The sequence below is a fragment of the Esox lucius genome, chromosome 7 (assembly GCF_011004845.1).
Source record: "Esox lucius isolate fEsoLuc1 chromosome 7, fEsoLuc1.pri, whole genome shotgun sequence".
Classification (NCBI taxonomy): Eukaryota; Metazoa; Chordata; class Actinopteri; order Esociformes; family Esocidae; genus Esox; species Esox lucius.
The window spans coordinates 18,176,838-18,238,144 of record NC_047575.1 but is presented as its reverse complement, the minus strand read 5'-3'; the positions used below and the strand labels follow the sequence as shown (position 1 = coordinate 18,238,144).

Here is a 61,307-nt window from a genome sequence, read left to right as displayed (position 1 = left end):
TATAATTAATATCGCATTTTACTGCTTACTTTTATTTTGAAGGCAAAATCTGAAAACCGGAAGCCTTATTGTTGCTACCGGATCTCTAATGTTGCCAGCATGCCGCTAATTATTATCTATGCGTGCACCATTAAAATGCTTCCAGGTCACAACATTTTTCGTGTTCTCCATTTTCGGTGGCTTTTATATTGTGTTTGGCAACCAACCACCAACCGGATTGGAGTGTGAACCAGATACAGGGATGGTCTAAATCCGTCCCATTATTGTTTTTATCCCTTCGGAAACCCATGATTAAACATCACATCATGATTTATTCAGTAGCTAGTTTACATTAAGTCATATAACATCAGTTTTATCTTGTAACTCCACTAAAGCATTTAGATTAGATTAAACTTTATTGTCACTGAATAGCACAAGTACAGCACAATGAAATGCAGTTAGCATCTGAATAGAAGTGCAAATAGAGTGCAGGAAATGTATTTACAAGTATTAAGTATATGTATATTACAAGTGTAATGTGCACATGTGCAATGAAGGCAAATGCAGTGCAAATGGCAATACTAGGTATAGTGTATGTTACAAGTGGGATAATAGTTGTTCAGGTACAAATGGCACTTTCTAAATGGGATTCTAGATGTGCAACGAGGCAAATAAAGGAGTAATGTATTAGGGTACCATGACCAACTGGGATGCAGAGATAGTTCTAAAGTTCTCAAGGTACACGCGTGTGTAACAACTGTAAAAAATAAATAATTCAAGCACAATTTCAATTCTAAATGTGCAAAGAGGCAAATTGAACATACAAGGTGCCGTGAGGTTCCTGAGGTAGACACATACCTGCCACAACTGAGAAACTTCCATTATCAGGCTTTGCAAGGCAGTGTCAGAGTAGTATAAGGGAGTAGTGCAAGGGAATAGTAGTTTGCTACTAAACTTCTAGCATTCCATTGGAGGATTACTGACTTTATCTAGATTAACCAATCATTGATTCAGGACTTGACTGATTTCTGATTGAGTTCTTCCTAATATTTCACATGTCAGTATCCAAAGGTACCTCACTGCCTGCTTCACTATGATCTGTATCTTCATAGTCTTAGATTTCACATTTTCCGTACAATTGATTGCTACTATTATACTATTGTGCTCATAAGTTTGCATACCCTGGCAGAAATTGTGAAATTTTGGCATTGATTTTGAAAATATGACCAATCATGCAAAAAAAATAACAAGGAGACTGGACCTATGCACTGGCATTGACATCAACTTGTTTGCCCCACTAGAATCCTCGGGAGAGATCCGCAAACACATGCCGTTTTTGTAGTCTATTTACATGAAAATTTCCTCTTGGTTTTTCCATAGCTTATTCATGGACAAACAATGCATGTGATCAAACTACAAGCCTGGACCTTTACACTAGAGTTAGAATTAACGCCTTTACGTAGCCTATTCACTGGGCGAAAATGTTTTGTATTTTTCCAAAAACTCCTCTTCGTGTTAGGCCTTGTGGATCTTTTGTTTAGCAGTTCATCTGGTTGCCTTTTCACTATCCATTAAGTGTTAATGTTCTTTTTGTACGCTTACATTTTTTTATTTGTAGAGTTATGGTTACAGACTTTCTCCACCTCTCTCCACCTCCATACACTCCTATTTTGAGTGTAATTAATTAATTGCCAAAAAAGTGAGAAAAAAAAATACATAAAACAAAGTTGAAGATGAATTTGACTGATACCGCGATAATATTGATACTGTGAATACTTTTGGCCACGATAATCGTGTAGTGAAAATCTGATATTATGATAGCCCTATTACAGACACACAAGTAGACACACACAGGTGAAAATGGCAATTAGTGATGTGCGGTTTGCGAATGATTCGTTCGTTTTGAATGAATCTTTTTAGTGACTCGGGACTCACAAGTCCTTTTTTTGTAGTGACTCGTTCAATTGTATCGTTCATTCGAACGCGGATTACTACAACAAGATCACTTGCTTCATACACAGTTCTCCAATCAACTTCTATGTGCATTTGCAGAGAAAAATGTATCAAGACGTGAAGAACATCATAAAGACATGTTAATAACTGATAATTAAACGCAGACTTTATTTCTGATGTCATGAAAAAAAAGATGAAAACAAGCATGGAGCCGCTGCCTTTTCCTAAGTAAAAAAGGCTTGTGAACGACTGACTCGGTCAGTTTCATCGTTCAATTGAACGGTTGTTTCATTCATTTGAACGGTCTGTAAGCATTACTGACTCAAATGAACAAAATTACTCGAAATAATTGAACATTTTACTGACCGACTCCACAAGATCTAAGTCAGTGGAAAGAGTCAAACTTCCCATTACTAATGGCAATTAAAGGTGAATTTCCGACACCTGTGGCCTTTTAAATTGCAATTAGTGTCTGTGTATAAATAGTCAATGAGTTTGGTAGCTCTCACATGGATGCACTGAGCTGGCTAGATACATAGCCATGGGGAGCAGAAAAGAACTGTCAAAAGACCAAGCTAATAAGATAATGGAACTTTATAAAGACGGGAAAAAATTGAAAAATATATCCAAAGCCTTGCAAATGCCAGTCAGTACTCTTCGATCACTTATTAAGAAGTTGAAAATTCAGGGATCTCTTGATACCAAGACATGGTCAGGTAGATCAAGAAAGATTTCAGCCAAAACTGCCAGAAGAATTGTTTGGGATACAAAGAAAAACCCACAGGTAACCTCAGGAGAAATACATGCTGCTCTAGAAAAAGATGGTGTGGGTGTTTCAAGAAGCGCAAAACGACGATAATTGAACAAAAATGAGCTGCACGGTCGAGTTGCCAGAACGAAGACTTTACTGTGCCAATGTCACAAAAAAGCCTGGTTACAATATGCCTGACAACACCTTGACAACATCTCACAGCTTCTGGCAAACTGTAATTTGGAGTGACAAGACCAAAATAGAGCATTATGGTAACAAGCTTAGGCACAATGTTTGGAGAGGGTTCAACAAGCCCTATGGTGAACAGAATACCATCCCCACTCTGAAGCATGGTTTTGGGGGTGTGTGAGCTCTAAAGGCATGGGGAATCTTGTGAAAATTGATGAATGCAGCATGTTATCAGAATACTGGCAGACAATTTGCATTCTTCTGCATGAAAGCTGTGCATGGACTTTCCAGCACGACAATGACATTAAGCACAAGGCCAAGTTGACCCTCCAGTGGTTACAGCAGAAAAAGGTGAAGGTTCTGGAGTGACCATCACAGTCTTCTGACCTTAATATCATCAAGCCACTCTGGGGAGATCTCAAACGTGCGGTTCATGCAAGACGACCAAAGACTTTGTATGACCTGGAGGCATTTTGGCAAGACGAATGGGCAGCTATACCACCTGCAAGAATTTGGGGCCTCATAGAAAACTATTACAAAAGACTGCTCGCTTTCATTGGTGATAAAGGGGACAATACACAGTATTAAGGACTAAGGGTATGCAGACATTTGAACAGGGTTCAGTTCATTTTTTTCTTCGTTGCCATGTTTTGTTTTATGATTGTGCCATTCTGTTATGACCTACAGTCGAATGTGAATCCCATAAAAAAAAAAATGCATGTGTTTTGCCTGCTCACTCAAATAGTCAATATATTACCAATTCTCCAAGGGTATGCAACCATTTGAGCACAACTGTAGGCCGTGAAACCTGTAGAGGCAGATTAGTAAGGAAATGTTCTTATACGACAATGCAAAAATCATATAAATGGGCCCTTTGAGTGGAATCTGAAGGAGAATTTAACTGTATTCTATTTATTTAATTCTATTTTTGGTTGAACAAGTATAAAGCCTAATCGTGACTGATTCAAGTTCCTTTTTGTGCCACTTGGCTTCCAAAAGAAGTAGCCTATCAAAGTTACATTTAAGGCTGCGCATGTTGTGTACCTGATCTTGCATGTTTGATGTTATGTTGCTCAGCTTACCCTTTGACTATTCTAAAAAACAAGGTGTAGCCAATATATTAAATTATTTCTATGGTCTGTTTGATGCACATTGCCTTGTAACAATCCATGTGCTTGATTGGTTAATCCGGATTACTGTAGAGAATACTCATTAAAAAGTGTATTCATTTATGACGGATGTGAAATTGCCCATTTAAAGGTTGCCCCTGCTGTGGCGAGATCCAAGGTCTGCACCTGTATACATACACTATAAACCTCAATAACTTCCCAGAACTCAAAAAAACTAACTTTGGGGTTAGATAACATGTATCTTTTCATTGCATACTAATTCAATTATTGAGAAAGCATACACAAATATTTTCAGTTGATACAACCTAAACAGGGTTTCAGATTTGAGTTGTATTTGCATGAAGGAATTGTGTAATATGCTAAGCCACACTTACAATATGAATTCCCAGTATGCATTTCCCTTTCAGGTGAACTTTAGAGTTACCACCCATGACTGTATTCATTAATGACAGAGACATGGTTATTGAACACATTCATTTTCTATCATATCAATCCCTTGACAATCCCTATTCAACTGTGAATACTTAACATATCCCATAAATCCATATTTTCAAGTCTTGCAGCTCCTCTCAGACAGTTCATTTCAGATACACTGTACTGTCGGATTTGAAGTCCTACTGCTCTGTATTACCCTCTCCACAAGATAGTCTACTCTCCATGTGTGAACTATCATCACAGGTTTTGCAATTGAGATGTTAGACTCACTCCTCACCTGTTGCATGGCCACCTGCTTCTTAATTTCTGCACAACCCCCGAAGAACAAATTATTACAACAAATCAACTGTACCCCGTCTCCACACTCTCTATATTCATGTCCTTGCCCCACACTTTGCATATCTCTTTCTGCCCTTACACACCACGTCAACATGCCAAAACCTTTGGCAGTTATTGCAATGCAAGGGATTCGGAATGTATGCTTGTGCATATTAACTCATAACCAATTCAGTTTTTTTCTTGCAGGACCGGACCATCAAAGCTTGGAACTGACAGGCTTTCCACCTTCTTAATATGTTCAATGCAGGTGTTTTGCCACAACATGAGAGCCTCTTCTGAAGTGATCCTGGATTTCTTTCATGCAGCAACACTTTCGCAAACACAAACTCACCTACTTTGCAGATGGGCTAACACAAGACCGCACTTTCAATGATTGTCAAAATAATTTACTCAGTCTTTCACTTATTTAAATTAAAATATATATTTTATTAATAAAACAATAACTTCTACATATTTTTTTAAATAATTTTTGAGATGTGCGTATACAACTGCTATTTTCCTGTTGGTTCACATGGAACATGGATCATGCAACACTGCACTCATTGTGTTGTATGTCATAAGGACCCACCCTAGGGTCTTTAGCAATGTTTTAAGGAGCCCCAATTTTGCTGTCCTTGTACCTAACCTATTGTTAAGAATCTCACAGTTTTTATTATTCAAATACATCTAGAAGGGCATCAACCTAACAACAAGACCGGTACCTTCTCCTTTGCGTGAGGAAGAACAGGAGGAGCACTGCCAGAATCCTACAATGACCTCCAGCGGGCTACTGGTGTGCATGTTTCTGACCAAACTATGATAGATGTGAAAGAGTCTGGAGACACAGTGGTGAACGTTATGCTGCCTGCAACATCATCCAGCATGACTGGTTTGGCGGTAAATCCTGAGACCCATCGTCAGACCTTATGCTGTTGCAGTGGTTGTGGTTTCAATTGTATACTATGATTGAGTTTTAATCCAGCCTTGAATCGGTTGGTGATTTTGGTTTCCATTGACCGTTGTTAAGTAATTTTGTTCTCAACGAATTACACAATGTACAGTAAATAATTTGATTTAATAAATGTTCTTCATCGAGACCCGATGTGTGATTTAAGTGTTCCCTGAATTTTTTGGAGCAGTGAATCAAATCAGCCCTGTCTGACATCAACTCAGGTGGCCGTAAACCAATTGGCGCAACCTATCCTGGACATATCAATCTGGGCCACTGCGTCTGGTGTACATGTGTTACAGTACCATGGGTTTGGGTACAGCCCACTGCTCTATCAGCAAAAAAGATTTCCCGTCACTATCTAATAAAAAACATTTCTGGATTAGAAAACCTTTGCATTTAAGTTCAATGGCACAAACTGTAGGATCTCAGGTATCTGGGAAGATTCTGTTTAGAGGGATATTCTATTTCATGCAAAATAAGGAAAAGGCTCAGTGCTGTCATCTTTGGAAGGAGAGGGTATACAGTACAGTTCCAAGGTTTGGGGTCACATAAAGACAGTCACTGGCCCGCAAATGTTTTTGTTTTCAAAAGAAAGGCACACATCTGTCCATCAAAATAACAAAGTTGATCAGAAATACAGTGTAGACATTGTTAATCTTGTAAATGACTATTGTACTTGGAAACAGATTTTTATGGAATACCTACATAGATGTATGGCGTGTTGCGTTTGTTACATTTTGCTACGTTCATAATTTTATCAACAGAAAACCCTTTTGCCATTATGTTGTCCCAGATCCAAGATTTTTTGCGCTGGGGGAGTAGAGTCAGTTATCCATCCCCACTGTACTAGCCAGTGTGCTTCAACGCTGTTGTTGCTTGCTCCTCGTGGGTTCAGGCTGGGTGTTTTGTAAAAGCACTTTGCGACAACTGCTGGTGTAAAAAGGGCTTCATAAATAAATGTTATTCATGGATGTTAGTGAGGTATTTGAATAATGCAGGCCTTTACCATGTGAAGTGAGTGTGCAGGAAACATGTACTGGGTTGTGCATTTGTAAATGGTTAAGTATTTTAGATGGTTGCATCTGATCTAAAATACCTAAGAATAATTAGGTACTAAGGAACTTTGCAGTGCAGTAAAATAAAAAAAACATCAAGAAGAAAAAGCAATGTCTACATTAGTCTTATTTTTCTGTCTCAATGATTCCTTGTTGGGACACAACATAATTTGTGAAGAGGATGGGATCAATGATGTTGGTTATCAGACAGAAAAACTAGTTTTTGCTAGCTAGCTAAATTGGTTTAGACCATGTGGAATGTTTACTGAAGATGGTAGCATTTGGAAAGTCTGATGACTTTCACTATGAAGAGAGTGAAAACATGTTGATGCCTACTGGGAAGCTGGAACAATATTTTGAAGCAAACGGGCTGGAAAAAACAAGTGAGAAAGAGACGTTTTTCTGATAATTATAGGCAAGAAGACATATAACCTTTTAATGGCTTTGCATTTGAAGCCAAGTGAAAATACAGTAAAAGAAATGATGGTGCTTTTGAAAAACCATTATGTGCTGTGAACTAAATGTTTTGCCGAAAGATGCAGGTTTCATGCAAGGAATCACCAAGGTGGAGAAATGATTAGTGAGTACATGGAATATTTAAGAAGATTATCATCAACCTGCAAGATTTTTAGACGAGGTTTTACGTGACAAGTGAATTGGACAGAGCACCTAGATAAGACAGAAAACATTCCGGATCCAGTTCCAGGAGCGCCGAACGATGCGAAGGGCAGCTGAAAGACAGTGTAGACTGCAACATTCCCCAGCCACAGAATATGGATTCTACTGACTTGTTCGGGCCAAATTACAAAAGTGATGATGTAAAAGACACTGAAATGTTAGCATTTGAGTCCGAGAAAACAAGCCATATTATGTGTATGTAAGGGTTAATGGTGTAAAGATAAAAATGGAGGTAGACACAGGAGCAGATGCCTCTAATATCAGGGCGGTTGTACAAGCATACAGTACCAGCGGGCAGAGGTGGACTGGCAGTCAGGAGCACCAGGACATTTCCCGGAGGACTGAGGGTCGTTTAGGCCTGTGGTGAATATTCAACTTGACCAGCAGCAGCGATAATATAGCCAGCAGGAATGAGTAGACGGTGAATCCACGCATCAGGCAGGACTCCTACGGTGCACGTCCACTGTTCCACAGGTTAGTCAAAAACACTAGCTAAAACACATACTGACACAAAATGAGCAGTCAGGTGATTTGCATGAACAGGGTACCCTGGTATGGAGTCAAATTCCCGGCCTGAATTATTGTTTCAGTCCCCCCCTAAAGGGTGAAGTTAGATGAGGAATCTAAGCCTTTTCTCACCATCAAAACGCATAAGGGGCTCTGCTCAGTGAATAGGCTTCCTTATGGTGTTGCTAGTGCTCCCGCCATGGGAGGCAATTTATTTTACTGATTGACCATAAGCCTCTTCTTAAGATTCTTTGTTCTAGAAAGGGGTACCAAACCTTGCCGCTGCTAGATTACAGAGGTGGGCCCTGATATTAGCACCTTATACTTACAGTACAAGCCATCAGAGCAGCATGGTAACACGGACGCACTGTCGAGATTGCCCATGAATGTTTGCCAGGGCCTTTTCCCAAACCCAGTGTACAGACTTTCATTTCTAGATGATCTGCCAATAACTCCCAAAGACATATTTAGAGAAACACGCGCAATCCAGTGTTAAACAAGGCTACACAGTATGTTATGACAGGTTGGCCCAAGTTTGTGCCTGAACTAGCATTACAACCATATGTTAGGAGAAAATTTGAAATGACTGGAGCAGGATTGTATCCAATGGGGTTTCCGTGTAGTAATTCCTGAAAGACTACGGGCTAGGTTACTGAGGGAGCTTCATGAAAGTCACTGGGGAATAGTAAAGATGAAATCCTAAGCCAGAATCCTTTTGTGGTGGCTTTCCCTTGATGATGATAATGAACATGAAGTAGGTAACTGTGATGATTGTAAGCAGCAGCGTAGCATGCCAGCTCAAGCTCCAGTGCATAGTTGGAAACAGGTGTCATGTCCATGAGAGAGAATTCATTTAGATTTTGTGGAGGACAATAAGCAGGTATTTTTAGTACTCATGGATGATTATGCTAGATGGCCAGAAATAATTCACATGACTAGTGCGACGTCTGATAAAACTATTTAAGTGCTTAGACATCTATATGCATCTTATGGTCTTCCACAAGAAGTAGTCACTGATAATGGACTACAATTCACATATTTGACCTCATTCTAATACTGAATGGGGTAAAACATTGCAAGTCACTGTCGTACCAACCAGCATCCAACAGTTTAGCTGAAAGACTAGTCCAAAACTTAAAGAAATCTCATTCTAAAAACAGAGCCAGGGATAAGATGACATTGCAACACTGTGTGGCTAGTTTCCTGTATGGATATTGCAACACACCACACACAAGTACAGGGAAGACCCCTGCTGAACTTTTGAAGAGACAGGTTTGTACCCAGTTGTCTTGAGTAATGCCTCTGAGTGCCATGCCTGAGGTCTCAGATGTTGTGGAGCCATCTCACTTTAAGAAAGTGAGATCATTCTCTATCAATCATGAGGTGAAGTTTAGGAACTACAGGGGAGGACAGTGATGGCTGAATGGTGTGATTACAACATTTCTGGATCCAGTCACTTATATGGTGAATGTTGATGGTAACTGTGTAAAAAGGCATGTAAATTAGTTGTTGAGTGTTAAGCCAAGGAGAATTGTTGATGCTCAAACCAGAGTGGACAACTCATTGCACGCGGATGTATATCCGGACTTGAATGCTGAATGGGAAATGGACACTAACAGGGTAGTGTACAAAGTATCAAAAACAAGAGTGCAATTGAGGAAAATATATGTGTATGGAAATATACACAGAGCAGCCATAACATTATGACCACTGACAGGTGAAGTGAATAAAACTGATAATCTCATTATCATGGCACCTGTCAGTGGCTGGGATATATTAGGCAGCAAGTGAACATTCTGGCCTCAAAGTTGATCTGTTAGAAACAGGAAAAATGTGCAAGCGTAAGGATCTGAGCGACTTTGACAATGGACAAATTGTGATGGCTAGGCTGGGTCAGAGCATCTCCAAAACTAGTCTGACTAGAGTCAGTTTGATGCTTTGGGAAATGTTCTCCTGGGAAACCGTGGGTCCTGCCATTCATGTGGATGTTACTTTGACACGTACCACCTGAGCATTGTTGCAGACCATATGCACCATTTCATGGCAACCTTATTCCCTGACGGCATTCAGACGGATAATGTGCCCTGACACAAAGCAAACATTTTTCAGGAATGGGCATGTGAGCATGAGAACTGGACCACGGAGCAATGGAAGAAGGTGGCCTGGTCTGATGAATCACATTTCCCTTTACATCACATGGATGGCCAGGTGCTTGTGCGTTGCTTACCTGGAAAACAAATGGCACCAGGATGCACTATGGGAAGAAGGCAAGCCGGTGGCAGTGTGATGCTTTGGGAAATGTTCTGCTGGGAAACCTTGGGTCTTGCCATTCATGTGGATGTTACTTTGACATGTACCACCTAAGCATTGTTGCAGACAATGTGCACGCTTTCATGGCAACGGTATTCCCTAAAGGCATTGGCCTCTTTCAGCAGGATAATGCGCCCTGCCACAAAGCAAAAATGGTTCAGGAATGGTTTGAGGAACAAAACAACTAGTTCAAGGTGTTGACTTGGCCTCCAAATTCCCTAGATCTCAATCCAATCGAGCACCTGTGGGATGTGCTGGACAAACAATTCCGATCCATGGAGGCTCTACCTCACAACTTACAGGACTTAAAGGATCTGCTGCTAACGTCTTGATGACAGATGCCACAGCACACCTTCAAAGGTCTAGTGAAGTCCATGCCTCGACGGGTCAGGGCTGTTTTGGTGGCAAAAGTGGGACCTACCCAATATAAGGCAGGTGGTCATAATGTTATGACTGATTGGTGTATATATGTATCATGAACTTGCGCAATAACACAAGACTGACTGAATGTGTGTTGCCAGGGAATTGTACCAAGCATAGAAAAAGGATGACAACATTTTATTTGTGATAATTATTTTTTGAATAAATATTTTTAGCCAAAATGGTAGCGAAGTGCAGTTATCTTCGTACACCACTTCCCTGACTGTTGCCATGTTACTATGTTACATGTTACTAGTCCCTAGGGGTGTGGTATATGGCCAATATAAAATGGATAAGAGCTGCATTGCGGAGTGCCTGGACACAGCACTTATCCATAGTAAACTGGCAATATACCACAAACCCCCTAAGATGCCGTATTGCGCTTATGAACCCGTTACAAATGTAATTAAAGCTATACTGTGAAGTAATGTGATGTACCCTGTTACAGAGTCTCGCATATCACTGCTATCAGTCAATCAGCATTCAGGATTCCAACCACCCTGTTTATAAGAGAGGGTATCCCTAGTTTATTTAGTAGGTACATTTCCCAGAAAGTAGGTATATTTCCCAGTATACCACGGTTAATAACCGTGTCCAGGCCCTTCACATGCTTTGTGCCAAAGAACAGCTCTTGGTCATACCACTCCCTTTTTGCCTTTTTTTCTTTTAAGTAATTTTTTCCTTTATACTTAATTGCGTTTGTTTAGTAGGTTACCGTCTATTTCATTGGAAGGCTATAAACATTTGGTCAATTTGTATTATTAATTGCGTACTATTTAAATTGGCTTTGGACTATCCAATTAAGGGAATCGTATACACTAAATGCACTCCATATGAAACGGAGATACTTTTTTCGAAGTCGACTACAACAGGATATTCATATCGTTGGTTCACAAATAGGTCAACTGCTCAATTTTTCAAAAAACTCTTGATTGAGCTTGAATCATTGTACAAAGAACACTTTTTCCTTATATTCATCTGATTATAAAAATAGACCTCTGTAGTTGTTTGTTGAGAAAAATATTTGGAATCGTAATATTTACACCCTATATCGTTGAACGTGTCAAAACTTTGAAAACTGATTTCCTAGATGTGGCAACCTGAGATATACCGGCTTTAACTTCTAGTCGCGGAATTTAGTTAATTCGCTTGTGTTTAACTTGAGTTTAACAAAGACATAACGGTTCGTCGGGTCATTGAGAATACAGGCGGAGTCTGATGAAACTCATTTCAGTATGTCTTCATTGGGTTGGGTGTGGTTTTTTAGTCATTGCCGTTAGCAGGAAATCAAGCACTGGACCACCACTCTGAGGCGAAACAAAGACATTTATAAAACACGAATAGCATAGCCTCCTTTAGGTTGGGGGAAAAGTTTAAATCAAAGTTGATCAAAACAGAGCGTGATTTGGACGATTTCTCATATTGGGCACCTTATCTAATGGACAAAAGTTTTTGTTGACTACAATTCCTGACAGTGACTAGTAAGAATCGCAAAAATGCCGAAGACGGTAAGTAACCTTATTATAAAGTGAGGGAACAGCTTTGTTTAAAGTTAACATACATACGGTGTCCTAATTAAAGCACTGGTTGTGTAGAGAATGGTATTTTCGACGTACAGTATTCAAACCGATTACCATATATTTTTTTATGGGTTTATATTTGACAATCTAATAAAATGGGAAACGATTTTTTCTGGTTGTAAGGCAATGTCAAATTAATTGAACGTTTTTTTATATAATAATTTAAGGTTGAGAAATTTGGAGTGAACATTTCTTCAGAATCTCAAAAAAAATTATATTAGAGATTTCAATTAACTGATAAATTGGGCTGTTGTCCAACGTATTTTTTTGTTACCCTAGGTTTTGGTCAATCCGATGAACCGTTATTTTGTGTCAACCTATACGCTATTGGCAACCCCCCTTAGTGGAACGTGATTGGCTCGCGAAATGTACTTCAAGAAATCGAATAGGCATTTGTTGTGCTCATAAGTTGATTAATTTTCATTAACACGTTATTTAAATATTGTCTCAAGACTACATGAACGCTTACTGGCACCAATTCATACGTTTCGGGCCTATTAGTATGGATTTTGTTTGCTGTAGGCTTACCAAAGGTTCAAATGGTCATTCGTTTAAATTATGTTAGAACAGCTAGCCTGATAGCTGCAATCTTTAACAGTGAACTCATATGTTGCCATTTTCAGTTGGCTCTTGCGGAATCTGAGTGAATAATCTGATCTCAAGATGTATATCCACTTTTCATGAGTAGTCCCATCAAAAGTGAATAAATCATGTTGAATATGTTCAATTTGTAATTTACCTGCTGTATACTAATCCTGCCTTATGTGGAAGGTTAACCTACACAAAACATTTACTGGGGAGTGTTGGGCTATTAACTGAACATTCAGATATGCTTGCATGTACAGAATAAGTGAATTTGAACATACAAACCAGAAATACAAGCAATAGTAGCAACTTTTCTCAGGCCACATGTTCTCAGGCCTTTTTAGGCAACATATTCAATAGCCTGTGGATGTCAGGTCGACCCTAGCCCTATCAGAACATAATCTAGTAGCAGATACAGTATCTGAAAGGCAATTTCTTAGTGTAATCTATGGCAAACATTGACCTAGAGATTACCAGGTCTGTGTGCTTATATATTTGCTGTAGACAGAATTGGGGAGTAACAGTTCATATTCAACCAATTACATACAAGCAAAAGAATAAATTACAAGGAAGCTGTACTGTAATCAGTGATGTTCCCAACTGAAGTGTTAATTATCAAGGTATCAGATCGCATTTGCTTTTGACAAACAGGGTTAATCCTTATTGGATTACTGGATTACTTATATTGGAACTGTTCGGTTTTCAAAATGATACAGAATTCAGTATTCCACCTGAGGTAGTCTGACCGCAAGTCAATGGCCACTCTGATGACAAATATGTTTGATGGATTCTTTTTGTCTTCTTCAGAAGCATCTTATCGGGAAAGTCACAAGAGGAAAGTAGTCAACTAACATTATTGAGTTTGGGTAATCTAAATATTACTTAGCTTTTTACAATTTTGGAGATTTTGGTATTTAGCAACCATAACAGATTACATATACAAAGTAACACTGCCCAACCTGGGCTATAAAGCTCTGTCCAGGGAAATGTAGTTTAAATGTAGATCATATTCTTTAAATTCCATGGTATCTGTTATTGGTTTGGATTCCATTATGTGCATCAGTAAAATAATCAAATTCGGAAACATTGAATTGGCCCCTGTAAGCGGACATTGTTCAGAGATTTATTTTTAGACATATCATGATAAAAAAATACCATATATAATGGAAGTAAAGTAATGTACAATGTCATGGTATTTTGCTTTAAGACTTTTTACTTATTATTATTTTCCCCAGCAGTCATCTTTGAGTCAACCTATCCTTTGTGTATGCTTTGGCTGTGCTTCATTTGGCATTGTTACAGCTTCTCAAGGAACTGTAATCTAGTGACTCAAGGTTTCTGAGATTACGTCAGTTCCTTTTTAGCCATTTCCTGGCCTGCAGTCCCTTGACGCTGCTACTGAAAGCCTTATTTGGTGTTTCACAGCACAGACTCCCCTTTATCTGCCCTGCGCAACTGCAACAGCATGGTTCTCAGCTATCGTCTCAACACTTGAAAGTTGTTCCATGTGATTTAGGCAAGCCATGACACCCACTGTCTGACATTTTCAGAAATGGTATTCGGTAGACAGAAACAGCTGCGACTTTGAAATCTTTTGTTTAAATTTAGTTTATTCTCTGTTAAAAGTTATTGCATCTGGACCAAACCTCATTTTACACACTTAGGAAAAATAGAGAAGTAGAACCATATAAGGTTTTTCATTTTGTCCCCTTAGGGAAACTTTTTTTCTGTTTTGCAGATGTTTGTACTAAGAAACCTATATGTAAGGTTCTTCATAGAACCCCCTGTAAATGGTCCTATGAATCCTGTCTGTCAAAATAACACTCTCCCTGCACCATCGATACTCCCTCCACTTACAACAGATTTTTTGAACTGCTTTGACATCCAGTTGTGCATGACCAAGTCAAGACCTGCCACTGCCAGAACCCAATATATATATATATATTATTATTTTTTCGCTTTTTGAAATACACTGTAATGTGCCTTAAGTGCTGTGGCTACTGCTGACAATATAAGGCTACCAATCATAGGTTGGTGCACAAGCATTGTGGTTGTTCTTACTGATTGCATTATTCTTTGGGTGTACTGTTGTCTTTCTGCAAGTCAGAGTGGTTTAATATGGTAACCGTGGCTAATTTATGATGATAATTAAGAATTCAGGGTGTTAAATGGTGAAGTTGTGAAGTCGCTGCCTCACATTTAGTTGTGTTATTGTGAGACAGGTTAAAATCCTGATCGTGGATCAAGCCAGGGGTCCTCCGGAGGGTGGGGCAATTGGCCAGTGCCGTCTGGGTTTAGGAAATTAGTAATTTAACATGGTGGTCTTGCCTCATTTTGCTCTGGCAACTCCTTATGGCGGCTTGTGTGAGTTCTTATGCTAATTAGGAGAGTAATGGGGAGTGTGTCACAAAAAGGTTGTATTTATTACGATGGGTGAATGATACGTAATGTTACTGACAGTGAGTAGCTTGCAACTGTACAGCCAAACACATTTGTGCGGCAACTGTATTATTCTCTCCGTCCGCTGCCACTTGTTATTCATTCCTTGTTTTGAGGTGTCTTTACGAATGTCACATCTGTGCAGTGGTGAACCCCCAACTCCACGGTTACATTTTGTTGACTGAACCAGGCCACCTGGTGGTCAACCACTCGAAGGTACATGGACTCATCACTCTTAGTGATGAGAGCAACCAGAGTGGTGAAATTGGCGAACATGAGTAGATTGATAGATACATTTTTTTAAGGAAGAGGGACAGTGTATGCAGGATGGCCACCAGGCCAGAGTCAGAAAAGTCTGTTCACCAGAATATAAGCAACATGTCATTTTTTAATAATTAGTTGGTATTAATGCACATCCATTTCATCATGTTCTGCATTCTCTAGACATTAAGCCTTCTCCAGTGCTTTTGGATGTTCTGAACAGGAGATGCCAGGTTACAAGTGAGCATTTTAGAACAGCCATGGATTTGCTTCAGTTAGTCATCCTAATCATGTAATGAGCTTTTTCAGGCAGCCATTGAGACCGTAGCTAGCTAGTCCATGCTTGTGACTGGAAACGTAATTGAGAATTTGAAACTTCTCTACTGTCGTTGGGACTATAATAATTCCACTGTTATCTGACTATTATTACTGAGATGGACTCATCATCAGGACAACTGACCGAAACCAACCTATTTGTCTTTACACATCTCTCAGCTTTAAGTCTTATATTCAAAATGTAGACTCCAGGCATGTACACATCGGGCTACCTGAATCTTGCACATGCACAGAAATCTATTTATCAGTGGCAAATTAAATTCCACAAAATCTCGAACTGCAGCCACTCGGTAATTATTTGTACAAAAGCCATAGTTATTCACAACTGAATAATCAAGTGAAAGTGGAAAGACCAATGGTATGTAAAGTATGGGATTAAGCAGCTCTCTAAGCACACATAACAGAGTTGAGATTAACAATATGTAATAAACTAAGCTGCAGGCGGTAGAGTGTACGAAATTATGCAAAGATTTCAGGGCTTTAGCCTGTGAATGGAGGGTAACTGGGGCAGGTCTAAAACGTCTCTTCCATGCTGTAGAAAACCAACCAGTGAGTGTCTTTTCTGTTTTAATATGATTTAGATGCAGGCTTGTTAGAAACAAAAGCACTGCAGTATAACTACTTGGTAAGTGAACCGCAATGGCTCTTGTTATTGATATGTACTGTTAAGAGGTTGCTTTTAATGGTTTTGCATATGCAGAAGCTGACATCTGGGATTCATGAAACTGTTTTGAATAAGGGTAATTCATAGCATAATGAGTTTAAGTTAAATCTGAAAGAAGACTCACAAACTCCTTCAAATGCTAAATATATATAGTTCAAATATAATTATATTGATTCCATAAAACTACTGGTAGAAGTTCTTGAAATTATTTAATGTTAGAGAGCTTTCTTAAGTGCCTGTGCCTCTAATCTGCCTATTCATGTTTGTGTCATTCACTATCAATACCTTTCTAATTTATTGTATCACATTTGTGTATGGGAACCTTGTGGGGTCCCATTCATGATAGATCAGACTCCCTGGAACATGTATGTGTCTGTTCTTTCTTGACAACCCATTATAAAAAGGACAAACAGGACTAGGCAGTAAATCAGACTGTTGGAGAAAGAACATCATCAATGGTAATGATATTTTCTACACAAGATCAATCACAATTATTGCCTGATTATTGCTTGAACTTCCTTGAGTGTAAAATATTATTTTAAATCAGTGGAAAAAAATAACTACAGACTCCAGTTAAGACAGTGTACATTAGTCTTTAGAAGTCACATGCCAAAATAGCAAGGGAATTTAGGGATTATCCATCACTGACGGATTTCCGCATATTCAAGATTTATTTTCTAAATTCTATTTGTATGCAAATTATCATATCATTAAGAGGTTTTTGTTTCTGTCCTAATGAATACAGGTGTCTTGAAAAGATACAATTGAAGCAGGATGCATTTCAAAATGCTGTAATAGAATAAATGTAAAATGATATATCATTCTTTCAGAGTGATTTTATTATAGTCTGCATTGCAAGATCCAAAGGCAAAAGGGAAACATTAAGAAGTATCCTTGGTCGATTTTCTTTTTATTTTTTCCATTCTATTAATAGTGTGTGAGAAGTGTTCTGAGGTCTGGCAATGCGAGACCCACCCTGACCAGTTGGAACTGCACATTCTTAGTTCCTTTTTCATGTGAGAGATTACCTATTTTTATCCGGGAAAGTCATTTCTTGACAGCACTTGACATGCAGCCAAAGACCTGTAAGCCAGAACTACATAATGAATCATTACAATATATTATGTTAAATAGTATATTATAGTTTATATTATTATATAGTATATATTACTGGAAAATAGTGTACATGGAGTAAATTGCCCAGTCCACTTAGAAATCTGATTCTAAATTTTTTGTTGATATTTTTGCAATATATACTGATCAGCCATAACATTATGACCACCTGCCTAATATTGTGTAGGTCCCCCTTTTGCCACCAAAACAGCATGGACTCCACTAAACCTCTGAAGGTGTGCTGTTTTATCTGGCACCAACACGTTAGCAGCAGATCCTTTAAGTCCTGTAAGTTGCGAGGTGGGGAGTCCATGGATCTGACTTGTTTGTCCAGCACATCCCACAGATGCTCGATTGGATTGAGATCTAGGGAATTTGGAGGCCAAGTCAACACCTTGAACTAGTTGTTTTGTTCCTCAAACCGTTCCTGAACCATTTCTGCTTTGTGGCAGGGCGCATTATCCTTCTGAAAGAGGCCAATGCCATTAGGCAATACCGTTGCCATGAAAGCATGCACATTGTCTGCAACAATGCTTAGGTGGTACGTGTGAAAGTAAAACATCCACATGAATTGCAAGACCCAAGGTTTCCCAGCAGAACATTGCCCAAAGCATCACACCGCCACCGGCTTGCTTTCTTCCCATAGTGCATCCTGGTGCCATATGTTTTCCAGGTAAGCAACGCACAAGCACCTGGCAATCCATGTGATGTAAAGGGAAATGTGATTCATCAGACCAGGCCACCTTCTTCCATTGCTCCGTGGTCCAGTTCTGATGCTTTAGGCACATGCCCATTTTAGGCAGTGGACAAGGGTCAGCATGGGCACTTTGCCGCCTATGACCTTGTCGCCGGTTCACCGCTTTTCCTTCCTTGGACCACTTTTGATAGGTTCTGACCACTGCAGACTGGGAACACCCTACAAAGGCCATCACAGTTTGGCCCTTGACAAAGTTGTTCAAATCCTTACGCCCATTTTTTCTGCTTCTAACACATCAAATTGAGGCCAGAATGTTCGCTTGCTGCCTAATATATCCCACCCACTGACAGGTGCCGTGATAACGAGATTATCAGTGTTATTCTCTTCACCTGTCATAATCTTATGGCTGATTGGTAGAACTGATGAATCCTGTTTTTTGGAACTATTCGATATCAGTTGCCTGGAATTTCTGCCAGACTGGTTGGAATGGTCTGGTAAATGGTAGAGTACCAGTCCCTTGATAACATTCCTCTCACTCCGTATCATTGCCTTTGACGAACCTCAATGTCAGTTGGCCTTCGACCAACCTCAGTGTCCAGTACGCTGTTGGATTTACAACAGAGTTGTTCAAGGGTAATTGGAATTAACATGAACATTTTCCATGACATGTGGAGCATCAAAGATAATTTTTATAATTACAAAAATATAAACAATGAAAACATTTAGTTAGCCTAACAGTTTACATTTTCAAGTATAAAACAAAGCTATTATGTTTTGTGGTTGAATATAGTGAAGAATAGTGGAAACATCCCTAAGCATTGCTATTATATTGCTTTGAACACACGACAGTGCCATTGAGACAATCATTATTTTAAAGGTTGTCCTGAAGGATCAGCCTATTAAGCTCATAGTCCCACTCAGTTGACTGCTTTAAAATAATGGAAACCATCAATAGTGATATCCATTGCAGCAGCATAACGGCTACTATAGGCCTATGGGTAGGAATTTCAGTTCAGATTTATTTTGATAATTTTTGAGGGGAAAAAAAGGTCAGAGTTTTAGTATGTGTGTTGTCATTGTGATTATGGAATAGCTGTTAGGATAAACAATTCAAGATAAAATCCTCTGTTCTTTTTTAGCTCATTCTGCTAGAATTTTCAAATTTTAAGAAGACAAGACCCTTTGGCATATGACATAAGTACAGGAGTGGAATGCTTTAATATGTATACATTTGTGTATTGCATCTGATGTCCCAGTCATTATTGCTGTTATATTGGCTATAATCTCTTTACACCAGGCCTGGCTTGTCGCTAGGCCTGGGGAATACCTTTAGGATTTTTGTTGCAAAACCTTTGCAGGCTACAACATTCAGTAGCTACGTTATATTAAGCCTAAAATAAAACTTTTTGGGTTAATATATACCACAACCCCTTGCGCAGTAAAAGAGGAGGGGTTTCCATGATTCTCTCATCTTTTCACTGGATGAAAAAGTCAGTTATTGCCACCTACACTCACCTAAAGGATTATTAGGAACACCTGTTCAATTTCTCATTAATGCAATTATCTAATCACGAGCTCACCAAAATTGGACAGTTGAAGACTGGAAGAATGTTGCCTGGTCTGATGAGTCTCGATTTCTGTTGAGATATTCAGATAGTAGAGTCTGAATTTGGCGTAAACAGAATGAGAACATGGATCCATCATGCCTTGTTACCACTGTGCAGGCTGGTGGTGGTGGTGTAATGGTGTGGGGGATGTTTTCTTGGCACACTTTAGGCCCCTTAGTGCCAATCGTTTAAATGCCACGGCCTACCTGAGCATAGTTTCTGACCATGTCCATCCCTTTATGACCACCATGTACCCATCCTCTGATGGCTACTTCCAGCAGGATAATGCACCATGTCACAAAGCTCGAATCATTTCAAATTGTTTTCTTGAACATGACAGTGAGTTCACTGTACTGAAATGGCCCCCACAGTCACCAGATCTCAACCCAATAGAGCATCTTTGGGATGTGGTGGAACGGGAGCTTCGTGCCCTGGATGTGCATCCCACAAATCTCCATCAACTGCAAGATGCTATCCTATCAATATGGGCCAACATTTCTAAAGGATGCTTTCCGCACCTTGTTGAATCAATGCCACGTAGAATTAAGGCAGTTCTGAAGGCGAAAGGGGGTCAAACACAGTATTAGTATGGTGTTCCTAATAATCCTTTAGGTGAGTGTATATTGATAGTTATTATATCAATGTCATGCATGAATGAAAGAAAAATAAACTTTGTTGTGCCATGAAATGAAATAGCTATGGCAGTGTAAAGTTCATCTTCAGCCTCACTAGCAAATGCTAAATTCTTATGACTATTCCCAGTAGTAAGTTAGTAGATACTAGTAATCCTATTACTGGCTAATAAGCTGTTAAAACGGCCAGTGGGAAAAGCCATACAGTTCATAGATGCTATTAGTGGTGGAAGTAATGCCTTCAGTGCAGCAGTGGCTAGCTAAGTGAAGATGGCAGCAAATTCTCAAAATAAAACCCCATCAAAATCTGTAGATTTCTATTAACCATATCAGTCTCTGATAAACAAACATAACCTTTTCCTAGATGAATCGTTGTTATTGCGACTGGACTACACACTCGCTTTAGAAGATATAATAGGACTGGTAACACTGAATGATCTGGCTCCTGTCACAATCTTCTACTAAAATATAAAGTGTGCAGTATATGAAGTGTGGATGAGGTAGAAATAATTTGTGAGGGAAAAATCTAATTCCAAATTCGAAACGAAAAGAGGTGGCGCAGCAGTCTCAACCCCCAGATGTACCAAAAAAAATTTAACTAACAAACGATAGCCTGTATGAAGCACACAAAAACATCTCTTTATATCAGAACAGCATTTAAGCAGAGAAGTTGTAATGGCTTTTATGACTCAATTTTATGAATAGAGCACAGTTCCTTCCGAAATAGAATTTCCTTCATATTTGCTTCTTTTCTGATATGTTGCAATCTAGGTAGGAACTAAAACTATCAGGAATTGTGTTCAATCCAGTTAGAAGAAATAGTGAAACCACTCTAAGCCTACCTTCAACAAGTCCATGAGTGGAGTAAAAAAAAACAACTAACATCCAATAGAAAACTTTTTTTACTAAGTATCCAGACCTCCAAGGAGGCCAGGCGAGATTGGAGGTGTGGCCTCGCTAGACTATATTGGCTGAAAGTTTATCAGTGTCATTGCAATACATTTGTTGAGATTTGACATTTGACGATATTGGAAACTCTGGGCTGACAATTTGAGACATTCTAAAATGTTTTGTCCCCAGTAAAATGTATCAGAACAGAATAGGGATGCACCGAAATAATTTCCAGCAATCGGTATCAGAGATTGGGATTGGGTTGCATAATGATGAGTATTATATAGCAATGTACTGTACGTCTTGATAGATGTAGTAGTTAATAGGGAGTCTGGAAAGTCTTATCTACTTAGTAGAAATGAACTACTCTCATTATTTGGTTAGACTGCTCTGTTATATTATTAGGCAGATGGCTATTATAGCAGGGTATTCATCCTTTTCAAAGATTAAATTATAATTGAATATTTTTTTTGCTTTTAATTGGCCACATTCTTCTTTTCTCCTCTTACCTGCATTTTTTCCCTAGGTCCTTAGTTTGAAAGAGAAAGTACAGCATTGTGTTCTGCTAAATAAGTTTTATAGCTAAACAATAAAAAAAAAAATCCCTGCAAATTTTGTTTCAAATGTTTTTTCCAATTTATTTCCGAAAATTTGATTTTAATTTAATTTTAATTAATGTCAAAAATTGCTCTGGATCGAACTTTTTCCTAAACATTCAGAAAATGATTTGAATTCTGTTGTGTTAGGTTTGTCTTTTAAAAACATGTCATTTCTAAACAGGGTGGGGTAAAATCAATGTTTCCTTAATTAGATAGTTGCTGGGAAACGCTACCAGTTGCTAGCAATTGACTTGTTGGAGACCCGTCTCATTTATTTCCTGTTCCTACAGGCATGGCCCTTTCAGAGTTCTGTGTTTCAGCCATTTAGTCTGTGTGCTACCAATAGGGCCTTAGTTCAGCCACAGCTCAACTCTGCATGCCTCTTCTCTATCTACTGCAACCAAGCCTTAGTCCAGCCACAGCTGCCCTGTCCCTCCAGTGCGCCGGTGATAACAGGAAGTGGCAGGATGACAAGTGACCTGACCAGCAAATGGGGCCGAACTGACACAAAGGGGAAAGAACGCAGTCCTACTCAGCCACACAGCTGGGAAATAATGCATGCCATTGTGGCTTAGCTCAGGCATGGGCCTCAACCCCCCTCATAACACACACACACCCTGAAAAACAGGCTAGCGGATTGTCCATGTCATCCCTGAGAGGACAGAGAATGTAGAGCCTTGTGTATATATAGCTGTGTAAATCATACACAGTGTAGGATGAAAATATTTTAGGGTACACAGCTGGACAATCTTATGACGAACCTTCGGGAAGCTGAGTTGTCAAGCATGGACACCTTTCTGTTGTTATTGCCCTCATGTTATCACTGTCTCTTTTTCCTTAGTGTATCTTGTTGGTCATTGTTTGGTTTAGTCCCATGTAACATTGTTTCTGTTTAAGTTTCCTAGTTTCAGTTTTGTTATATGTTAGTTTTTTGTTTCTTCATATTTTTTTCATATTCTTTGCTAAATGTGGGACATTCATGAAGGGCAGAGTGTAATTCATTTAGGTGAAAGTCATTGCAATACCAATCATAAACAAAACATTTGGAAAGGAAGATATGGAATAATTTCTATAAATATTGTGCATAGTTTTACTTTTATATATTGATGATTCATGGTTAGTGATCCTAAATTTTTTTCAAAAAGTAAAGTTAATGCTCCCTTAGATTAAATATCTGCTAATACACCTGCTTTTGGACCAGTTACTGCATCACTTCCTGTAGCTAATAAATTAGTCTCTCATACTGCTATGGAAACATTTTGGCACGCTCCATGCTGAGGACTGACGTTTGTGGTATTTTGAGTTTGAGCTGTATGTTTTAGGGCTTGCCACAGCATCTTAATAGGGGGTAGAGCTGGACTTTGATTAGGCTATTCCAAAACCATTTAAGTCCTTGTTCCTCAACAGTTCCCCAACCCCTTAAATTTATGTACTGTATACAGATTATGCATTTTGGGTCTTTGTGTTGCTGTATGATCCAGCTGTACTTTAGCTTCGGGGAAGTTGGCAGAAACATTTCTTAGTCTCAAATTGAAAGATAGCAGACCCAACTGTATCTCAGCAGGAAAGTTTAACGTGATTTGTAAATATGTATTTGTTAACAGACTGTAACCTAAAAATATGTTTAATTCTAGATGTTAGACAATAAATAGGAAAACAATTAGCATTTTGTACAGTGTAATTTGTTCAGGATATTTTGTCATCCATTTATTATATACTGTATTATCCCTAGAACAATTATCATCCTTATGTGGAGAAATCAAGGGAATGTCACAGATTTTCTCCAACTTGTTTAAGATAGCTATATTACTGTAACAGGCACAGAAACCATCGGTTCTGTCTCTTTACCTTACTTTAGGTCAAACAATAAAAACAATATTTTGGGATATGTTTACATTTTAGAAAAGTAATTTACAGTGAGGGGGAAAAAATGTGATCCCCTGCCCACTGACCAAGAAATTATCAGTCTATAATTTTAATGGTAGGTTTATTTGAACAGTCCAGAAAAACGCATGTCCATCCATCATCTTCCGCTTATCCGGGGCCGGGTCGCGGGGGCAGCAGTCTAAGCAGGGATGCCCAGACTTCCCTCTCCCCAGACACTTCCTCCAGCTCTTCCGGGGGGACACTGGCGTTCCCAGGCCAGCCGGGAGACATAGTCCCTCCAGCGTGTCCTAGGTCTACCCCGGGGTCTCCTCCCGGTGGGACGGGACCGGAACACCTTCCCAGGAAGGCGTTCCAGAGGCATCCGAAACAGATGCCCAAGCCACCTCAGCTGACCCCTCTCGATGTGGAGGAGCAGCAGCTCTACTCTGAGCTCCTCCCAGGTGACCGAGCTTCTCACCCTATCTCTAAGGGATCGCCCAGCCACCCTGCGGAGAAAGCTCATTTCGGCCGCCGGTATCCGGGATCTTGTCCTTTCGGTCATGACCCAAAGCTCATGACCATAGGTGAGAGTAGGAACGTAGATTGACCGGTAAATCGAGAGCTTCGCCTTGCGGCTCAGCACTTTCTTCACCACGACAGACCGATACATCGACCGCATTACTGCAGAAGCTGCACCGATCCGTCTGTCAATCTCCTGTTCCATCCTGTTCCATCCACCCCCGGTGCCTTGCCACTGAGGAGTTTCTTGACCACCTCTGTGACTTCAGCCCGGGTGATGGACGAGTCCACCTCTGAGCCCTCATCCTCTGCTTCCTCAATGGAAGACGCGAGTCTTTCCAGCTTCCTCCCCCGCCATCGGATCCAACTCACCACCAGGTGGTGATCAGTTGACAGCTCCGCCCCTCTCTTCACCCGAGTGTCCAAGACATACGGCCGCAGGTCAGATGAAACAACAACAAAGTTGATCATCGACCGGCGGCCTAGGGTGTCCTGGTGCCACGTGCACTGATGGACACCCTTATGCTTGAACATGGTGTTCGTTATGGACAAATTGTGACTAGCACAGAAGTCCAATAACTGAACACCGCTCGGGTTCAGATCAGGGGGCCCGTTCCTCCCAATCACGGCCCTCCAAGTGTCACTGTCGTTGCCCAGTAGAACGATAGAGTCCCCAGTCGGAGCACTTTCCAGCACCCCTCCCAGAGACTCCAAGAAGGTCGGGTACTCTGCACCGCCGTTCGGCCCGTAGGCACCAACAACAGTGAGAGACCTATCCCCGACCCGTAGGCGCAGGGAAACGACCAACACATGGCGGCAGAGCTGGGGAGCTATAAGCAAACCCACACCAGCCCACCGCCTCTCACCATGGGCAACTCCAGAGTGGTGAAGAGTCCATCCTCTCTCAAGGAGTGTGGTTCCAGAGCCCAAGCCGTACGTAGAGGTGATCCCGACTATCTCTAGTCGGAACCTCTCAACCTCACGCATGATCTCAGGCTCCTTCCCCGCCAGCGAGGTGACATTCCACGTCCCTTCGACTGCCGCCCGATCCTCTCCGCACCGGCCCGTTATGGTCCCTCCTGTGGGTGGTGAGCCCACGGGAAGGCGGCCCCATGTCGCACCTTCGGGCTGAGCCCGGCCGGGCCCCATGGGGAAAGGCCCGGCCACCAGGCGCTCGCGTACGAGCCACAACCCCGGGCCTGGCTCCAGGGTGGGGGCCCGGCTGCGCCATACCGGGCGACGTCACAGAACTCATAATGTTGTTCATCATTAAGGGGGTTTTGAACGGCTCTTAGTCTGACCCGTCGCCTAGGACCTGTTTGCCTTGGGAGACCCTACCAGGGGCATATAGCCCCAGACAACATAGCTCCTAGGGTCACTCGGGTACTCAAACCCCTCCACCACGTTAAGGTGGCAGTTCAAGGAGGAGAAAACGCATGTCAAAAATTTTATAAATTGATTTGCATTTTAATGAGTGTAATAAGTATTCAACCCCAATTGTTTTCTTGGTGACTATGGTCCCAGGTGCCAAGATCCTCCCGTGTAGTTCTGTGCTGATTCCTCACCATTCTCATGATCATTGCAACTCCACGAGGTGAGATCTTGCATGGAGGCCCAGACAGAGGGAGATTGACAGTTCTACTGTGTTTCTTCCATTTGCGAAAAATGGTACCAACTATTGTCACCTTCTCACCAAGCTGCTTGGCGATGGTATTGTAGCCCATTCCAGCCTTGTGTAGGCCTACAATCTTGTCCCTGACATCCTTGGACAGCTCTTTGGTCTTGGGCCAAAATCAGCTACCTGTATAAAGGCCACCAGAAATCCTTCTGATTGAGAGGGGATCAAATACTTATTTCACTAATTAAAATGCAAATCAATTTACACTATTTTTTACATGCGTTTTCTATTTTTTGTCCCTGACATCCTTGGACAGCTCTTTGGTCTTGGCCATAGTAGAGAGTTTTAAGAGTGTGCTCCTAATCTCTGCTTGTTACTTGTATAAAAGACACCTGGGAGCCCGAAATCTTTCTAATTGCGATGGGATGAAATACTTATTTCACTCATTCAAATGTTATTCTGTCTCTCACTGTTCAAATAAACCTACCATTAAAATTATAGAATGATCATTTCTTGGTCAGTGGGCAAACGTACAAAATCAGCAGGGGATCAAATCATTTTTATTTGAAATTATTCCCTACATTATTTTGTGTGTTTTCTTATTGGAACAGAAATTGTGTGAATCATGTAGAATTGTAGAAACAATTTAAGAGATTCTGCTTGAGGATTGCATTTCATAGTGACGCCAACAGAAGGGAGGGTGCATCTTTTTCATGTGACAACAGAAGCCGGTGTGCTTTCTATTGACCAATAGAAATTGAGGATGCACTTTTATATGCAACCTAAATTATTTCTGGTGAGTTCACTTGTGAAACAATGTAGTTGCACTATTAATGCACATGTATAATTTATGTCAAATATATTAGTGCCAATGCCAATTCTATTTTCTGATTTGTAAGGATATATTAGGTTCTGAATAACACAAGAATCACACAAGAAATCTGTAACATTGTGAATTACAGTGTAATATTACAATGAAATATAGAAATGTTATACCAAATACTTTGGTCAATTTCAACTTATTTTCAGATACAATTGTGTTATTTGAAGAAAGAGCAAGGGTGCCAATAAATTGGACAATGACTGTTTTTATATATTTTTTTAAATGCACATGTACAGCTCCGGAAATATTTAAGAGACTACTGCACCTTTTTCTTTCCTTTCCAAAATGGTTGAAAAGGAAAGTTTTGAGTGCGGAACAGAAGCGTTCAATTTGCAGTGGTCTCTAAATTTTAACCCTTCTGTTACTCACTCAAAACCTTCCTTTTCAGCTTTTTTGGAAAAGCAAGAAAAAGGTGCAGTGGTCTCTTAATTCTTTCCGTAGCTGTATGCGTGGACTTTAAGAAATTAAATAGAGAAATTGTGCTGGAGCAGTCACAGATGTCTCAGAGGCAGGCAGACAGGCAAGTAGCAGTGTGATGCATTACAGGATGTAGTCTCAGTGAGCCTCATGTTGGTTGGCCCACCCTTGCTTAGCAGAGCTCTGTTACCAGAGGATGTGGTTACTTCCTGCAGTGAAGCAGTTTTGTAGAGGAAGAGAGAGATGGGGCACAACATGTCCTAATTGTATGCTAAAACAAAAAAAGTATATCTGATACTAATTTAGAGGTTTATTCACCATAAATCATGTCTGAACTTTTTCCACTTTTAATGTGACTTTCAATTGAAAAACAAACTGAAATATTCGAGGGGGAAAGATGAAAAATAAAAACCTTACAATAACCTGGTTGCATAAGTGTGCTGGGGATGTGGCTGTGTTCAGAATTAACCAATCACATTCAAACTCATGTTAAATATAAGTCATTACACACCTGCCATCATTTAAAGTGATTCTCATTAATCACAAATTAAGTTCAGCTGTTCTAGTAGGATTTTCCTGACATTTCTTTTGTTGCATCTCAGAGCAAAAGCCATGGTCCGCAGAAAGCTTCCAAAGCATCAAAGGGATCTCATTGTTTAAAGATATCAGTAGGAGAAGGGTACAAAATAATTTCCAAAGCATTAGATATACCATGGAACACAGTGAAGACAGTCATCATCAAGTGGAAAAAAATAACGCACAACAGAGACATTCCCAAGAACTGGACAGCCCTCCAAAGTTTATGAAAAGACGAGAAGAAGACTGGTCAGGGAGGCTTCCAAGAGGCCTACAGCTACATTAAAGGAACTGCAGGAATTTCTGGCAAGTACTGGCTGTGTGCTACATGTGACAACAATCTCCCGTATTCTTCATATGAATGGGCTATGGGTTAGGGTGGCATGACGGAAGTCTTTTCTTACAAAGAAAACAACCAATCCCGGCTGAAGTTTGCAAAAACAAACATTAAGTCTCCCATAAGCATGTGGGAAAATGTGTTGTGGTCTGATGAAACCAGGGTTGAACTTTTTGGCCATAACTCCAAAAGTTATGTTTGGTCCAAAAACAACACTGCACATCACCCAAAGAACACCATACCCACAGTGAAGCATGGTGGTGACAGCATCATGTTTTGGGGCTGTTTTCCTTCAGCTGGAACCGGGACCTTAGTCAGAGTGGATGGAATTATGGAAAACCTTCAGGCGTTCCTTTAGGAAGATGAAGTTCACTTTTCAGAACGACAATGACCCAAAGCACACATCCAAATCCACAAAAGTATGACTTCACGAGAAGATGATTAACGTTTTGGAATGGCCCAGCCAGAGCCCAAACCTGAATCCAATTGAACATCTGTGGGGTGATCTGAAGAGGGCTGTGCACAGTAGATGTCCTCGCAATCTGACAGATTTGGAGTGCTTTTGCAAAGAAGAGTGGGCAAGTATTGCCATGTCAAGATGTGCCATGCTAATAGACTCCTACCCAAAAAGACTAAATGCTGTAATAAAATCAAAAGGTGCTTCAACAAAGTATTAATTTAAGGGTGTGCACACTTATGCAACCAGGTTATTGTGAGCTTTTTATTTTTCCCCCTCAAAGATTTCCGTTTGTTTTTCAATTGAATTGTTCACGTTAAAGATCACATTACAGGTGGAAAAAGTTCTGACATGATTTATCTTTGTCTCATTCTTTTACATCACAAGAACCTAGCATTTTAACAGGGGTGTGTAGACTTTTTATATCCACTTTATACATACATGAAAAGTATGGGCATGTACAGCACTCAATACTTACTTGGGGCTCCATTTGCCTGAATTACTGCAGCAATGCGGCATGGCATGGAGTCGATCAGTCTGTGGCACTGCTCAGGTGTTATGAGAGCCCAGGTTGCTTTGATAGTGGCCACCAGCTCTTCTGCATTGTTGGGTTTGGTGTATCGCATCTTCCTCTTCACAATACCCCATAGATTTTCTGTAGGGTTAATGTCAGGCGCGTTTGCTGGCCAATTAAGAACAGGGATACCATGGTCCTTAAACCAGCTACTGGTAGCTTTGTCGCTGTGTGCAGGTGCCAAGTCCTGTTGGAAAATGAAATCTGCATCTCCATAAAGTTGGTCAGCAGCAGGAAGCATGAAGTGCTCTAAAACTTCCTGGTATACGGCTGCGTTGACCTTGGACCTCAGAAAACACAGTGGACCAACACCAGCAGATGACATGGCACCCCAAACCATCACTGACTGTGGAAACTTTACACTGGACTTCAAGCAACGTGGATTCTGTACCTCTCCTCTCTTCCTCCAGAATCTGGGACCTTGGTTTCCAAAGGAAATGCTAAATTTACTTTCATCAGAGAACATAACTCAGCAGCAGTCCAGTCCTTTTTGTCTTTAGCCCAGGCGAGACGCTTCTGACGTTGTGGCTTGACACAAGGAATGCGACAGCTGAAACCCATGTCTTGCAGACGTCTGTGCATGGTAGTTCTTGAAGCACTGACTCCAGCTGCAGTCCACTCTTTGTGAATCTCCCCCACATTTTTGAATGGGTTTTGTTTCACAATCCTCTCCAGGGTGCGGTTATCCCTATTGCTTGTACACTTTTTTTCTACCACATGTTTTCCTTCCCTTCGCCTCTCTATTAATGTGCTTGGATACAGAGCTCTGTGAACAGCCAGCCTCTTTAGCAATGACCTTTTGTGTCTTGCCCTCCTTTTGCAAGGTGTCAATGGTCGTCTTTTGGACAGCTGTCAAGTCAGCAGTCTTCCCCATGATTGTGTTGCCTACAGAACTAGACTGAGAGACCATTTGCAGGTGTTTTGGGTTAATTAGCTGATTAGAGTGTGGCACCAGGTGTCTTCAATATTGAACCTTTTCACAATATTCAAATTTCCTGAGATACTGAATTTAGGGTTTTCATTAGTTGTCAGTTATAATCATCAAAATTAAAAGAAATAAACCCTTGAAATATATCAGTCTGTGTGGAATGAATGGATAAATTATACAAGTTTCACTTTTTGAATGGAATTACTGAAATAAATAAACTTTTTGATGATATTCAAATTTTATGACCAGCACCTGTATATATGTATACACACATATATACACAGTGATATAACAGCGAAAAACAAGTAAGGAATACAGTTACATTGGCTATTTACAAGGAGATCCAGTATAGAATGTGTTGGATATCAATCAATCATATTTTTATACGTGTTCACACACTTTACTAATTACTTTGTTGAAGCACCTTTGGCAGCGATTACAGCCTTGAGTCTTCTTGGGTATGACTCAAGTCTTGTTGACTTTCAGATCTCTACAGAGATGTTCGATTGGGTTCAGGTCTGGGCTCTGGCTGGGCCACGCAAAGACATTCACAGACTCTTGGGTTGTCTTGGCTGTGTGCTTAGGGACATTGCCCTGGGACATTAAACCTTCTCTCCAGTCTGAGGATTTGAGTGCTCTGGAAGGTTTTCATCAAGCAGCTGTCTGTATTTTGCTTCATTCATCTTTCCCCTTAATCTTGACTAATCTCCCAGTGCCTGCTGATTTAAAACATTCTGCCACCTCCATGCTTTGCTGTTTGGATAGTATTGGCAAGGTGATGAGCGTTGTCTGGTTTCCTCCTGACGTGACACTTGGCATTTCAGCCAAAGTGTTCAATCTTAATTTCAGACCAAAGAATCTTGTTTCTCCTGTTTTTTTAATACAGTATTGCTTGGTTATTATTGGGGTATTTTATGTAGATTGATGAGAAAAGTCTATCCATTTTAGAATAAGGCTTTAATGTGACAAAATGAGGAAATGTTAAGGGGTCTGAATATTTTACAAATGCACTGTATTGCATAATGAATATTATTAAATCTAAAAATATTAGGTCAAGCCACTTTTCACTGCAATGATCGACAGCTTTAAGTATTTTGGTAAGAATGTATCAGCTTTGCACCCATTGTGGGAGTGTTTTTGGCTCATTCTTATTATCAGATTTGCTCCAGGTTGTTCAGGTTCTTTGGACAACCCTTGTGGACTGGAATTTTGAAATAGTTGCTTTGGCCTTGAGTACAGATGCACTCATAGGTTCTCTGATTCATTGGTTTAGTCATGTCGAAGTACCAGCTTTAGCTTTGATAAGATGTGCTAATTCCTGTCTACGTTTAGTCAACATGTATTTATGAATACATACTAGCCTTGGTCTAGCTGTACTGCTGTTAGCTTTGCTCACATGGAAAATAAAGTATTTTGAATTGTTTGGCAACACAGCCATGCTTTTTTATACCAAGTCCAAGAAAGGTTATAAGTGTTTTTCTTCCATTTGTGATCTGTCATTTGATGCTGTACTTTGTTTGATACAGATGTCCTGTTTATGAAGACTCAACTGCTTTTTAGTGCCCTCCATAAGTATTGGGGCAGTAAAGTCAAGAATTGCTCTTTTGCCTTATATTCATATACCTTGAGTGTGCAGCAAAAATAGCAATTTTTGACTTTACTACCTCAATACTTATGAAGGGCACTATAATTGTGCTGGTTGCCATAATGAAACTGAATGACTTATTTTATTAAAAGTAAATTACAACTTGCTATTTATTGCCTTCTTTGGAGTACCTGGTATAAAAACCTAATTTTAGCAATACATAGAAACCAATGTTATTTTCAATGTCCTAGGTGTCAGTTAACTGTAACTATTGTACCGTAAAAGTGATGCGATGAAATCTCTGTGATTTCATTGATGCAACCCTTCTTCGTAGCAAGGAAATGCTGTGCAAGCGATGGGTCCCATGCATATCGCCCAGCGCTGCTGTTTGCAGAGTATTAGGTAACTGAACATTTTAACATAAATACACCTACATTAAAGACATTATATATTGAGCAATCACAGCTATGGCGTCACAACCACTACCCTAATTGGCGGCCCGCCACTGGTCGTCAGTACCTTGCGAACGAGGGCAGTGCATTTGCTTTTCTAAATGTTGATGCACCCTTAAAGATTCTCTCAACGTTGCAGTTGTAGTAGATTTTCTTAATGATCACATCTCGTATATTTCTATGCCTCTTAGAAGGAACAGGCTTGAATGAGCTTTCTTACTAACTTTCTGTGTGTGGACCATGCTAGTTTATTGGCCAGGTGAACACCAAAGGAATAATAATATAATCTTTTTGATATTAAGGGAAAGATTGTCCTGGCCCCCCACTGTCAGGTCTCTGACCAGATCTCAATAGACTGTCTCATTATCATTGCTGATTAGGAATACCACCGCTGTAACATTGGCAAACTTGCCACCAGTCGTTAGTGAACAAGGAGTACATGAGGGGATAAGTATGTATCCCTGTTGTTGGTGAGCATGGCGGATATGTTGTTGACTACATTTACCACCTGCGGCCAGCCTGTCACGACCATGTTACAGAGGAAGAAGAAAGATATTTATTTTCACTTAAGTTTCTGTTAAGTCTGTTTGTATATTTTTCCAGTTTAACCTAATAATACCAAATCAGGGAAGGTATGGGTCCATTGTCTCCCTAAGGGGGTTTCCTGCTATTGTTTTTTTTTTCCTCCAGTGTCTGAGACAGATCTATCATATTAGTTAAGTACCTCCCCTAATTGCCTGACCCAGGCATAGAAAATGTCCTCTCTCATATGAAATTGCTATTTTCTATTTGCTATTTTGCTTTGATAAAGTTTTCATGGTTGATTATATTGTGATAGATTACCTTGGCTGCCTGCTCTTCATTTGGGTGTTTACCCAGCTATAAGTATTATATACTTATATACATTTTTCAGTGGGCCCTTCTCAAATTTGTTGTCATGTACAAGTAGGTGTAAAGGGAAGGGTTTTGCATTCCAACAAAAGTGCCTGAATTGAGGAACAAACGTAGTTGAACCTAGATCATCATTCACTGTCTTTCCAACCTTCCTCACTTGACACAGCCGAGTTGTCGTTATCATAGTTAGTAGACCTACTAATGTGAGGTCTATCAATCTTCTCATGCTGCTGCTGCTCAACCACTTTCATAAAAACATTTCATGGGGCATATTTGACCATCTTTTTAAAAATGTTCTTGCTTTTCTTTTTTGAGTATCAGAGTAGTAATCTGATTAGGTTAGCAAGGTAAGCAAGCTGCCACAGCTCAGATCTTTAACCTGCTGGCAGGATCTGACATTACGTCCCAGTAGTCACCAAATAAAAAACCCCAGATGTAATCATGACACAAATGCAGATGTAAATCATTTATCAATCACAAAATACACTAAGTTCTAGTGACAAGTATTCTTTATATTTTATTTAGTTATGTTCCACTAAATTCTTAAATAAAATATATGTCGTTTTAATAAAGAAAATAAACAATATTATTAGTTTACATGGCATAGCCATGCTGCCTAGACCAGTAACATAACTCCAAATATGCAATTGTATTCTTTCATTTAAGGCATTTCAAATTGATTTGCAGTTTGTTTGATTTACACATTTGTACATCAGGTATACCAGTACATGTAACCTTTATTTGGATGGAATTCATTGGTTGTCAGTAACAAAATACTAACTCTATCTTTTTGGTTTTGTCAACAGATTAGTGTGCGTGTTACCACAATGGACGCTGAGTTGGAGTTTGCCATCCAGCCCAACACAACGGGAAAGCAACTATTTGACCAGGTTTGAACATGGCTTGCTCTTAAACATTTACATTTTAGTAATTTAACAGATGCTCTTATCCAAAGCTTCTTGCAATTAGTGGTGAGTGCATTGTTCATACTTTCTTGTACTGGTCCCACATGGGAATTTAACCAAGATCTCTGGCTTAGCAAGCACCAAACAGGAGCCTAATGGTTTGCTTCCTCTGTGGCAAATTACACATTCTTGCTGTGCTTTCTGCCAAAGCCAATCTAAATTACAAGTAAATTGCAAGCAAGGAAATGGAAGCCCAGTTGTGGGAGTCCAGTTTTAAGAGGACCTCTCACACTCACTGTTCTCCTCATTGATTTAAGATATATTCTATGGCTTAGACTCTAGTCTTTCATCAGCTGCAGACAAAATTTTACTATATTCATGAAAGCCACTTCATGAGGCACAAAATATTTCCAATTTCCAAGAAAACAAAGGTACACTTTGTTCTGCTAACTTTTCACTTTCCTTCCAACTGGGCTAAACTCTCAATATAAACTCTCAATATAATATATTATAACACCATTATAAATGCTTCTAAACTGTCTTGAATGAGTGTAGACTAAGAGTGAAATGCTGTCTTGTGACCTGCTCCTTGAAAGTTGGAGCTTTGACTTTCTGGAGTTCTTCTGGTTGGGATGTGTCGCTTTGGGGAGGGACTTTTTGTGCATGGTATAAAGGTTCATCTAACCTGTAGTTTTAGGTATTTTCTGGTGTACTTAAAGATCAATACAGCCCTTGGGTCTTAGTGCAAGCATTGTTTTTAGTGGGATATTTGTGGCAGATTTCCTCAACATCTGTAGGACTGAATCTGTAGTCCACAACAAGGTAAGTGAATGCTGTTACACTAAATGGCCAAATGTATCTGGACACCCCTGCTAATTATTGAGTGCATGTGTTTCAGCCACACCCATTGCTCACAAGTTCATAATATCCAGCACATGGCAATGAAATCTCAATAGACAAACACTGGCAGTATAATGGGTCATACTGAAGAGCTCAGTGGGCGTTTAACATGGCAATGTCATTGGATGCCACCTTTGCCACATGTCAGTTTGGGACATTTCTGCCTTACTAGATCTGCCCCAGTCAACTGTAAGTGCTCTAATTGTGAAGTGGATGCATCTATGAGCAACAACAGCCCAGCTATAAAGTGGTAGACCATGCAAAACTCACAGAGCAGGGCCGTTGAATGCTGAAGCGAGAAATGTGTAAATATCACCTGTTGCATCACTCACCACAAAGCTCCAAACTGCATCTGGAAGCAGCATCAGCACAAGAACTGTGTGTCGGGGACATCACAAAATGGGTTTCCATGGCCCAGCAGCTGTGCGTAAGCCTCACATCAACATGTGCAATGCTAAGCGTCGGCTGGAGTGGTGTAAAACATGCCACCACTAGATTCTGGAGTGCTGAATCGTACTTCAGTATCTATAGTGTATGATTTTCCAAATTCTCTATAATTTGGACATTTTTGGCTGAGACATTATTGACTAATCAGCCTAAAAAGAGCCAAAAAAATTCTTTCATTTAGAGGATTGTGTAGACTGTGGGGAGGGAGATTTGGTGCAGGAGTGATGCGCAGGCAGTATGTGATTAAACATTGTCTTCTCAGTGGGAAATGCTCCCACCACCACCTCCCCAAGGGTGTTTACATAAATGGTATAAACACAGCAGATTTTTCTTCTCCAAGGGATTTAGTATGTGGGTAGTCAACTGTTCCTAGCTGTCTCAAGGTTCCCTGCTATCCCTGTTGGAAGCAAGGTTTTGTTCTCACAGATGTTCAATTGTCTCTCTCAGACACAAGTTATGGCTGTATAGCAGGCCACTCTGGCCTCAGATATTGTTTCTGTTGTTTTAGCAGAGGAGACAGGGACTCATAATCCCACTTTGAGCTTTCACCAGTTTATCGTGGTTTATTTCACAAATTAAGTGTAAGAAGTTTTTCGAAACTAATTTGTTACTTTTTATTTTAATAGCTTTGAAAACAGTGAAGATTTTGCTGTTTTAGGAAGACTTGTTGGCATTTTGTTTTAATGAGAGTCCATAGACTCCTTTCTGGAAGTAATGTTAGGTATATTATTACATCTGGTGAGGGGAATAGATTACCAGGCTATCTGACACCTGACTCAATGTCCTCCATCCAGACGTAAAAGTCTAGAAAATAGTTTTTGATGTTCTTGGCAAGAGGTGTTGATAATCAAGGTTGTGTCTTCTGCTTGCCTTCACACATAGTTCTTAACATTGCTTCATTGGGCAGTTTGGAACTCAATAGTGAGTGTTGAGATTGAGGACAGGTGAGTTTTAACCTCTACCTAAACCTTACCTGGCAGCCCCATTCTGTGAGCTTGTGTTGCCTAACACTCCATGGCTGAGCTGAGCTGTTCTTGAACATAGATGTTTCCACTTCACAGTTACACCACTTACAGTTAACTGGAAAACCTCCAGCAGGGCAGAGATATAACAAACTGATTTTGAAAAGGTGGCACCCTGACAGTGCTACATTATAAGTCACTGAGCTCTTACAACAAGCTGTTATTCACCTCCGTCCCAGCCTGGAATTAGCCTTATTAGCATTGTCCAAATTCAAGAATTGAAACTGTGGTTCCCGAGCAAAAAAAAAGCAGCACTGCAAGTGGAAACCTAGTCCAAAACACTAATTTAAGTGTAACTGGTAGATGTTAAGAGGCCCAGCCCCCTTCCTCCCCTTGCTTTCTTCCTCCTCTTTAGTATCCAGCATTGCTGGGGGCAGTGCGTCATGAATGGTGACTGGGAGTGGCATTGAGGGTGTATTTTTTGTAGTTTCTCCATCTTCCTTTTTTCCTCTGCCCTGGCCCTGAACCTTGCAGCGGCAAGATTTCTATTGGATGTTAGTTTTCAAAAAAACTCCACTCACAGGCTTGTTGAAGGTTGGCTTGGCAATGTTATGACTATTTATTTGAACTAGATTGAGCACATTTCCTGAAAGTGTGTCTCATAATGTCTCTGTATGCCACCACAATAGATTAAATGAAACATCCAAGATCCAATTGAAGTGCAGACTTTCAGCTTTAATTTACTGGGTTCACAGCAACAGCTCCCACATTTATTCATAACATCGAGTCAATAAAGCCATTACAACTTCTCTGCTTAAATTATGTTCTGTTTTGGCGTGCCTTCCTACAGGTTATCGTTCGTTAGGTGAAAATCTTTTGGTACATCTTGAGGTTGAGCCTGTCACGCAATCTCTTTTCATTTGGAGTTTAGAATTAGCTTTTTCCCTCTCAAAATAGCTAATTCTTTCTACCTCATCAACACTTATTTTACATTTTAGTAGAAGATTGACAAGAGCCACATACCGTTTTAGAAAACCCATCATTCAGCATTACCTTTCTATTATATCTTCTAAAGCAAATGTGTAATCCAGTCGCAATAAGGACGATTTATTATACTGTTATGGTTCATCACAAACGCGACAGACATACATAGATTTCGATGTTTTTTTTGGCGATTTTGCTGCCATCTTCACTTAGCTAGCTACTGTTGCACTGAAGGCAATATTTTCGTGAGAACCTGTATAAGCCCATCCCAAGCAATGCATTTGTTTGGGTTTACCTGTTTTGAGGTGTTAGCCCAAGCAATTAATTTGATTAAGTTCATGTGTTTTGAGACGTTAATGAAAAATGGTTTTTCCCACCCCTTTGCAACATAAATCCCATAGGTATTCCCCAGGCCTAGCAAGAATCTAGGCCTGGTTTAAGAAGTTCCTTCTATAGTATCAAATGACCGATCTTAAGTGTGATTGCATTTGGTACAAATTATCAGGGTTATGAAAAACAAATGCAAGCCATATTGTTTGCAACCATGGACATGTGTTGTATGTGTCCTATTGACAAACATTTGCAAGATTCTGGCTTGTAGTAGCCCCATGCTGAAACCTGCCAGATGTTGCTTGCAACTTTAATTGACAGTTGGAATTATAAGGATTACACATGAAAAGTGGACAAAAGGGGTATAGATCCCGCTAAAGAAGGGAGCTGCATATGGAGCTGGCAGTCTTACCAATGGACCATGCTCCACAAAGAGATTCATGTATTATTATTTATCTGCCTTTTGATGGCCAGCTTAACATGCAGTTGCAATTCTTTGGTCATAATGACACCAACAGTTGACTGCAAATGCAAATGCAATCCTAGAATCAAGAATAGACAATGACAATTCTCTTATGCATACAGTTTAACTACAAACACACTGTTTATCTAAAAATAAACAGCTTTAAGCCACAAACATTTGGCACCCTTAAATGGGGTGACTTTACAAAACATACTGTAAGTTTTAAATGGTTCATTTGATGTAGATGACAACATCGTCAAATTAAAGCTGACAAACTAGCACTTCAACTCCATATTCATTTTACAATTTCATATCCAGATTGCTGGAATGCAGAGCCAAAAGAAATAGTCTGTTGTGTCAAGCCTCTAATGGTTTTTCCAATCCAGCTCCAGATAAGTATCTCCATGGCGTAAAGGGCAGGTGTTGCCCAGTTGGGGCACTGTTTAAAGGGTTGAGATTTGAGCTGTGGTTTGGGTCATACATTTGAAATCATAGCCTAGATCCCAATCCATTGGTCTGTAAAGTCAGATCACTTACTGAGGTTATGTCAAACTACTATTACACAAAAATAATATTACAGGAAAGTCATATTTGTAAATGTAGCATCCTATTAACACCTGACCAGAAAGAAGAATTTCACATAATGCTGTTGTCTCAGAAAATGTAACACAATGAACCTAAACTGAAAGCTATGTTCTGTGCCCTAAATATAAAATGTGTGCCCTTAGGTTGTGAAGACAATCGGACTGCGGGAGGTGTGGTTCTTTGGACTACAATACCAGGATACAAAGGGTTTCTCAACATGGCTCAAACTCAATAAGAAGGTGGGAGCCTCCATTTGAACAAAGACATTGTGAACCTCTATATGCCACCTTAAGCAAAAGAGAAACTGTTCCTTGCATCTCAACTCATCTTTATGACTTTAGGTGACTGCCCAGGATGTGAGAAAGGAAAGTCCGCTACTGTTCAAGTTCCGTGCCAAGTTCTTTCCTGAGGATGTGTCAGAAGAGCTTATCCAAGAGGCCACCCAGAGGCTGTTCTTCCTGCAGGTGAAGGAGGGAATCCTGAATGATGACATCTACTGCCCCCCTGAGACAGCTGTGCTGCTTGCCTCGTATGCCGTGCAGGCCAAGTACGGAGACTACAACAAGGAGCTTCACTCGCCAGGATACCTGTCCAGTGACAAACTGCTCCCTCAGAGGTGACCATCACTAGAGTCTATATAACACCTCTTGAATGGATCTCCATGCTACTCTACTCCAATCTGTCTATAGTGTCATGTTTTTATGATGTAATAGCATTGTTTATTTAGAGTTCTGGACCAGCACAAGCTCAACAAGGAGTCTATAGTGTCATGTATTTTATGATGTATTTTATGATTGTTTATTTAGAGTTCTGGACCAGCACAAGCTCAATAAGGAGCAATGGGAGGAGAGGATCCAGGTGTGGCATGAGGAACACAAGGGCATGCTCAGGTACTGAAACACACGCACACACACAAACACAGATCTTTCTTGAATTGTAGTGGTAAAGGCTGTCCCTTGACATTTTCCACCATCTAAGGATCTTTTCAAACAACAAAAAAACATGATTAAATTAAATATTTAACTGTTGTATTTAACTAAAGGTCTATATTGGAAGGCACCTTTAAGAAACATGCTATAAATCTCAGAGAACATTTACCCCACTCAGTAGATATTCTTAAAATCACAGCTTGTGCATAATGAATTGATACATTTTCCTGCTCAGAGAGGACTCAATGATGGAGTACCTGAAGATTGCTCAGGACCTGGAGATGTATGGTGTGAACTACTTCAGCATTAAGAACAAAAAAGGATCAGAGCTGTGGTTAGGGGTTGATGCCCTTGGACTCAACATCTACGAACAGAATGATAAGTGAGTGACTTATGTGGAAGTATATACATCATTATGATAATGGGACTGAAATATGTCCTTTACTGTATAAACCTTTTTAATTTGCAAAATAATGCATTTCATGTTTTTTTGTTTCAATATTTTCTCAACAGGATGACACCTAAAATTGGATTCCCATGGAGTGAAATCAGAAATATTTCCTTCAATGACAAGAAGTTTGTCATCAAACCCATTGACAAGAAAGCACCAGTACGTAATCACGAATTACTGTTGCCCCATTAGGAAATCAAGGATTGAATCTGTCTTTGTTGGTGTTCGCAACATATAATATCGCAGACATTACTGCCCCGATTTTCTCTCAAGTTGGATGAATTATGCGTCTTACAGTTCTGATAAATAGTTACATCCTGAACCAGCTACAGTTAATCAGCTAGTAGCCTAGAACACCAAATGCAATATACGCTAATATAGCTTGATGGCTACTGTAGTAAAGTTTTATTAAATTAATATAATTTAAGGAAGCAGTAACTTCCCTGTTCTGCCCAGAGTAAGTGCAGTGTCAAGATAGGGTCCCAGGAAAACATTGCTTCTACATATGCATGCATGGGGAATGACATTACCTATGCTCTCTGTTTCTAATAGGACTTTGTATTCTATGCACCACGACTGCGTATCAACAAGCGTATCCTGGCACTTTGTATGGGCAACCATGAGCTGTATATGCGTCGCCGCAAACCGGACACAATTGAGGTACAGCAGATGAAGGCTCAGGCCAGAGAGGAAAAGAACCACAAGAAAATGGAAAGGTCAGTGTCCCCACCACCAACAGCTAGGTACCGTTAACACATGTCCATTGCCTCTGTCAAGTATCATCATTTGTATATGCTCAACAGTGTGCTGAAAATATAAATCTCAACATAAGGTAATTTGTGCAATTTGTGTAATTTGTGCAATAATATCTAACATTCAAATCATAGCAGATTCAGGAGCATAATGGCAGAATCGGTGAATGGTCTCTGATTTGAACTGCATTGCTAGGGAATAACTGCAAACGTATGGAAAGCAATTTTAACTGAATTTACATGACATTTGAAAAAATAATCTTGTGTATTAAATGTATCAATAATTCATCATTGAAAGTTAACTGAGAAACCAATTTTTTATCGATAATCATATTTTTCAAGAATATAATGATTAATATGAATTAATTGGAATTATAGATGGAATATTTTCTTTTCTTGCACAATCACTGTGTGTTGTACGGTATTTGATGGATTTATAGTTTTTAATTCACACCAAAAAGATTAATAAAGAGGGATCACTTGAGTAACCTCTGGTAACTTCTAAATGCGGTTGATTGGATTTGTTTTCTTACTACTTAGAGCAACAGTCAAAAGACTGGACAGACCTGTTAATTTATTCATTAATTTTAGATTTGACATTTTACAAATATGTTTACAACAATTGTAGACTGATTTTCATAGCTTCAGTTAAAAAAGTAAACATTTGTGGTTGAATATATCTCTTGTTTCACATAGCGGGATCACAAAAACATATCAAATTGGAATCGTGGGCCAAAAATGGTTAGGATCCCGTGGCTTATTGTCTGAAAAAGAAGGCTTGACCATGTTAGGAGGTTGTTGATGTTCCCTTTCATCCCTTTCTCTATTTACCCTCCTGTCTCTGCACATTAGAGCACTGTTGGAGAATGAAAAGAAGAAGAGAGAACTGGCTGAAAAAGAAAAGGAAAAAATTGAAAAGGAAAAGGAGGATCTTATGGAGAGACTGCGACAGATTGAAGAACAGACAAAAAAAGCTCAGCAAGGTTAGAAGCCCCATATTACTTTAGAATAAATAAACCACATAAACCCATTATCTTTACTCCTAAAGCTGGGAATCATATCAGAGTGTGGTTGTTCATAGCTTAATATAGATTATTGTATAAATATACAAGTTATGTTCACTTCATGAAATGTAAATACTGTGGGACCCCTTTTCACTTTTATTTCATGCAAGTGCTTTTATTTATTTTATGTATATTTCTCAAGCAAGACTTAGTAAAAGCCCTAACTACAGTATATTTGATTGATTCCTTCTATTATCATCATTACTGTGTGTGTGTTCAGAGTTGGAAGAGCAGACACGGAGAGCCCTGGAGTTGGAACAGGAGAGAAAGCGTGCTCAGGAGGAGGCAGAGCGCCTGGAGAAAGAGCGCAGAATGGCTGAAGAAGCCAAGACTGCCCTGCTTCAGCAGTCTGAGAACCAGATGAAGAACCAGGAACACTTGGTGAGTTACGCACTTGTTATGCACATTTATCAACAGCCCAAGCAACATCAGCATGTGGCATTGAGCTACAGAGTGAAAAACTACTAAATAACATTTGTTAATGTATTGAAATAAAACACATCCATTATAATGTGTGTTGTACATCAACATCATCATAGTTTTTAAAATAATTATAGAAATAGTGAAATGTTTGAAAATCAATGTTTTACTTCCTGTTTTCCAACTTATTTCTTCACCAGGCCACTGAACTGGCTGAACTGACTTCAAAGATATCCCTTCTGGAGGATGCCAAGCAGAGGAAGGAGGATGAGGCAATGCAATGGCAACAGAAGGTGTGGTTACAGCTACTGCATTCCTCAGTCACTATGACCTCCCCAACCTTCTAAAGTGGATTGGTCCCCTGTGCTTTTAACAACAGTGATTGTTGCAGTAATTAATTAATTAGAAAATACAAAGCTTTGGACACCTTCCTATTCGCATGAATGAGTGTGTCCAAACCTTTGACTAGTACTGTAGAGATGATACGGATGAACCATATGCCAGCATTCAAGTTTAGCAATGATATGTTGTTCTGGAGTTATAGTAGTTTGGCACTGTTTGTTTTAGGAGACCATAATAACATTGCTCTAAAGGAAGGGCTTTTCTTTCCCCTGTGGGCACAGTGACTCATGCTGTGGGCCTGGTTGTAAAGGGAGGTTTCTCTGTCTTTACGCTAGGGACATCCTGTTTGCCTGGGAGGATATATTGTGATATTTTTCCTATTGTAGCATTGGAACAAATGCAAATATAAATGGTAGGTCTCAAATGTCCTGTGATTGTCCCTATATTTTAATCTAAGGGATTTATGAGCTTGGAATGTCACGACGCGCATATGGTCACACAGGAAAATACATTTATATGCTTTTATTATGCTTGAATAATCCCATGAATTTCAATTGTTTTCAGTCGAGGGGAAAAGATCCACACAAGTGAAACTCTGGTTTATATTGTGTGGTGATCACACAAATCTATATTAAAAAAGATTTGACAAACGCTAATAGCTGCCATTTTCAGTTACTGGGAACCATGCTCAAGTTCAGCTCTATGCCGTGTTTGTAACATGATACACTCATTTTCCTAATATCAGTTATACTATTAGTCATTTACATGAGTGGATTTGTCCCCCAGGCCTGCATGGTTCAGGAAGACCTGGAGAAGACCAAAGAAGAGCTGAAGAGCAAAGTCATGGCATCCCATGTTCAGGAGCCTGTGCAAGCTGAGAATGAGCATGATGAGAACGATGAGAGCAGTGATCAGGCCAGTGCCGAATTCACGGGCGGCATCTCTTATAAAGACCGCAGCGAGGAGGAGCGCATGACCGAAGCCGAGAAGAATGAACGTGTGCAGCAGCACCTGCTGGTGAGTGGGCTACTGTGGTTCTTGTCACAACACATAATGCACTGGAGAAACATCAGTCTACCAGGCTTGCGTCACGGTTAATGATGGTGTTTGAAAATGCTTTGGTATGTTTGTGTTGTTATGTGAGCTGTAGTAAGATTTGACCGTAATGTTACATCTCCTGTGCCAGGCTTTGAGCTCGGAGTTGGCTAATGCTCGGGATGAGACCAAGAAAACTGCAAATGACATCATCCATGCGGAGAACGTGAGAGCCGGACGGGATAAGTACAAGACCCTCCGGCAGATTCGGTCGGGAAATACCAAACAGCGCATAGACGAGTTTGAGTGTATGTGATGTGTCTTTTTTACAACTGCTATAGTCCCCACAGCAGTGCCATATTTGGTCCATTCATTCTAGACTTCTGACCTGCCTTACAAAAGCTACAGGGCATTCTACCCAAACAAGGCCAGTATAAATATCAAAGAACAAAGTACAGCACAATGTATGTGAATAAGGGTACAGAAATCACATTACAAGTTATATAATTCACAATTTTTAAATGAATTGAAGCATCAGTTAATAAGGGAGATTTTTTTTATTGAATAACGGTTTAAAGTGAAAAAGATTGGATAACTTGTCCTGCCTTTGAAATTGATTAATAGATTGAGTGTGATTTATTGATTATCACTCATCACTTGCACTGTTTTAGACTGAAAATTAATAAACAACTAAATGCAGGACAGCAGGATTATGAAGTACAATATTGTTGATCACATACTGTTTTTGAGCAGATTGGTTTGAGTTGGACAATTGACTGTAAGCATTATCCACAACTGAATAGAGAACACCAAGCTGTATTTAGATTTGTTTAATTTTCTAATTGTAAGCATTTAAAGAGATGTTTGCTCATATTAAGAAAAGGAAATATTTGTATGGAGATCCTTAGCAGTATTACTTTAACATAAGACCATATGAAACAAGTGCTGGAGTGCCAAATTTTCCTTATTCAGAGACACACAGAGTTTTTCTGAATGACTCTTTATAGACCACGTGTATCTGCTATTACATATAGCCGTGCACACTAGTAGCTACCACAACTTGGGTTTTCTTTTGTATATTAATCTTTTGCTAAATCTTGTATTGTATGGCAGTTGAAGCAATATAATTCCATGGGCTGCTTTGAAGGATTTATTTTATCATTTGGATAATTGAATAAAACAAGTTTCTATGTGTAAAATGGAGGAGTTATTACTGGTATTAAGAGTCCCTTAAGTGTCCTTTGGTCAATTAAATTATATGAATGACTGGAATCCTCCAGCCAAAATAAAAACAAGGATGAATATTGTATGTATTTCTGCAGACCTTTGCTGCTTGAGAAGTCCATTTTCATTGTCATTAAATGTGGAAACTACACAATTTCATGCATTCTGTGTACCCATTTTCTGTATTTGTGATCTCAGAAATCATAGGTACACTTATCTAAAACAAAAATCCAGAAAATCACATTGTATGGTTTTTAATAAATTTGCATTTTATTGCATGACATAAGTATTTGATCACCTACCAACCAGTAAGAATTCCAGCTCTCACAGACCTGTTAGTTTTTCTTTAAGAAACCCTCCAGTTCTCCACTAATTACCTGTATAAAAGACACCTGTCCACACACTCAATCAAACAGACTCCAACCTCTCCACAATGGCCAAGACCAGAGGGCTGTGTAAGGACATCAGGGATAAAATCGTAGACCTGCATAAGGCTGGGATGGGCTACAGGACAATAGGCAAGCAGCTTGGTGAGAAGGCAACAACTGTTGGCGCAATTATTAGAAAATGGAAGAAGTTCAAGATGACGGTCAATCTACCTGGGTCTGGGGCTCCAAGCAAGATCTCGCGTCGTCCCTCAGCCCAGGACTGAACGGCAGGACCTGGTCAATGACCTGAAGAGAGCTGGGACCACTGTCTCAATGAAAACCATTAGGAACACACTACGCCGTCATGGATGTCCCCCTGCTCAAGCCAGCACATTTCCAGGCCCGTCTGACGTTTGCCAATGACCATCTGGATGATCCAGAGGAGGAATGGGAGAAGGGCATGTGTTTTGATGAGACAAAAATAGAGCTTTTTGGTCTAAACTCCACTCGCCGTGTTTGGAGGAAGAAGAAGGATGAGTACAACCCCAAAAACACCATCCCAACCGTAAAGCATGGAGGTGGAAACATCATTCTTTGGGGATGCTTTTCTGCAAAGGGGACAGGACGACTGTACCATATTGAGGGGAGGATGGATGGGGCCATGTATCGCGAGATCTTGGCCGTCAACCTCCTTCCCTCAATAAGAGCATTTAAGATGGGTCGTGTCTGGGTCTTCCATCATGACAACGACCCGAAACACACAGCCAGGGCAACTGAGGAGTGGCTCCGTAAGAAGCATCTCAAGGTCCTGGAGTGGCCTAGTTAATCTCCAGACCAGACAATAGAAAATCTTTGGCGGGATCTGAAAGTCCGTATTGCCCAGCGACAGCCCTGAAACCTGAAGGATCTGGAGGTCTGTATGGAGGAGTGGGTCAAAAACCCTGTTGCAGTGTGTGCAAACCTGGTCAAGAACTACAGGATCTCTGTAATTGCAAACAAAGGTTTCTGTACCAAATATTAAGTTCTGCTTTTCTGATGTATCAAATACTTATGTCATGCAATAAAATGCAAATTAATTACTTAAAAATCATACAATGTGATTTTCTGGATTTAGATTCGGTCACTCACAGTTGAAGAGTACCTATGATAAAACTTACAGACTTCTACATGCATTGTAAGTGGGAAAACCTGCAAAATCGGCGGTGTATCAAATACTTGTTCTCCCCACTGTAAATGGCCTTTGTTGGACTTACAGGTGACTTTTGCACAGTACTGTATATTATTTGAGTTTTAATTGGGATGGATAATTTGAGCATGGCTAGACCAAAGCCTGGTCAATCAATCAATCAATCAAATGTATTTTATAAAGGCCTTTTTACATCAGCTGTTTTATACATATCCAGCCTGAAACCAGAAAAGAGCAAGCAACAACAAGAATTGACAAGGAAACAGTGGACGGCAAAAACTATATAAGGATTGGAACCAAGTAAGAAACCTAGAGAGGAGCTAGACTCTGGGGGCTGGCCAGTCCTCTTTTGGCTGTGCTGGGTGAAGATTATAAGAATACATTATCTTTTTTGGCCATATTAATGTCTTTGCATGTTCAGATGACCAACACAACAATAAAAACAGATAGGCTGTGTCCAGAATCATTAGGCAGAATCCAGATCTGCTGCACAACCAGGTGGACGAGGACATGATGACCAGGTGGGCTGTGGGCAGTGACAGTTGGAATCTGCAGGTAGCAACTAGATCTGCAACACAACCAGGCAGACTTTGGAAAGGAACAGTTAGGAGTCATCAGGCCAGGTAGTCCTGAGAAGTGGTCCAAGGGCTTATGTCCTCCTAAGATACAACAATACACCAGAAATGTTAGAGAGAGCATTCCATGAATCCCAAAATAATACTACAGCATATATTTCCCACTGACCAATGTCTCCCATCACACAAGATGCAACATAACTGAAACAGGACAGACTAGTCCCCTGGCATAAAACTATAGCAGCATAAAACTACAACCCCAAATCAGAAAAAGTTGGGACAGTGTGTAAAATGCATTTAAATAAAAAATGTAGTGAGTCTTACATTTACTTTGATTTCTATGTCATTGCAGAGAGTATGACTCCAAGATATATCATATTTGGTCTGGTCAACTTCAAGTCATTTCAACTTTTTGAGTTGAACCAGACAAAGTTGACCAGACAAAACATGATGTATCTTGGGGTCATACTGTCTGCAGTGAAATAAAAGTCAAAGTAAATGTAGGAATCACTGCGTTTTTCATTTATGTGCATTTTACATACTGTCCCAACTTTTTCCGATTTGGGATTTTGGTAACTGAGACAGGGAGGTCCGGAGACATTGTGGCCCCATCCAAAGATAACTCCATATATGGCTACAGAAGAAAAAACTCCAACCACTTTGACAAGCACCAGAGCAATGTGACACCAAACGACTGCAACCACCATGAGAGGGCAGAGTATAGCACACAGAGTTCACTCCTATCGCCTGAGCGTTAGGAACAGCATGGGTGAACACAAGCATGCCAGTGGCTCCGCCCCCAAATGGCATTGGAACAAGGACATCCCAGGGGAGAGGGAAGCCCGCCAGGCAAATACAGCAAGGATGGTTTGTAAATCCATTGCCTTGTCATTCACCTTCCCACCCGTAATCATTGACCCTACTGAAGAGATGAGTCTTTAGTAAACACAGGTTGAGACTGCGTCTCACATTAATAGGCCCAGCACTCCACAATAATGGACCTCTGAGAGAGAAAGCCCTGCCACCAGCTGTTTGTATACACATTCTAGAATCATTACATTACAGAAATGTAAAAACTTTTTAAAAAATCATCTTTAGATGATGTTGCTATATTGTGAAAGGTATAGCCACTAGTTTAAACATTTACTCTGGTTTTGACCAGATGGAGTCCTTTCCTTGCATAAGAGTAAGGATCGCAGGAAACCTAAATTAAACCTGATCTTTTGTTAATCTGGCCATGGCTTTCTGAAAAATCCATATACTGTATATCTGGTCCCAATTAGACATCTGCCAAAAGGTCAAGCAAATGTATTTCCAGGACCTTAAGAAAATCCATCCGTAAACTGATATGATCATAAAAAAAAGTTATACGTAAAACATGAAACATAAGTGTGAAATTACAATCCTAACAATATACAGCTTAACCTTTTGGGAGATATCTAACTCTATACCAGGCTCCCAGCCAGTCCCTGCATGCACACACTAGCTGGGAAGTCACTAGAAAATCATGGATGGGCGGGGCTAAGCCTCGTTTTGGGGGGGGGTTTGGGCATTTTTAACATGTTTTTTTAGTGTAACGGGTGTAAAATCTACCAAAATAAGGTTATTTTTGGTCAAAGTTGGCTAAAAGTATACCCGTCTCATATGTATTAGACACTGATATAATATTACTTAAATTCTATCCAAATAAAGAAATGTAAGTCCACCCTGTCTTCATCCATCCAACACCAACAAAAGTCACAAAAACGGCAGTACTGCGTATAGCCAAAATACTTTCGGCTAAAAGTCAACTATAGTTATAGTAAATTAACATGTGTATACAGTGTATTCTGTTTCTAAGCGAGATTTCTCTGAATCATTTCAAAAACAGGTTTAGTCATTAGCCCATTCATCTCGGAATAAAGTCATTAAAAATCTATCATAATTAAAAAAAAAACAATGTAACCTCCGTTTATTTCTATAAAAAATGGTGGTGGCCTAGCTGGAAGGTTATATTGACTAGCAAAACGTACCGTTGTTTTCAGTGCTATTACATTTTGAACCGAGTTACGTTCAAAGCATCAAACTCAACGAACATGCTGCCAAATGAACACGATTCTATAACATTTCTATACAATTTGTAAGAAGTTTAGATGTGATTTAAAGGTTGACGAAAAAATAAATCACAGAGAAAATATATTGACTGATATATTGATTTATTTGGGGGGGGGGGGGTATTTATATTTTAATGGGCAAAGCTCATGTAAAATAGGCCTAGTGACGTCCTTGCCTGGACGTAACATCACCCTTGGAATTGATGCAATATCTTACAAGGGCACAAGAGGTCCTTGGCTGACCAAGAAGAATAAGTCAAAACCTTCAGAAAGCGCAAAACAGTCTCAGAAACTGACATTTCTTGTCAGTTCCTACAAAACTACAATATGTTAAACTACTAAAAATATCCTGATCGCTAGAGGGACCCCTTGGGTCAGGCCCTGACTGTGACACCCAGGTGCATAGAGATGCCTAGAGGCCCCCAGCCAGGACCTGCCAAAATTGTCCCAGATTACAAAGTACATGGGCTGCTCTGGTCTCTGGTCATTAGGGATTAGTCTGTTGTGGAGGGTGTCCAGAAATGTGATAATGTGAAAACTAACATAAAGCAGTAAGTCTGAGTGTAAAGCTGAGAACGTGCATTCAGATTGGCACAATTGGTAAATACATTCACTTTAATGTTAATGGTTTCAGAGATAGTGCTTAATGATTTCAGAGATAGTGCTTCAAGAAACACTGTCAGTGTTTAAGCATTCAATAAAACTGTAATATTCCATTAACTCATATTTTGATTTGTATAAACAATGAAAACCCATCAATAAACCTAGCTCAAACTTTGATTTTAATCATCAGAACATTACTCATAACATTGCTCCTGAGATGTTTGAACTAGCCAAATGGCGGTCTAAGGAAGGATGACAAACCAGCTAATATTTTTTGACTGTTACCCTCCTGTTTTTGGGGTACTACTATTACCACAAAATGAAATCACTCAAATCTTAAAGATGCCTTCCAAGGTTTTACGACCACTGGTTGTAAAATTGGTGCTGTTGAGCCAAAACAGGTCCTCGTGCTTTCACCAATCTTACAGACTGAGTTTTCCATAATATTCTTTGGACATTCTCTGAACATCCTTAAAGGTGCCTTATGCAGCATTTTCCATTTAGAACATCCGATAATAACCCTTATATATCATCAGTTAACGTAAAAAAAAGTGTCTCTGACAGTGTCAGGACTGACACTACCCCCACTGCCATGGTTGCAAGTTGAACGTAGAAGGTTGGAACATACTAGGTGTGTACTTCCTTGAAGGTGTGTGAGGTGAGGGCCAAAGGCAGGTATTGTTAATTTGCATTACTGTTCAAAAGTTTGGATTAACTTAGAAAGCACAGCTCCACAGTATGCAAGAACTATTTAGGGAGGAAGCAGTCAACTTGTACCCTGTCTGGAATGCAGTGGTTATCACAGTCACCGGATCTCAAACCTATTGAGCTGTTATGGGAGCAGCTTGACCGTATGGTACAGAAAAGGTGCCATCAGGCCAATCCATCTAGTTGGAGGTGCTTCAGGAAACATGGGGTGAAATCTCTTCAGATTACGTCAACAAATTGACAACTAGAATGCCAAAGATCTAAAAGGCTGTAATTGCTGTAAACGCAATAATAATTTCAATCAACAATCATTATTCCTAACCTTGTCCATGACATTATTTCCTATTCATGGAAAACAAGGACATTTCTATGTGACCCCAAACTTTTCAACGATAATGTATATTTCCTATTCATTTTGCTATATTTCCTATTCAAACTAATTTCATGTATGTTTTCATGTAAAACAAGGACATTTATGACCACAAAGCTTTTGAACGGCAGTGTACACTGAGCACTCCAGAAATTCAAAATATACAGAAGCAAAGCAAGCATCACACAAAGCACAGAGTAAAACGAGCGATGTGCGTGTCCCTATGCTTGGCCTACCAGAAAGCCAGCAGTGTGAACAGACCATCGCCAGGGTGGCTATAGTCTTTGATGTCATTCCGTGCTTTCCTAAGTCATTGTGTATGGTAGATGCCTTGCAAAAAGGGGAAATTGCAACCCTCTGGAGGGACTTGCGATCCGCAGCAGAGCAGCTGTCGTACCAGGCAGTAATGCAGACTGAGAGGATGTTCTCAATGCTGCACCTGTAGAAATTGTTGAGAGTTTTTTCAGACGTGCCCAACTTAAGTCTCCTCAGGAAGTATAGTCGTTTTTGGTCAGTTTTCACTGCCAAGTTTGCTTGCCTGAACCAAGTGAGGTCATCTTTGATGAACACACAGAGGAACTTGAAGTCAGAGACTCTCTCCACTTCAGCTCCATCGATGTGTATGGGGGCATGATCCCACTCTGCCGCTTCCTGAATTCCACTATCATCTCCTTAGTATTGCAGACGTTAAGATAGATGTTGTTGTCCTGGCACTATGTAACCAGATTATTTTCCTCCTCTCTGTAAGCAAACCCATCATTGTTGGAGATGAGACCCCGGATGGTGGTGTCGTTTGCAAATTTAAGGATGACGTTGGAGCAGTGTGTGGCCACACAGTCATGCATGAACGGGAAGTACAGGAGGGGACTGAGTACGCAGCCCTGTGGGGCTCCAGTGCTCAGGATGCAGAGGAAGAGAGATTGCACATTCTCACCACCTGGAGTCTGCTCGTACGGAAGATCAGGATCCAATTGCAAAGGGAGGAGTTAAGACCCAGGATCCTGAGCTTAGGAACAAACTTAGTGGGCACAATAGTGTTAAATGATGAGCTGTAGTCCACGAACATCATCCTCACGTAGGTGTTGCCTTTTTCCAGGTGGGAGAGGGCGGTGTGTGTCGCCAGGGTGATGGCATCATCACCCATACATCTATTGGGGCGGTATGCAAATTGAAAAAGGTCCAAGGTGTCAGGAATGGTGGAGCAGATGTGGGTTCTGACCAGTCGCTTCATGATGATGGAGGTCAGTGCTACAGGGCGGTAGTCATTCAGAAAGGTTTCTTTGGTACAGGGATAATGGTGGTCTGTTTGAGGGAGGTGGGGACTACAGACAGAGTCAGGGAGAGGTTGAATATAGAGGTGAAAACCTCCGCTAGCTGGTCGGCGCCCTTGAAGACAGAGCCTGGAATGATATCTGGCCCTGGTGTCTTCCAAGGGTTCACTCTTAACACTAAAACCGCCAAATGCCTACATCAATTGGCTTTTGAGTTGGTAATTAAATTTAAACTGCCATTTGGAAAGCTACACTGTCCTCCTTCCATGACCTTTCCTAAATATGCATAAACTGTTACATTGTTCCTTGTCAGAATTCTAAACTTACAAAGGGGAAAACTATTTACCTGTTTTTTCAGACTTAAATCACCCATGGCACTTAGCGTTGGTACCCAAATGGTACCCAGGCACTAATCACCCCTCACTTAATGCATAACGTCAATGGATGAATGCTCGATACTCCCAGATTAAAGAACCTTGTTTAAAATCTGAATGAACTCACAAATGAAATAAATGACCATTCAAAAACTTAATTAGGCTATTATTGAAACATAATACAAACAATACAGGCTACTTTCTTTCAATTTATTGTGTAGGCTGATTCATCAAATGTAAAACTAAAATGTAAATAATTATTCAAGAAACAAAATACCAACAATATTCTTCACCAGTCACCAATCACCAATTCAGCAAATGTAAAAGACGTTACTGTCTTGATAGGAGGTGAGAAAGAAACTAAATCACACACACATCCTATCATCTCTCTTTGAATATTCAGGTTATTCTACTGAAGATGAATAATCTACAAATGTATAAGGCTAAATAATTATACACGAAACGAAATACCAATGATATTCTTTACCACTGGAGTTATGCATTGGCATTGAAATCAACTTGATAGCCCCACTACAACCCCCGGGAGAAACCTGCAAAGACGTGCCATTCACATTGTCTATTATTTTTCCACCTTTTCTTTTTCTAATTACTACTCTCGGTTTTTTGCTAATTAATGTCACCTATAGATTGGATGCATAATTTTCATTTTGTACATATGTACTGCCTAATAAACAAATGAAAATATTATCGCCGGTGTTCTTTGAAATAATTGTTCTTTGTATTATTTTCTAAATCATTTTTTTGGGGGATTTTAAGACCTTCAAAACAGACACATTCTTGTATTCTTCAAATTCATTAACTATTTTAAACAAACAAAATCTTTTTTCTAATTCATTATTTTTCTGACTATTCCATATAGTTTGATAACGACCCAGTACAGTAGATGAACCGATTCTCTGGCTGGATGGTGATGTTGCGGAGGAGAATGTGTATGCTGATAGGGGCCATTTGTATGCTAATGACGTCAAACAGTGGATACTGGGGGTCTGAAAGACCTGGCGGTTCCTGTGTTAAAAGCTCTCCTCACGTCAGCCGTGGTTATGGACAGAGTGCAGCTGTCCTGGTCCACAGCAAGCCTTCCAGAAGGAATGGTGTTTGTCGCATAGAAGGTGTTGGGCTCGTCAGATAGAGGCAGCAGACGAGAGATCATTGCTGTTTCTCCCTTTATAGTCTGTGATGTGTCGCAGTCCACACCACAGGAGTCAGTCCACACCACAGGAGTCAGTCCACACCACAGGAGTCAGTCCACACCACAGGAGTCAGTCCACACCACAGGAGTCAGTCCACACCACAGGAGTCAGTCCACACCACAGGAGTCAGTCCACACCACAGGAGTCAGTCCACACCACAGGAGTCAGTCCACACCACAGGAGTCAGTCCACACCACGTGAGTCAGTCCACACCACGTGAGTCAGTCCACACCACAGGAGTCAGTCCACACCACGTGAGTCAGTCCACACCACAGGAGTCAGTCCACACCACAGGAGTCAGTCCACACCACGTGAGTCAGTCCACACCACGTGAGTCAGTCCACACCACAGGAGTCAGTCCACACCACAGGAGTCAGTCCACACCACAGGAGTCAGTCCACACCACGTGAGTCAGTCCACACCACAGGAGTCAGTCCACACCACAGGAGTCAGTCCACACCACGTGAGTCAGTCCACACCACAGGAGTCAGTCCACACCACAGGAGTCAGTCCACACCACAGGAGTCAGTCCACACCACGTGAGTCAGTCCACACCACAGGAGTCAGTCCACACCACAGGAGTCAGTCCACACCACAGGAGTCAGTCCACACCACGTGAGTCAGTCCACACCACAGGAGTCAGTCCACACCACAGGAGTCAGTCCACACCACAGGAGTCAGTCCACACCACAGGAGTCAGTCCACACCACGTGAGTCAGTCCACACCACAGGAGTCAGTCCACACCACAGGAGTCAGTCCACACCACAGGAGTCAGTCCACACCACGTGAGTCAGTCCACACCACAGGAGTCAGTCCACACCACAGGAGTCAGTCCACACCACAGGAGTCAGTCCACACCACAGGAGTCAGTCCACACCATATGAGTCTCGGGTCAGAGCTGCGGTAGTTAGACTCAACGTATCTCTGTAGTCTCTTTTGGCATCTCTTATGGCCTTCCGTAGGTTTAATCTGGACCTCCACAGAGTCTCCACATCCCTGGAACTATTGGCAGAAAGCCTGTGTTCTGAGCATAGCACAGACATTACCATTAACCCACTAGAAATACACAAAACTAGAGAAGAATCAGTCAGTAAGTATAAGGACAGAGAAATTGTCTATGCCCACAACCTGCAAACCATTCCCTTTTTCGGGGTTGTCTTGCTGTTGCCTCTCAAGTGTACTTTTTGTCACTTTAATTTCCACCAAAACAGGTTACATTGATTCACAATCGCTTATGCTTCTTAACTGGATAGATTGTTATCCCTGAAGTTGAATTGACTTGGTGTCATACTGTGATGATTTCAAGTCCCCTTTTTATTTTTAGCAGTGTGTATAAAAACATTCGCTTGGTAACGCTGGTCAATGTACTGTGTGTAAAATCTGTATTTTGTCAAGATGTTTTCGGTGAGCAATTTTGTCATGCATTCTGAAAACTTTATAGACCTTGGTCATGAAGGACAGATTTGTATAGCAACAAGGACACCAGATTCCATGCAATGCATTTAGACTTAAGGTAAGTTGACTAAATAAATGTTTTACTTAAGTTCCTGTTCATACAATGAAGTGAATGTTAAGTCAAGCTTAAATCAAATAAAAAGTTATGGAAAATCCTACTAGAAGCTTGAAAGACTTTACAGCAGAACAACTTAATTTTTTTCCTGTTTTGCATTCTAACAGAAGGCCACACAACAACACTAGTTTCTTTTTTTTAACCCTTTTTTTAATAGTTATTTTTATTTTTTTTACAAATAAACACTTATTGCTCAGAGAAATTACCCTTAAAAAGTGATTCTGTTGGTGTACAACCTTTGCACACTTCTATGTAGGTGCGTTTTATATGTTTGTATTGTACTTATACACTGTTTTCACCATAGAATGACTGGATCAATAAGCACTGTGACAAGCAACCCTGTGACCACCAACCCGTCCACCCTAAACTGTATGATGTCTATCAACAAGAGTAGAAGACAGATAATAATACACAGTTTTTACAAGACACTTAACCAATAGTTTCATAACACTGAAGGTCTATACACAAAAGACTTTAGATAATCAGCGATTTTAGATTATATCCATAATCATATAACAGATGGCTATTCCAAAGGCAATTTAATTATGTTTATTATAAAGTTTTCCAGCAAACAGCATATTCTCTTCACCCAAGAATAAACATTGTGGGTCAAAAGATGCTTGATGAACTGTGAGTATTCAAAGTATAAAATAATGAAAATGCATACTTGCAAATCCATGCTGATTTTCCATTTGACAATAGAGTTAATGATGTGTAATTCCTATAGAATTATTTAAACCATTCACAGCCATCTACAGAGATGGGATTTTGTTATCTAGGCCTTGGCTTTTCATGTGGGCTGAGTTCTAATCAAGGTTGATGTAATTCACTAGAGGACCCCTTCCCGCAGTCCTCAATCAACTTGCCACAGGCCAACATGGCTAAATGTTTGAATCTCGGCTCTTTCCTTTTCACTAGGATGGTTGAGATACCATGTATCTCTATAGGGGGCAAAATTAAAACCTGGACCCCAAACAGACCAGGCAGAGCCATCAGCATCCACTCAGCCTTACACTCCAACTCTCTTAGGAACAGGTAGGTGATTTGCAATTATTTGTCAGACCATTACATTAATTATGGTTTGTATATAGATCCCTATTTCATAATATGCTGTATATGGTATTCATACTATTCTTACTCTGTTCTCACTTGGAAATAAAGTAGTGTGTACCTCTACTACTGGGTTAGCATCAAATCTGGGATTATTTAAGTGCCGATCAGTGATAATTCTGCTGGCTGAGGACACTAATATTTTAATAAGGTTCCAGAAAGGCTGCTAAATATTTTACCCACAGAAGATACTAAGAATTAATATAATATGCACCAGGAAAGTCAAGTTCTTCCTAATAAGATAGCTCTTATTTTTACAGCTCTTTGGAGGACAAAGTCACAATTCACTTTGTTAATCAAGCTGGTATCAAAACTACCACCACTGTCACAGAAGGAGAAACCCTGTTAGATGTTGTCATTAAAAAAAACTTGGACATAAGTGGTTTTGGTATGTACACTTCTAAACAGACTAGTAGAATGTAATGTTCAGCAATTTTGTGATACTGTATGTTTAGAGGAAAAAAGTATTTACTATCCAGGAGCTTTTCATATATGTGGCTGTCTTTTCTGTTGTTTTCAGGTGCATGTGAAGGGACATTAGCATGCTCCACGTGCCATATTATATTTGACAAGACATTTTATGAGAAGCTGGAACCAATGGTGGATGAAGAGATGGATATGCTAGATCTAGCTTATGGCCTTACTAAGACGTGAGTTTAGTTTACACTTGAAAAGTATTTGGAGAGTATCAATATGGATGTGTGTAATATTTTTTCTTTGGTTGTGACATTTTTATTATACATACACAATCAAGGGAAAGAAAATGGTCTCACTTAAAACATGTCGATTTACTCTGCTCAAGGTCTACCTTCTCTCCCAGTGTCCTTCAAAACAGAAACAAGTGGTGGGGCCACACTACTGAACAAACATGAAAGCAACATGCAGTTATTTGGCTATAAAAAATGCTCTGAAACCATCGGCTTGATAACTTTTCATCTGCATTGATTGACAGGTCACGTCTCGGCTGTCAGATAACAGTGCGCAAGTGGATGGATGGTATGACTGTTCAAGTGCCCCAGGAGGTGAGGGACACTGTGGGATCTGAAGGCAGCCAGTGATCCTTTATGCAACCTCATCTCTTCCGCAACCTCATCTCACCTACTGTACCAATCAAATCATTGACATCAAACATCTCCTGGACCATCTACCAATTGCCACGCTTCTGTTGTATAATCTAATTTGTTTGACATATTATTTTAAAAGAGCATAAAAAACTACTAGTCAGCACTTATTGTTTAAAGTACACAATTAGAAATAAAATCGTATTGCATGTTAAAAACATAAAAGTTAACCATTAGAAATAAGGAATAATTTTTAAATGTAAAAAAAAAAATTATGAAACTTGTTTTCACCCAACTACTGTACATGGTAATGTAATAACCTTCATTTCATTTTGTAAAGTATTGTCCACTGACCAACAACACCTAGTGCAAAACAATATACTGTGCCAATTAACCCTGCCCTCCACTATTTTGCAAATAAAACATTTTGTTTAGCAGAATAAATAAATCTCATCATCATCATCATCTTCTTCCGCTTCATCCGGGGCCGGGTCGCGGGGGCAGCAGTCTAAGCAGGGATGCCCAGACTTAATAAATCTGATTATGAAAAATAATGGTGCCTAAAATGTTTTGTCCTAGTCATTGGACATACCAACAGAACTTGCTTCATACATTCATGAATGAAGCAAACCAATGACACAACCAATGTGTTAAAAAATAATGATGTTATATTTATTTATGCTAATGTGACCATTAATATGATTTACTTGCTACTGCTACATCTACATCGTTAGCTACCTCTAAGCTTGTTGTCAGGGCATTCATAGGCTTAACTTTAACAGATGGCTTTCTGCTGAAATTGATATGATGATGTTGACTGAAAAGAGTTCTACAATAGCTATATAAATAGAATTTACCCGGCAGTGCAAGAGCATGACTGGTCCACAAGGCTGTGCTGGTCGCATTGGTTCATGGCTTTCTCATTCTTAGATTAAGATCTGTAAGTTTCAATTATTGGGTTGCCTTCCTTGGTTATCTGAAAACCTAAGATTTGTAAAATATCAGCAAAGTGGCAGCTGAAATCATCAGGTATCGTCTTCAACTGCAACACAACCAGGAGGACTTTGGGCAGGGACAGCAACGAGTCTTTCAAGCCTGGTACTCAAGACCTCATGTCTTCCTAAGTTTAAATCAACAGGAGACAGGGAACATTTTGAAAATGAATTCCTTAGATCAGGGGTGTCCAAACCATTCCACAGAGGGCAGTGTGTCTGCAGGTTTTTCACTCTCCTTGTACTTGATTGACTAATTAGGTTACTAATTGTTTAGATTCTACCCTCACCTGGTTTGTAGGTGTGAACTGGGAACCAATTTATAGGAAAAACCAAAAACCTGCAGACACACGGCCCTCCGTGGAATTGTTTGGACACCCCTGTCTTAGATATACAAGGATGTATAGTGGAGATGGAGAACTGACCCTACTCCCCCAGCACAATAATATAGAAGCGTAAGACCTTGGGGCTGAGACAGGGGGGGTCCAGTGACACTGTGGCCCTCTCCGGGGGAGGCTCCAGACAGGGCCCAACAGGCAGGAAATCAATTCTCCCACATTGCCAAGCATCAACCAAAGGGACACCCACCAACCGCAACCACCCTGAATGAGGGCCGAGTATTGCCAGCGGAGTACAGCCCAATTGCACAAGTGTGCCACAAAGAAACAACAACAAGCCAGTGACTCCGCCCCCGAATGGCATCGGAGGGAGGGCATCCCAGTGGCGATGAGAGCCAACCTGGCAAGACAGCAAGGGTGGAGAGTATCAAGCCTTTCTGGTCACCTGCATGCCCCTGGGCAAGACCAAACTTAATCATAGACCATGCTGTAGAGATGATTCTTTAGTAGACACTTGAAAGTTTGCACTGAGTTTGTATTTCTAACCTTAAATGGCAAATCATTCCACAGTAGTGGATGTCTATGAGAGAAGGCCCTGCCTCCAGCTGTTTGTGTAGAAATTCTAGGTACAATTAAAAGGCATGCATCTTGCGATCTAAGGTTATGTGTAGGTATGTATGGCTGGATCATTTCAGCGAGGTAAGTAGGAGCAAGTAAGTCCATGTATTGATTTAAAGGTTAAAAATAAAACCTTAAAATCAGCCCTAACCCTAACAGGCAGCCAGTGTAAAGAGGTTAGTACTGGAGTAATGTGTTGAAAAAAAAAATTTTTAGTTAGGATTCTAGCAGCTGTGTGCAGCACTAATTGAAGTTTATTTTTTGATTTATCAGGGTAACCGGAAAGAAGCAGTAAGCATTGCAGTAATCTAATCGAGAAGTAACAGATGCAGTTTAGTTTCAATAATAATTTGTATACTGTCATGAGCATCCGACCAGGAAATCATTTTGCTTTCAATATGATCTGTGAAATACAACATTGCTTGCACTAGCCCTGCAGTTGCCATTGTACATATGCATCTATGATTGTAGCTTACTTACTTCCGGTTGGCACATTAAACATTGTGAGAATGACACCTTCGGAGAATGACTGACAGGGCCATATGAAAATTAAAATGCAATCACATTTCAATGTCATTTTCATTAAGTTAGGAAAACAGCATTCAAGCGTGGAAATTCAATTGTAAAGAGTGGCGCTGTTTCTCCTTTTTCACATTTGAATTAACATTTGAGTTTTGGTTACCACAAAGAGGGGCATGACATTGAAAATGAAATGCCAAATGAGACCAAACAAGGAAAATTTACACCAAACCTTTGAATGCAAGTATATGTGGCACATACCTCAACCGGACTGTGATGCGCCTGTCGACTGCAGGTGACACGGACATGGCTGCAGCTGGGAATGGTCTCTGTGACAAGGCCATGCTACTTAAATGTTTTGGGGTTCTCTTTGCATTTATTTTACTTTTTCCCCCAATTTTGTGATATTTTATTTGTGGCCCTGCTTCATCACAGACATTCCTGGTGGATTCTGAACAATTGATGTTTAGATACAGTTGTGCTCATAAGTTGGCATACCCTGGCAGAAACTATGACATTTTGACATTGATTTTGAAAATATGACTGATAATGCAAAAAAAACAACTGTCTTTTATTTAAGGATAGTGATCATATGCAGCCATTTATTATGGCATAGTTGTTTGGCTCCTTTTTCATTCTTAATGATAAACAGAAATCACCCAAATGTTTACATTAATGTTTGGCCTTGTTACAGACACACAAGGTGACACACACAGGTGAAAATGGCAATTAAAGGTGAATTTCCCACATCTGTGCCTTTTTAAATTGCAATTAGTGTCTGTGTTTAAATAATCAATGAGTTTGTTAGCTTTCACATGGATGCACTGATCAGGCTAGATACTGAGCCATGGGGAGCAGAAAAGAACTGTCAAAAGACCAGAGATACAAGGTAATGGAACTTTATAAAGATGGAAATGGATATAAAAAGATTTCCAAAGCCTTGCAAATGCCAGTCAGTACTGTTCAATCACTTAGTAAGAAGTGTAAAATTCAAGGATCTCTTGATAATAAGCCAAGGTCACAAATACCAAGAAATCTGGCATTGCCAAAACTGCCCGAAGAATTGTTCGGGATACAAAGAAAAACCCACAGGTAACCTCAGGAGAAATACAGGCTGCTCTGGAAAAAGACGCTGTGGTTGTTTCAGGGAGCACAATACGACGATACTTGAACAAAAATGAGCTGCATGGTCAAGTTGCCAGAAAGAAGCCTTTACTGCGACAATGCCACAAAAAAGCCTGGTTACAATATGTCCAACAACACCTTGACACGCCTCACAGCCTCTGGCACACCAAAATAGAGCTTTATGGTCACAATCATAAGTGCTATGTTTGGAGAGGGGTCAACAAGGCCTATAGT

At 40.1% G+C, this 61,307-nt stretch overlaps 2 protein-coding genes across 2 annotated transcripts; both read left to right on the top strand.

The window, feature by feature from the left end:
- Nucleotides 1-11,931: 11,931 nt before the first annotated feature.
- msna (moesin a) lies at nucleotides 11,932-45,134 on the top strand. The gene is made up of 13 exons (XM_010865009.5): nucleotides 11,932-12,185; nucleotides 33,994-34,077; nucleotides 38,907-39,002; nucleotides 39,105-39,379; nucleotides 39,570-39,653; nucleotides 39,928-40,074; nucleotides 40,206-40,302; nucleotides 40,696-40,859; nucleotides 41,748-41,878; nucleotides 42,180-42,340; nucleotides 42,580-42,672; nucleotides 43,508-43,738; nucleotides 43,908-45,134. The coding sequence occupies exons 1-13, from the start codon at nucleotides 12,174-12,176 to the stop codon at nucleotides 44,070-44,072; spliced, it is 1,740 nt and encodes a 579-aa protein (XP_010863311.1). The 5' UTR covers nucleotides 11,932-12,173; the 3' UTR covers nucleotides 44,073-45,134.
- An 11,004-nt stretch (nucleotides 45,135-56,138) lies between these two features.
- Nucleotides 56,139-57,943, top strand: fdx1b (ferredoxin 1b). Its single transcript, XM_010865010.4, has 4 exons — nucleotides 56,139-56,345; nucleotides 56,681-56,808; nucleotides 56,941-57,070; nucleotides 57,373-57,943. Exons 1-4 carry the CDS (start codon nucleotides 56,188-56,190, stop codon nucleotides 57,476-57,478), a joined length of 522 nt encoding a protein of 173 aa, XP_010863312.1. The 5' UTR covers nucleotides 56,139-56,187; the 3' UTR covers nucleotides 57,479-57,943.
- Nucleotides 57,944-61,307: the final 3,364 nt, after the last annotated feature.

Excerpts from the sequence above, each read along its gene's own strand:
- msna (XM_010865009.5), top strand. Across the intron at positions 39,380-39,569 it reads GACAAACTGCTCCCTCAGAG|AGTTCTGGACCAGCACAAGC; the intron begins GTGACCATCACT and ends TTGTTTATTTAG. Across the intron at positions 42,341-42,579 it reads TGAAGAACCAGGAACACTTG|GCCACTGAACTGGCTGAACT; the intron begins GTGAGTTACGCA and ends TTTCTTCACCAG.
- fdx1b (XM_010865010.4), top strand. The coding sequence starts at position 56,188 with ATGGCTAAATGTTTGAATCTCGGCTCTTTCCTTTTCACTAGGATGGTT. Across the intron at positions 56,809-56,940 it reads CTTGGACATAAGTGGTTTTG|GTGCATGTGAAGGGACATTA; the intron begins GTATGTACACTT and ends TGTTGTTTTCAG. Across the intron at positions 57,071-57,372 it reads GCTTATGGCCTTACTAAGAC|GTCACGTCTCGGCTGTCAGA; the intron begins GTGAGTTTAGTT and ends ATTGATTGACAG.